The 59,285-nt window shown below is 42.1% G+C and overlaps 2 protein-coding genes and 1 pseudogene across 3 annotated transcripts in view; 1 reads left to right on the top strand and 2 right to left on the bottom strand.

Annotated features, from left to right (window-relative positions):
• Nucleotides 1-153, bottom strand: part of LOC116647083 (coiled-coil domain-containing protein 169-like) — a 775-nt gene extending 622 nt beyond the window's left edge. The window contains exon 1 of the mRNA XM_032428208.1: nt 1-153. This exon is cut by the window's left edge and continues 622 nt beyond it. Within this exon, the coding sequence (XP_032284099.1) occupies nt 1-153 (153 nt within the window).
• A 1,000-nt stretch (nt 154-1,153) lies between these two features.
• On the bottom strand, nt 1,154-1,957 carry LOC116647076 (annotated as a pseudogene).
• Nucleotides 1,958-22,795: 20,838 nt separating this feature from the next.
• Nucleotides 22,796-54,405, top strand: ZDHHC9 (zinc finger DHHC-type palmitoyltransferase 9). Of its 2 annotated transcripts, XM_032428303.1 has the most exons (11): nt 22,819-23,005; nt 23,352-23,420; nt 24,607-24,908; nt 35,277-35,437; nt 40,186-40,344; nt 45,148-45,285; nt 46,190-46,238; nt 46,984-47,086; nt 47,915-48,018; nt 48,857-48,953; nt 52,836-54,366. In XM_032428303.1, exons 3-11 carry the CDS (start codon nt 24,742-24,744, stop codon nt 52,950-52,952), a joined length of 1,095 nt encoding a protein of 364 aa, XP_032284194.1. In that variant the 5' UTR covers nt 22,819-23,005; nt 23,352-23,420; nt 24,607-24,741; the 3' UTR covers nt 52,953-54,366. The 2 variants fall into 2 exon arrangements, with proteins under 2 accessions (XP_032284195.1, XP_032284194.1); XM_032428304.1 differs by lacking the exon at nt 23,352-23,420 and having other exon boundaries at nt 22,796-23,005; nt 52,836-54,405.
• The last annotated feature ends 4,880 nt before the right edge of the window (nt 54,406-59,285 follow it).

Consider the following 59,285-nt stretch of genomic DNA (forward strand, 5'->3'; position numbering starts at 1 on the left):
AGTATTGAGTTTGGCTTCCAGTTCCGCTATCTTGTGTCTTATTTCAAGTATTGAGAGCTGTACTAAGTCTTTCATATGCATTTCTTCCAATAACTCCAGTTTAAGGCTGTCAATGCTCATACCTTCAAAGTCGTCCCCTCTACCGTCCCCCATGGTGTTAGGTCAGAGACCTCCCACGCCCTTCTCCTCAGCACAGCTTACAGCAGAAGGCCTTAAGGGACACCCAGAAGCTGGGGAGGAGAAAGTGTTGTCATGAGCTGTTGCCACAGTGACCTGACTCCTAGAATTCTTGGTTGAGTTTTCTCCCCCAGCACTTTGAATATGTCATAATACCACCTTCTTTTCTCCATTGTTTCTGATGAGAAGTCAGCTGTTAATCTCATTGTGGTTCACATGTGATTTTCCTCTTGCTATTTTCAAGTTTTCTCTTTGACTTTCAAAAGTTTGATTATGACCTCTCTAGCTATAAATATCTGTGAATTTGTTCTACTCAGAATTCATTGAACTTGGATGTAGATTGGATGGAGTTAACTTAGATGTTGTGATTAATGTTTTTTATCAAATTTGTGAAGTTTTCACTCATTATTTCTTCATATACTTATGCCCCCTTTTCCTCCTCTTCTCTTCCAGAACTGCCATTATGCATATGTGGTATGTTTGATGGTGTCTCTCAGGCCTTTGAGGTTCTTCAGTTTTCTTCATCCTTTTTACATGTTGTTCTTTAGACTGGATAGTCTCTATTGATCTACCTTTCAGTTCGCTGATTCTTTCTTCTATCAGCTCAAATCTGCTGTTGAGCCCCTTGAGTGAATTTTTCATTTCAGTTGTACCTTTTAACTCTAGAATTTTTATTCTTTTCTTTGTTATAATTCATATTTCTTTATTAATGTTCCCTATGTGATGAGCCATTGTCATCACTCATTCCTTTAATTCTTTAAACATTTTCTTTCAGTTCTTTGAACATATTTATAATAGCTTATTTGAAGTCTTTATGTACTAAATCTATCATGGAGGCCCTCCTGCAGATAATTTATATAAGCTGATTTTTCCCCTGTGTATGGGCTACATCTTGTTTCTTTGTATTTATTTATTTATTTATCTATTTATAGAGAACTTTGTAACTTTTATGTACAGAAAATTTGACAGTGTCCACTCAGCCCAGTTTGGTGGCCAGTTCTTTAGCCTTTGCCTTTTCTAACTTGGCAATAAGAGTCATCAACTTTGGACCCAAGACATTGCCTCCCCAGTGACAGTAGATCTCATCATATCTGTCATTGTAATTGGTCCTGATGGCTTCTACCAGCTTAACCAGAACTCCTTCGTCTTCCGAGTTAACCTGTGTGAAGGCAACAGTAGTGCAGGTCTTCCTGTGGACCAGACGCCCCAGCCTGGCCTTCCCCTTGATAATGCAGCAGGGAACCCCCATCTTACGACACAGGGCAGGCAAGAAGACAACCAGCTCAGTGGGATCCACATCATGTGCAGTCACTACCAGCTGAGCCTTCTTGTTTTCCAACAAGGTGGTGACATTATTAACCCCAGCTCGAAGGACAGACAGCCTCTTAGTGGGGACATCCCCTTTGCCAGCAGCTGTCTTCTCAGCGGGGGCCAACAATCTCTGCTTCTTCTGCTTTGTCTCTGGTCTGTATTTGTGGGCCAGCTTAAGCCGTTGAGTGGCTGTTTAAAGGTTCAAGGCCCGGGTGAACTGGTTACTCTCGGGAGGCACTTTCGGATGTTTATAGAGAATAGCCCTTTGCCACTGCAGCCAGTTGTAGTAGGGCCATTTGACAAAGTGGGTGAGGTCCCTTTTGGGCTGGATGTCCTGTCTGATGCTAAAATTCTTGGGCCTTTTCTCAAACAGGGGATTGACCGCCTTCTTGGCCTCCTTCTTCTTCACAACAGCAGGGGCCAGGGCCATCTTCTTCCCCTTCACCTTCTTTCCTTTCAGCATCTTGGGTGGCTGGAGGAGAGTTATTTTTATTTTTTATATTGCACTATGTTCCTTTGTTTTTGCTTAGTGATATGCTTAGACTAATTATGTAGTGTCCATCTCCCCTGTGGTGACAACTGGAATCTTTGCTCAGTTTGTTTTTTAACATTCTTGTTCTTATTTTTAAGCCTAGCCACCTAGGTTTCACCCTTGGATCATCATAGCTTAGTGATCAGCCAATTATTTGTCAAAGATTTTGCTTAAACACTTTGAGCCAGCAAGGTTTCCACCCTTTTTCTAGGGAATCTGTGCATGTGTTAGTACACTTATTCTAAGTTCAGGCAGTTTACAAGTCTTCTCTGATTTTTACCTTCTTCTTGTATAAGGCCTAAGGTCAGCCATCTCTGATCTCCCCCGAGCATATATGCAGCCCTTTGTATGCATACAGCCTTCCAGATCCTCCAGAATATAAAGTCTATTCTGTCTAATATTCATAGAGCTGTCCTGACATATTTTTAAAAGATTTTTATGTATTTATGACAGAGAGCACACACATGAGCAGGGGGAGGGGCAGAGGGAGAGGGAGAAGCAGGGTCCATGCTGAGCAGGGAGCCTGACATGGGGCTCAAACCCAGGACCCTGAGATCATGATCTGAGCTGAAGGCAGACACCTAATCGACTGAGCCACCCAGGCGCCCCAATTTTTAACCATTTTGTATGCTTACATTTAAAATGTATCTCTTGGGGCACCTGGGTGGCTCAGTTGTTAAGCATCTGCCTTCGGCTCGGGTCGTGATCCCAGGGCCCTGGGATCGAGCACCATATTGGGCTCCCTGCTCCGCGGGAAGCCTGCTTCTCCCTCCCCCACTCCCCCTGCTTGTGTTCCCTCTCTTGCTGTGTCTCTGTCAAATAAATAAATAAAATCTTAAAAAAAATAAAATGTATCTCTTGCAAGCAGCATATGGTTGATTTTTTTCATACAGTTGGACTGTGTCTTTGTTTCTTTCTTTTTTTAAGGAAGCTCTATGCCAAATGTGGGGCTTGAACTCACAACCCAGAGATCAAGAGTTGCATGCTCTACTGACTGAGCCAGCCAGGTGCCCCTGGACCATTTCTTTAATTGGAACATTAATAATATTTAACGTAGTTATTAACATATTTAGATTTATGTCTGGCATCTTTCTGTTTGTTGCCTATTTATTATACCTGTTCTTTTTTTTTTTCCTTTCTTGTCTACTTTTGGATTTATGAAGTTTGTTTTATTTTTTTTTAAAGATTTTATTTATTTATTTGACACAGAGAGAGAAAGCACAAGTAGGCAGAGAGGCAGGCAGAGAGAGAGAGAGGGAGGAGCAGGCTCTCCACTGAGCAGGGAGCTGGACGTGGGGCTCGATCCCAGGACCCAGGGATCATGACCTGAGCTGAAGGCAGCCGCTTAACCGACTGAGCCACCCAGGCGCCCCAAGTTTGTTTTAGATAAACTTTTTATTTTGGAATACTTTTAGATTTACAGAAAAGTTGCAAAGATAATACAGAAAGTTCCTGTAAACCCCTCACCCAGGTTCAATTTCCCCTAATTTCAATTTTCCCAAATGTTCTCATTTGTTGTAATTAGGAAACAAACATTTCTACATCATTATTAACTAACCTTCAGATTTTATTTGGATTTTAATAGTCCAAATACTCTGCTTCAGGATCCTATTTATAATACCACATTGCATTTAGTTGTTATGTGCCTTTAGTCTCCCCTGATTTGTGACAGTTTCTTAGTCTTTGAATTTCATGACCTTAACAGTTTTGAGCAGAATTTGTCAGGCATTTTGTAGGATGTCCTTCAATTTGGGTTTTTTTCATGATTAGATTAGGTTATTGGGTTTTGAGAGAGTGTACCACAGAGATGAAGTGCGTTTCTCATCACATCATATCAGAGGGTGCATGCTAACAACATGACTTATCACTGGTCATATTAACCATGATTAAGATGGTGTCTGCCAGGTTACTTCACTGTAAAGTTATGTTTTCCCCTTCCCATACTCCATTCTTTAGAAGTGAGCCATTAAGTATGATGTGTTTTTTATTATTCTATATTCCATCTTTTAGTTTACTAGTAATACATTCTTTTATTATTCTTTTAGTTGTTAACCTAAAAATTACAACATGTAGTTTTGACTAGAACCTACCTGCAATTACTACTTTTACCTTTGCTTAATGTAAGGACCTTTCAATTCTTTAACTCAGTTTATTTCCTTATAAATTGAGCTGTTGTTCTGTGCTGTTAATGTCATGAATTTTAATTCATCATGTTTTTTTAAACATCATGAGACATTAAAAATATTTTGAAACAATCTCAAACCTATAGAAAAGTTTTAAGTACAGTACAAAGAAATTTTTGCCTGAACCTTTTTTTTTTTAAGATTTTATTTATTTATTTATTTGTCAGAGAGAGACAGAGAGAGAACACAAGCAGGGGGAGAGGCAAGCAAAGGGGAAAGCAGGCTCCCCACTGAACAAGGAGCCCGATGCAGGACTCAGTCCCAGGACCCTGGGATCATGACCTGAGCCGAAGGCAGACGCTTAACCAACTGAGCCACCCAGGCTTCCCAATTGCCTGAACTTTTTATGAGTAAATAACTGACACGATGCTCTATCATTTCAAAATAGTTCCATGTGTATTTCCTAAAAAACAAAGGTCATTCACTTAAAAAAACTGCACCGTAACCATCAAATCAGAAAATTAACATTGATATATCACTATTATCCAATACTCAGATACCCATTCAAGCTTTGCCAACTTGCCAATAATGTCCTTTATAGCCAAAGAATCTAATTCAGAATGAAGCATTGCATTTGGTTGTCATGTCTATTTAGTCCTGCAATCTACAATAGTTACTCTGTCTTTACTTGACTTCCATTACCTTGACACTTAAAGATTACAGCCCAGTTGTTTTGTAAAATGTCCCACAACTTGTGTTCATCTGATGTTTCCTCATGATTATATTTGGTTTATAAGTTTTTGGCAGGAATACAACAGAAGTGATGCTTTACTCTTTTAATGCACTAAGTTGGTGTCTTCTAGACTTCTCCACTGTAGGGTGATTCTTTTTTCCTTTGCAAATAGTAAGTATTTTGTGTACAGGTACTTTGAAACTGTATATTTATGTATCTGTATATGTATATCTATCCCCAGTTCCTCTTCAAACTTTTCATTCATTCATTCATTCATTCGTTCATATCAGTATGGACTCATGACTTCCTATTTTTATTCAATGGGTTTTAAGCTATTACTATCATTATTTACTATGATGCTCAAATTTAGCCAATGGGAGCCCTTTTAGGTTGGCTTCTGTGTCCTTTTGATATTTCCCCCATTATTCTTTGAGCACTTCTTTACTTTTAGGGGACAAAAAGAAGGTTAAAGCTCCTCTTATACGTTCTGTCCCCCAGTCCTAGGATTAACCTTTTCTCCAAGAATCCCTGGTTCCTTTTAATGTAGAATGGTATTTAGAAACCAAGATCTGGGCCCTGGGTGTGCTCATTGTGGTTAGGGTTGTTATGGACTGAATGTTTGTATCCCCACAAAATTCATATGTTGAAGCCCTAATTGCCAATGTGATGGTATTTGGAGATGAGGCCCTTAGGAGATAATTGGGTTTAGACAAGGTAATGAGGATGGAAGATAAGCGCCCTTACAAGAAAAGGGAGAGACCAGAGCTCTCTTCAGCATTAAGAGGGTACCATGAGAAGGTGGTTATCTGCAAACCAGGAAGAGGCTTCTCACCAGAACCTGACCATGCTGGTGCTCTGATCACAGATTCCCAGCCTTCAGAACTGTGAGAGATACATTTCTGTTATTTAAGCCCCCCGGTCTATGGCATTTTTTTTTTTTAAAGATTTTATTTATTTGACAGAGAGAGACACAGCGAGAGAGGGAACACAAGTGGGGGGAGTGGGAGAGGGAGAAGCAGGCTTCCCGCAGAGCGGGGAGCCCGATGCGGGGCTCGATCCCAGGACCCTGGGATCATGACCTGAGCTGAAGGCAGACGCTTAACGACTGAGCCACCCAGGCGCCCCCGGTCTATGGCATTTTGTTATAGTAATCAGAGCTGACGAAGACAAGGGTGCTGCTGCTCCCAGGCCCTCTCAGTAGATTAAAAGGGGGGAAACCTGGCTCCCAGTTTTTCTTAATATAATTCTTCTATAGGCAATTAGTCTTCTATAGCTGTAATTCTCCATTTTGTCATTTAATTTCATGAATATATTAATTACAATTATTTTATATTCTATGACTGAGAACTCTAATATCTGGTTCTTCTGTGGCTCTGTATCAATTGTCTATTTTTCTCCTGATTTTCTTTTCTTTCTATTTTTTTTTTCAGTAGGCTCCCTGCCCAGCATGGAGCCCAATGTGGGGCTTGAACTCACGACCCTGAGATCAAGACCTGAGCTGAGATCAAGAGTCGGACACTTAACTGACTGAGACACCCAGGTGTCCTGTCCCTATTTTCTCTTGATTTTCAGTCAGAGTTTATCTTTTTGCATGCTTTATGATTATTGATTGAATGTTGGACACCATATAAAAAGTTGAAGAGATAATTTGAGGTGCTGGCTGATGCTATCTTCCTCCAGGGGGGAGTTATTTTTTACTCTGGCAAGCACTCAGGGTAGGGATAGATCACCTTAATCTGATTAGAGATTGGGACTGAGCTTCCATCTTTATGAGGGCTGATCTTTTTCCCATTCTCTCTTACTCCTGGGTTGTGGCCCTTTGGGGGGATTCAGCTGAAATTCTGTGGTATTTACCAGGGCTTCTCCTTCATGGGCACTCAACTCCATTTTCCCTTTCTCAGTTTCATTAGACTTCTGAAAGCTTTTCTCAGCTTCTCAGACTCTCAGGCACTATTTTCTGCATTGTTTTTTTCCTAAGGTTCTTAGCTTCTCATTCCACAGCTTTCAAATGGCCAAATGGCTTAAAAGCAAAAATGCAGCCAGATGTCTGGCTCACATCTCTCCTCTCTCCCTCTCCCTCTCTCCTCCAGAATCTTGGTCTGTCTCAATTTCATGCTCCCTTGATGGCCCTTCAATGTGACTAAAAATGTTTTTATGTGTTCAGCTTTTAGAGTTGCTCTCAATGGGATGGTTAGTCTGAAACAAGTTAGTCTGTCATTGACAAAAGCAGAAATTGATTTAAACAATCACTCTGGCTGTTGTGTGAAGAGTTAAGATGGGCTGAGAATGGAAATAGGGAGACCAAGTAGGAGGTTTGATAAGATGATGGCATGGATAAATGTGAAAACAGAGATGTGGAGAAACAGACATAAGTTGGGAGGTAGGGGTGAGAGGAGGGAGAGGGAAATATAGAACTCTAATGTCTTCATCTTACAAAGTGGGCAGTTAGGAGAAACTACCTATGGTTGATCAAACAGGAAATGTAAGTTTATGCATATTTTTTAAAGTGAAAAAGAGGGGTGCCTGGGTGGCTCTGTCGGTTGAGCAGCCGACTCTTGATTTCGGCTCAGGTTATGATCTCAGGGTTGTGGGATGGAGCCCTGCATCAGACTCCATGCTCAGCACAGTACGCTTAAGATTCTCCCTCCCTCTCCCTCTGCCCCTCCCGTTGCTCCCTCTCTCCCTCTCTCTCTCAAATAAATACATAAATAGGGGCGTCTGGGTGGCTCAGTCGTTAAGCGTCTGCCTTCGGTTCAGGTCATGATCCCAGGGTCCTGGGATCGAGCCCAGCATCAGGCTCCCTGCTCAGCGGGAAGCCTGCTTCTCCCTCTCCCACTCCCCCTGCTTGTGTTCCTTCTCTCGCTGTCTCTCTTTCTCTCTGTCAAATAAATAAAATCTTTAATAAAAAAATAAATACATAAAATCTTTTTAAAAAGGCAAAAAAGACAACCATTTGAGGAAATAAAAATAATGTTGAAACTATATTGGAAGGGATGGATGGGAGGTGGGAGTGGTGGGAGTGAGCTTAATCCTTATCTCTCATAGCATTATTTAGTAGATGATGTCAAGAAATATAGAGGAGGGGAGAAATTTTTTTTTTTAAAGATTTATTTATCTAAAACTAATGATGTAATGTATGGGGATTAACATAACAATAAAAAAATTTAAAAAAAAAAGATTTATTTATTTATCTGAGAGAGCGAGAATGAGAGAGAGAGAGTACATGAGAGGGGGGAGGGTTAGAGGGAGAAGCAGGCTCCCCGCTGAGCAGGGAGCCCGATGCGGGACTCGATCCAGGGACTCCAGGATCATGACCTGAGCCGAAGGCAGTCGCTTAACCAACTGAGCCACCCAGGCGCCCCGGGGAGGGGAGAAATTTGAAGAGTTTTTAGGAGGTAAAATTTGTAAGGCTTGGTGATTGATCCAATTTAATGAATAAGGGGAGGGAGGAGGGAAAGCTGATTTGCAGATTTTCTAGCTTGAGTGGTTGGGTAGATGTGGTATTACAACCGAGGTAAAGAATACGGAGGAGCATCTAGTTCAGGAGAGATGATACATTCAGTTTTAGCTGTATGCAGGACATTGTGGTCAAGATGTATAGTAGGTACCCACACATGGGCAAAAGTTCTTACCACAATAAAATTAAAAATGAGAAATTAACAAGAAAACCACGGGGGGGGGGAATATCTGGTCACTTTGAAATTTAAAATGACTAGCCTAAAAACTCTTGGGTTAAAGTGGAAATGACACAAATAAATGGTTTATGAATAAATGATAATTACAGCAAAAAGAGAAAAGAACCCATGCTGATGTTATGGATAGATGTCTTTACTTAGTAGATCTCTGCTATAGATTGAATGCTTTTGTCCCCCACAGATTCATATGTTGAAACTTAACGCCCAAGATGATGATATTAGCAGGTGGGGCCTTTGGGAGGTTCTTAGGTCATGAAGATAGAGCCCTCATGAATAAGATTAGTGCTTTTATAAAAGAGACCCCAGAGAGCTCACTTGCCCCTCCCACCATGTGAGGACACAGTGAGAAGACATTGACTGTCTAGGAAGCAGTTTCTCACCAGACATCAAATATGCTGGGGCTGTGAGTTTGAACTTGAACTGTGAAAAACAAATGTTTGTTGTTTATAAGGCTCCCCCCGTCCCCCTCCCCCTGTTATGGTATTTTGTTATAGCAGCGTGGACAGACTAAGACAATTTCATTGATAACTCCAGTCAGGATTCTGATACATAGAGTGGGCAGGTAAGATGAGCCTTACCCATTTTGTGGTGCTAAGTGGGGCTTGTGTTGTGTGGCAGTGCCATACATTTCATTTATAACTCTGAGGTAAGAACTCTCTCCCCCAATACCACAGTATAAATTGGCTTCATATTCTATTTTTTTTTTTTTTTAAAGATTTATTTATTTATTTGAGAGAGCGAGAATGAGAGAGAGAGAGAGTACATGAGAGGGGGGAGGGTTAGAGGGAGAAGCAGGCTCCTCGCCGAGCAGGGAGCCCGATGCGGGACTTGATCCAGGGACTCCAGGATCATGACCTGAGCCGAAGGCAGCTGCCCAACCAGCTGAGCCACCCAGGCGCCCTGGCTTCATATTCTAATAGAATTTGGGAATGTTGATATGCTCAAACGGTGGTATCCCAATGTTTCCATAGTAACTAATGCACACCCAGAGGAAAAGATTGAGAATAAATGAGAATAGCATTTTAACAAAATAAGTGAGGGGCGAAGAGCCTTTAGACATGTGATTACCTCTTATTTAGGAATATGAAGATATTCATCTCTTTAATAATGGGGTTATAAAAGTTGTTACAATGAAACTTGTCAGTAGCCATTTATATTCCATTTTTCTCCATAATCATCACCACCAAAAGCATTTAGATGCTTCTTTGCCCAGCAATACTGTAGAGAGTGAGTTAAAGGGACATAGTTGCCATTCTCCTGTGAGCTTGAAATCAGGATGGGACAGGTTAGGCCAATGTTCATATTCCAGCCTGCCTGGCAGAGCTTTGCCTTAGTGGATATTAGGAAGAGTGGGGATTCAAAAAATTCTGTGGAATTCGTTTGCTTTGGTGCAAGACTTTACTAAAAATTTAACACTCTCCTGGTTAGAGATTGTCCATATGGAGTTCTCCTGTTCCTCCTTTCCTATCCCACCAGCTGATTTTTTCCATTCCTTCTTAACACCCTTCTTCCTCCTCCCCCAATATCTTTGATATATATCTTATATCTTTGATAACCTGCTAATTTACTAAAATATAAAACAGTCCGTTACTGTGAATTCAGTTGTTATGGGCTGAATTCCCCCCACTCCATTCATATGTTGAAGCTTTAACCCCTAATGTGACTGTATTGGAGATAGAGCCTATAAGGAGATAATAAAGGTTAAGTGAGGTCATAAGGGTAGAAGAGAGCCCTCACCAGGAACTGAATTGGCTGGCACCTTGATCTGGGACTTCTAGCCTCCAGAACTGTGAGAAAATCAATTTCTGTGTTTAAGCTACTCAGTCTATGTATTTCGTTATGGCAGCCTTAGCAGACAAATATATCAGAGTGCATGCACAACCAATAAAGCTGTTATCAGAAACAGACTTTGTAAGGGTGAAGAGATGACTTTTTTATTTTAGAATAACAGAGATTAAATTTCCACAGATAAATATAATAACCAATGGGATGTCTATTCAACCCAGAACAGAAACACACAGAGAGGTATACCAAGAATCTCCAGGTAGGTAGATTGCCTGGTTTAGCTGATTCAGCTTCGCCTGCCCGATTCCTTCTTCATTTAGAAGAGTGGTTAAGGAGTACATTTGAAAAACATATTCATGGCACCTTTCGAAAATTAGTCTCCAGCTCACCTGCTGTGCAAATTAATTCAGAGATTAGAAGCAAAATGTGATGGGAGATGTCAGTAGGGTGAAGTTCATCAGTGGGAACTAAAGTCAATTTCCTGGAGTGGCCAGGGGAAGATATACCAGAATGATGATCCTTTACCTTGGATGGCCAGAGGTCTGGTAGACATCCTCAAATTCAGAAGGGCCTTACAGGTCAGATAAAAAAGGAGTATATCTTCATACAAGAGGCTCAGTCTGAGCAAGGGACATTTCCATGCTTTTGTTTTGTTTTAAACTTGTGATATTTGATATTACAGTCACTGGGGAAAGAGAAAAATTTGAGGAAATGGAGTTCTCAATAAAGCATTTTTTCATCCCAAGGGATTTGGTATTCATCATTATTACATCCAAACTAAAACAAGGCAGAGAGAACTATTTATTCCTGGATAAAATGGTCTTCTCTTGCCATCTAGAACAGAGTGCTTAAAGCTCCTGGTCAATCAATTATATATTATATTAAAATGTAAATAAAATTTTGTCATTGCGTTTTTTCAGCCCTCCAATTATTTTTAAAAGTGTTCCTTTAGGGAGGTATATGAACACTATAGTTAGGTCAATTTTCTTCTGCCTATTTCCACGTGATTTAAAGACAATCATGTCAATAAGGAACATATCATTGCAGACAATTTCTTTTTAGTCTTTTTCTCAGTGTGGGATTCAGAGTCTAATAGATTGCCAGGATATATATTTAATACCTCAGTTTAGAATATTAAAAAAACATGATATTTTTACATCCATTTGTAGCTGGGTAGAAGTTTGGCTTGAGATACAAATACTGTAGTTTTGTACAGTATACTGACACAAAAATTAATTAATATTCTTGTACAGCTAATGTATGCACATGGAGCAAAATTCCAAAGTTATAAAAGGGTATACGCTGAAAATTAGGTCTCTCTCCCATCTTTATCTCTAAGTTCTCCAGTTTCTACCTCTGAGGTGGAAACCACTGTTACCAGTCTCTTGTGTTTCCTTCTATAGATATTCCAAAGTGCGTTGATTCTGGAACAGGATCTTCCCCCTTCCCTAGCAGGCTTTCAGTCCCTGGCAGCATGAAAATGTTGCTCATTGAGGTCAGAACTAATGTTCTGAGCAATAGCATGGAAGAGTGACTGCCCTTGATTCTTCTCACACCCCTCCTGGGAAACCACATTCTCAAAGCCGATCACCAGACATTTGTCTATACCACCTCTAACTGGACATAATACTGGCACAGACACATTTATCATGAATACACAGCAATCAAAACACCTAACAGATCCATACATTAGATATTTACTTAGTGATGTGTGTGAAAAAGTAGGTGCTTTTGATAGGTTGTTGAGCAAGGAAGGAGTTCTGTTTTTAAGCAAGATGGAACCAGTGAGAAATTACTCCCTCTTTTCCAGGGAATGGAGATTTCATGAGAGAGGTAAAAGGAGAAAGAAATCTTGGCTGAAAGGTGTTTTAAGCAAGATGGAACCAGTGAGAAATTACTCCCTCTTTTCCAGGGAATGGAGATTTCATGAGAGAGGTAAAAGGAGAAAGAAATCTTGGCTGAAAGGTGCAGAAAAGGCATTCCAGCATGAGCTGTGGTCTGGGAGAAATCTTGGAATTGGGGTTTGGGATAAAAGAAAGAAGGGAGTATTGAGTGTTGATTTGCAGAGAGCAGAGTGGGTGAATTAGACTGGCAGGAAGAGGCAGTGAGGTGAGAGTGAGGTGATGTGGGATGAATGGCCATTTGCATTCGCGTATATTGAAGGTTTGTATAAATATCTATGGACAGGGCGCCTGGGTGGTTCAGTCGTTAAGCGTCTGCCTTCGGCTCAGGTCATGATCCCAGGGTCCTGGGATCGAGCCCCGCATTGGGCTCCCTGCTCAGTGGGAAACTCCCCCTGCTGTGTTCCCTCTTTCGCTGTGTCTCCCTCTCCCACTCCCCCTGCTGTGTTCCCTCTTTCGCTGTGTCTCTCTCTGTCAAATAAATAAATAAAATCTTTAAAAAAAATCTATGGACAGAAGTCAGTCAGTCCTTCTATATATACTGTGTCTCCCATGTTCCTAGCACTGCCGTCAGAACTATCATTCAGTCCAGAATTTTTCTCTAACAAAGGCACCAAAGAATCGGTTGTAGCATAGTATGGTAGTTTTCCTATAGTAAGTTCTTCTCGGAGGTTAATTCTATTAACTAAACAGCCATAACTTTCCTTAATAATTTGTTATGGCACTATCATCCACACAATTATGTAAAAGGATTTCTCAATCTTGCCACTACTGACATTTTGTGGGGTGCTGTACTGCACACTGTAAGATATGTAGCGGTATCCCCAGCCTTAACCACCCCCCCGATGCCTGTAGCACTCTCTCCAAATTTGAGAACGAAAAAATGTCTAGATATTTAGGGCAAAATTGCCCCGGATGGAGAACCAGTAATAAAAAGTCTCACAAACCTATATTCTTTTGTTCTGTAACACCCCTTTTTAAAAATTAACATTTGCCAAAATAATACATTTGTGTAGATAAAAATTAAATAGTGCCAAAGGACTTATAATAAAAAGCAACTGTCTCCTGCCCCACTCCTCCTCACCCATATTCCCATCCCTGAGGTCTACCACTTTTAAACTGTTTCTGGTTTGAGTTTTTCTTATGTTCCTGCCATATCCATCTACCTGTTTATCCATTCATTCAAAGCACATATTCATTGAACACCCTGTTTGCTAGGGCTGCCATAACAAAATAGCACAGCTTGGGAGGCTTAAACAGCAGAAATTTATTCTTTCACAGTTCTGGAGGCTGGAGGTCCAAGAGGAAGATTCTGGCAGGCTTGGTTTCCTCTGAGGGCCATCTGGGAAGGATCTGTTCCAGGCTTTTCTCCTTGACTTGCAGATGGCCACCCTTTTGCTGCCTCTTTATGGGATTGTCCCTCTGTGTATTCCTACCCCTGGTGTCTCTTCCTCTTATTATACCAGCCCCATCCCAATGGCCTCATTTCTGGATTAGAAATCCTGGATTAGAGCCCCATCCCAATGGCCTCATTTCAACTCAATCACCTCTTTTTTTAAAAAAAGATTTTATTTATTTATTTATTTGAGAGAGAGAGAGAGATCGAGAACACGAGAGTGGAGTGAGGGGAGAGGGAGAAGTAGACTCCCCGCTAAGCAGGGAGCCGGATATGGGACTCGATTCCAGGACTCTGGGATCATGACCCCAGCTGAAAGCAGATGCTTAACTGAGCCACCTAGGCGCCCTCAATCACCTCTTTATAGAACTTATCTCCAGGGGTGCCTGGGTGGCTCAGTGGGTTAAGCGTCTGCCTTCATCTCATTGTAGTGATCCCGGGGTCTTGGGATGGAGCCCCACATCTGGCTCTCTGCTCCGCGGGGAGCCTGCTTCTCCCTCTCCCCTGCTTGTGCGCACTCTCTCTCTAATAAATAAATAAAATCTTTTAAAAAAATAACTTATCTCCAAATACAGTTACATTCTGAGATACTGGGTATTGGGACTTCAATATATGAATTGGGGGGGGATGTAATTTAGCCCTTTTTTAAAGAAATTTTTATTTATTTATTTGCAAGAGAGAGTGTATGAGTGGGGGGAAGGGCAGAGGGAGAGGGAGAAGGAGGCTCCCCGCTGAACAAGGAACCCCGACACGGGGCTCGATCCCAGGATGCTGGGATCATGACCTGAGCTGAAGGACACGCTTAACTGACTGAGCCACCAGGTGCCCCTGCAATTTAGCCCTTAATAAGCACCTACTATGTGCCAGTCACTGTTCTCAGCACTGGGGATAAAGTGGTGAACAAAACACAAAAGTCCCTGCTCTTCTTAAGTTTACATTCTAGTGGGGGAGAGCAACAATACACTATAAATACATAGTTAAAATATATAGTATGTTAAAAGACACTAAGTGCTATGGGAGAAAAATAAAGCAGAGAAAGGAGATAGGGAGATTTGGGGGGGTGCTGCAGTTTCAAATAGTGTAGCCAGGGAAAACCTCTCTGAGAAGGGGACATTTAAGTAAGGACCTGAAGGAGGTGATAGAGCAAGACATGCAAATATCTGGGGAAAGATCATTCTAGGTGGAGAGTATAGCCAGTGCAAAAATCCTGTGTAGAACACGTCCAGTTTGTTGAAGTAACAGCAAGGAGGCCACTGGGGCTGGTGCAGAATGAACAAGGGGGAGTAGCAGGAGATGCAGGGATTGGGAGATGGTGAGGCAGATGATTGTGTAAGGTCTAGTAAGCCCATGTAATGACTTTGGCTTTTGTTCTGAGTGAGATGGTGTGTTAGAAAAGTCTCGTTCTTCCCTCCTGTGTGTCTCCTTTATTCTCACACTACTGTCACATTTCAACACTTCTGACACCAGATGTGTGAGTTTTTTTCCCCTACAACAAGGGATTCTCTGTGATAGCAGCTGGGTGTCCTATAATTTAATTCCATTCTGACACTGTTTACCTGGAGATAGTGTCAGATCCCACAGGTTTCGGGCCCAGTCCCACCAGACTGTTCCCCCCAGCCCCCTGCAGATACCATTGGCAAGTCCAGGTTGTCACCTGTGCTTCTGACTACTTATAAATCTGAGGTTCCCATGGTCCCCTCCTGGGGTTTGGTTAGTTTGCTACAGCAGCTCACAGAGCTCAGGGATACACTTACTTAAGTTTACCAGGTTATTAAAGATATGCTAAAGGATACCAATGGACAGCCAGAAGGAGATGATGTATCTACATAGGGCAAGGGCTGGGAGGGTCCCAAGAGTAGGAGCTCCTGTCCCTGGAGTTTGGGTATGTCACCCTCCCGGCATATGGATGTGTTCACCAACCAGGAAGCTCTCCTAATCCCATACTTTTGGGATTTTTATGGAGGCTTCATTGCGTAGGCAAGATCAATCATTAACTCCATTTCCAGCTCTTCTCCCTTCTCTTGATGGAGGTGGGGCTGAAAATTCCAGGCTTCTAATCATGGCTTGATCTTTCTTTCTGGTGACCAGCCCCCATCCAGGAACCATCCAAGAGCCCACCTAGAGTCACCTTATTAGAACAAAGGATGCTTCTATCACCCAGGAAATTATAAGGGTTTCAGGAGCCCTGTGTCAGGAACCAGGGTCAAAGACCAAATACTAGAACAAAAGATGCTCATAGTGCTCTTACCACTTAGGAATTTACAAGGGTTTTAGTTCTGTGCCATGAACTGGGGGGGCAGAGACCAATATATATTTTTTTTCTATTATGCAGGATCTGAGTTAACGTTTAAAAGAATCTCTCTAGGGGCGCCTGGATGGCTCAGTCAGTTAAACATCTGACTCTTGGTCACATCTGACTCTTGGTTTCCGCTCAGGTTTGATCTCAGGGTCATGGGATCCAGCCCCACATTGAGCTCCACACACAGCACAGAGTCTGCTTGAGACTCTCTCTCTCCCTCTGCCCCCGCCCCCCAATGCTCTCTCTCTAAAATAAATAAATAAATCTTAAAAAAAAACAAAAACAAAAAACAACCCACCAGAATCTCTCTAGCTGCTGTGTTAATAATAGACCAAAAGGGAGCAAGGGTGGATGTAGGGAGACCAGTAAGGGGAGTATTGCAATTATCCCTTTTCTCTAAATGATATGTATATACTGCCGGTCGTTGGTTTACCAGCTCTAAGCATCATCTAGTGACTTGCTGACTCGGTTTCCGCTCAGGTTTGCTCTAATAGGTGGGATTTAACTCACTTACACGGCAGCACCACCACTCTCTTCCTCCAAATACATCACTCTTATCACTCTCTGTAGTTCCTCTACTTAGTACACCTCTCCAGAGACAACCATTCTAATGTGATGTATCTTTTTGTTTGTATGTCTTCTTGGTTATCTTTGTGCCTTTCTATAAGACACATAAATCTCTTTTTTTTTGGTTCCATCATCTACAGATAGTATCTCTCGATTCTGCACTTTCTAAAATTGGAATGTTAGTGCCTCTACACAATTTTCCGCCTCCTCTAATTTTGTCTACTTTCTCATTTCTGTATGCTATGCTTTTACATTAAGTTTGTTAACATTTACTTTATACTTTGTAATCACAATTAAGTTTTCTGCGATTTGTCTCTAGTTTGGATTTCGAAAGTTGAAAACCAATAAGGATAGTATTTACATTATTATGACTATATAAATATATATCTGTATAAAGCCAAGGGATGGGCCTTGATTACATTTTCTTCTTTGTAGTTCCAATGTTACAACCTCCATTGGTTGCTCTATATCATTCCGTGTCCTGATTGCCTTAATTATTGGAAAATAGCATTTTTAAACAGTTTTGTATTTTCCTTGAATTTCTGATTGCCATTCATTCATTTATGTATGAGTGTGTGTATGTATGTATATATGTATTTATGCTGTGGGTAGACTAAACATACGCCTTCTTTATCATATTTCTGCTATTTTCCAGTTTCTTTTTCATTTTGTTTATTGCTCAAAATAAATTCTATTCTTCCTTAGGCTTACTTCCTATGTTAATTCAAACCATTTCTTCAAGTTTGATCCATAGATTTCTTGTATAGCTTTTGTTTTTCCTGGGATTTCTTTTTTTTTTTTTTGAAAGATTTTATTTATTTATTTCAGACAGAGAGAGAGAGAAAGAGAGAGACAGAGCATGAGCTGGGTGGGGGAGGGGCAGAGAGAGAAACAGGTTCCCAGCTGAGCAGGGAGCCGGATGTGGGGCTTGATCCCAGGACCCTGGGATCACAACCTGAACTGAAGGCAGATGCTTCACCAACTGAGCCACCCAGGCGCCCCACCCTGGGATTTCTTTATTGCACCTTTTTGGTTTATTTCTTGCATTCTGTGCCTTTACTGTATCCTTAATTTTCCTAGCTCTTTTTTTTAATTTTTATTTTTTTAAGTAATCTCTACACCCAACGTGGGGCTCGAACTCATGACCCTGAGATCAAGCATTGCACACTCTACTGACTGAGCCAGCCAGGTGCCGCAGTTTTCCTAGCTGTTAACCACATCATCTCTTTTGCTGATTTCCCTTTTTCCTGGAGTCCTCCTTTGTTCTGTATGGCATTTTTCTGGGCTGGTCGGCTCCAAAAATCGGCTTTAGTTCTGTGTATTCTGTCAACACCTGTCCCTCCATTTTTTATCTTCCAGATGACATATATTGTCTGTCATCTGATGTCCCTTTTCTTTGTTGTGGGCTTATACCTTTTAAATCCCCCTACTATAATTCTAATGGTGTCTTAGGAGGGAGAGCAAATTAATGCAGGTGGTCATTCTGCCATATTGAACAAATATAGAGCCTTACAATACTTTTCTAAATTTTAATTTTTTAAGTTCTAAAATTAATAATGTTTCTTGTAATTAATTCAGACATTAAAGAATTGTGTATAAAATAAAACTTAAAAGTTTGTTCACCACCCTCACTCCCCAGAGGTGACACTGTTTGGTAAATATCCTTCCAGACTTCTAAAATATGCATATACAAAATCATATACATATACACATACACAAAATAAGGTTTTTTGCTTGATAGATTGGATAGTTGGATTTTATAAACATTTAGATACTGGGTTTTTAAACTTAACATATTGGGCATACTTGCATATCAGCACATAGATACTTAATTTTTTTTGAGATGGGGGAGGGGCAGAGAGAGAGAGAATCTCAAGCAGACTCCACGCGCAGCATGGACTCCTACATGGGGCTTGATCCCACAACTCTGAGATCATGACCTGAGCTGAAATCAAGAGTTAGAGGCTCAACTGACTGAGCACACAGGTGCCCCAAAACTTAAATTTTAATGTAAAATTTTTACTGAAATATATACACATATAGAAAGGCAATGGTCTGCTCTTTCTGTATATATGCTATATCTCCTTATTTTTAATAGTTGCATAGTACTCCTATGCAATAAAGAATTTTTTGTTTGCTAACTTTTGCAATTATAAGCAATGCTATAGTAAACATCTTGGAACATATATCTTTGAACTTTTGTGTTACTATTTCTTGATAGAAGTAGGTCTGTTGGGTCAATGGCTATGAAATGTATAAACATTAAGAGATACTACTGAATAGTCCTGCTGAAAAAAATTTGCCAATTTACTTTCCTATTAACAGTATTTGAGAAGGTACAAACTTTTGAGGCAAACTCTCCTTAAAAGGTTGGAGACTCTGCTGTGCATAGTTGAGAACTGGACTCTGTACTGTTTTTTATTTATATTTAATGACTTTGCATGAGCTGGTCTTTTCTGTCTTTGAATATTTCAAGTTCCTTAGAGCCTGGGATCATGTCATATACTTCTTTGGTATTTCCTATGGTGCTTAGTACAGGCTGGGCAAACTGGGTGCTTAGTACATACTTAATGATTGACTGATAAACCAGTTTATATTTTGGGCTACACAATCCCTTGAGGTCAGCTCCTGGAATGAGAAGGCTGGGCAGAGTCAGAGACTAGGGCTGTGCCGGGTCAGTATCAGATGCTCTCACTTGGATATCAAGTTTAGACCATAATCTAGGAACCTCATTTACATAAAGCACCTAAATTAATCCCTGGCTCAGGAGGTTCATAATAAGTTGTCTTTATTGGTGAGAGAGTAGCCTTAGGGCTAGTGTTGAGGGTTCAAGCCCAGCACCTAAAACCATTCAGGCTGGAGTCAGAAATCCACAGTCTAGAGATGAAACAAAATTGAGAACCAGCAGGAGCAGACAGGTATCAGAGGTGGAAACAGAGGCTAGGTTTGAGTTCAGTTGCATTGTAATATCACCTTCCCTGCCACCCCAGGCATTTTTTATTGGGCTTTCTGTATGTTTATCTTTTGCACAGTGGCATCTTAAAGGTGTTTTTCAGTCTCTGACAGGAGCCAACAATCCCAGCACAGTGCTGTGAATACGGGAGGTATATAATGAAAGAGAGTCCACTGGTCTCTCTCCTGTTGAGATGGACAACGTGGCAGCAGTGTTGGGGATTCACTTGAGACGATGGTGCTAGAGAACAGCCATTTGGCTAGAGCAAGATTACTGCCCAAGCTTTTCCTCATCAGGGAGTGGGGTGCCTGGGATTGGGAAACCAAGAGGTCAGGCAGATAAGGATTAACTTCAGGGACAAATTTAGAGGCTCTGAAAACATGGGGGCACATGGATGACACAGGTTCAACAAAGTGAAGAATGGGTTTCCTTCTTACCTTTCTACCCCTAGTCAGCAGCATAGATAAAGGAGGGAGGCGGGCCAGGTTTGTTACATATAGACGTTCATCATAACATATAGCATTGATTGTGTTTCTCCTATATGCCAGACATTTCCTGCACATTATCTCTAATCTCCCTTATAACTCTATGAAGTAGGTATTAGCTCTATTTTACAGAAGTTTATATAAGCTACTGAGGGCCAGGATTTGAATCCAGGTCTATTTGGCCATAAAGCTTTTGTGCCTTCTGCTATACACACCATTCTGCCTCTTCTATGTCAGTCATAGCAGCCCCGACCTCAGCGAAGTAGTTGCTGCCTAAGAACTGGTTGGTTATGTGTGGGCAGGGTGTCCCATGGTTCTTTCCTTTGCTCATCAATTCATTATACAAGTAAGTATTTATTTATGGCCAGAGAGTTGGGAGAGGAGTGCAGGTCAGGTAGGTGGTGTGGGAAGGGACACGTGTGTGGGGGGAGGGCAAGGGGACATAGGAGGGTTGAAACTTGAGAAAAAAGAGCAAAAGAAAAGGGTCATCATGAGCTGGAATGCAGGATGGGGGCTGATTTTGGGGGTCTGTTCTTGCATGCAGTACTAAATGGGTCTTTGGGTGTTTGCGGAAGAAATACCTGGAGCAACACTAGCAGGCAGGCTGCAGCCCACTGGAAGCCCTCAGGCCCGCACTTTATACCGACACATCCACAAACACACACTCACAGGGGAGCCATAAATATGGAGACAGATATCTTTAAACAGGCACACCAAAATGTATACCGCACAATGGAAGCCGATTGCAATGGTTTTTCTAGTGCTCATCTTGTGACTGTTAACTCCCCTTCAAGGGAACCAAAGCTCATATGGATACGTAAAGTCTGGGAGGTTTGTTGAGAGGAGAAGGAAAGAGAAGAGAAAAAAGAAACAATCTCATTTTATAGTCACAATTTAGTTGTGTGTGTGCATTAAGACTTCCAGGATTATATGAAATGATGTAACTATAGAGAAGGAACTGCTATGGAATGTTTGCCCATATAAACCTTACTTATGTTTCTTTTAGTGGTAAACACTAGTAATAACAGATAGTAATAAAACAAGCCTGACCTACACAGCCACTTAATCCCAGAGGGATGTGACCCAGAGCAGGGAGGGGCAGAGCCCAGGAATGTGTTGCTGTGACACATTGATTCCAGAACTCCCTGGGCTTCACCTGCGCCTGAGATATGCACAAAGTATGTTTGGAAGCTGCAGAGATTTATTTGTGACTGCTCCACAGTCAGGGGGATGGCAGCTAGGGTAAACATGCTATTCATAAGGGCATCTAGTGTACACAGGCTTGAGAATCCAGGGGTCTGATGGGGCTGAGGGAAGTTCCTCTCCCTTCCATACCAAGTGTGCGCAATACCAGCACCCTCCAGGATTCAAAGGGGGAGAATTGGAGACAATGATACTGATCATACAGTTTATAGGGAATAAAGCAATGATTATAATCAGCATGAGTGCTAAGGAACAATAGAAGCTTTATAAAGACATACTTTACCCTACAAATTAATTATAACACATCTCTCTCATAAGAGAATTACCTAGTGATTTTTTTAATCCTTTTAAATTTTTGATTGAAGGGTGGTGCCATGAAAGTGTCAAATGTAATTATAATTAAATAGCTTTTTTTTTAATATCACGTGGGACCCAAATACTGTAAAGGAGAGATAGTTCCTGACCATGTACGTGGTCCTTCAACTAACACACACAAGAACTGCCTTGGGAAGAGCTTTGGCAGTCTCCTCTGTATTAATTGCAAATACTCTCACCCTAGAGAAACTTGATTCAAGCTCAGGAAAATAGCTAGCAACCTAGGCACTGTCCCCAACAGTGTGACGGGTAAGGAGAGGCCACCCTCAGCCCTTTCTCATATTTCCCCTTATATTTGGAAGCCAAGAGCGATACTAGTGGAAACAGACCTAATGTCTTTTAAAGTCCGCTGTATAATAGTCATGCCCTGAGTCTCAACTGTTTTTCCCACTCCAGTCTCGAACTTCTTCTAAAGGATGCGGCTCACTCTGGATCAGTAGCAGTGGCTCATTGTGGCAGTAGCTGCAGAGGGGGGAGGCAGAAGGAAAGAATCAATGTGGTTGGTGGGTGAGGATTCTGCCTTGGATCCCCGCCCCCCTCCAATTATCATAAGCTCTCCAAAGCGAACAGTAATTTACAACCTTCTTGGCAATCCTACTTCATTACCTACCTGGAAGAATTTAAGTCCTGTCAGTAGAGTTTCTCTAACTTCATACAATTACTTGTTTTCGGTACTGCAAAATGATTCTACGTTCCTGGGGACAGCTATCCCTTTCAAGTTTCTTTTTATGTTTGTTTTGTTGCAGAAGCCTTAGAGATGCAGGCCAGGGTGACTGGGACAGAGGTGAGGTCCCTAACTAATGAATGGGACTTGGGAGGCAGAGGACTTGTTTTTATGCTGAAAAAGAGTAAAATCCGGAGTCGCGGTTGATTTCATGCACGTACGGCCGAAGAGGCCCAGGGCGGACCTAGTATGGGGTGAGCACCCGGATCTGTGAGCCAGTGTTGCTTCAGCGTCTCACCCTGTGTGTGAGGGGAGGCTGGTAGCCCTCCTTGTCCCATCAGCACTACCCTTCACCTCCGTCTCTGCATAACTATATCAGTAGAAAGCGACACTTCGCACAGTGGCGCTCGGACCCCAAAGGGAGGCTGGCGGTGGCTTGGCAGGTGGGCACGAAGCCGGGAGATGGGTGGGGGAGTGGGGCGGAGGCAGCGTCGAGTGGCGTTTGGGATTGCCAATGGTAGTTCGGGGCAGGGGAGGCAGGGGCGGAGGCGCCGAGGCCGAGCAGCCAATGGCGGGCGAGCAACTACTGGAACGACCTGGTGACGTGAGGAGCGTTCCATTCGGCCAGCGGTGGGCGGTTGCCACAGCTGGTTTAGGGCCCCGACCATTGGGGCCCCTTGTCAGGAGGAGGCAGCCTCCGGGCTGGGGAGGAGAAGTCGCTGCCACCCCTGGCAGCTGACGCGGTCCCCTGGGACGGTGCACTTCCTGCCCTCAGTTCCCGGCCGAGTTCGGTCTCCCGGGTTCAGGTAACGAGGGGTGGGGGTTGGGGTCTCCTGGGCTCGGCCGCATGGTGGGCTGCCAACCCCTCCGCTGCGCCCGGCCGCGCGGACATAGGCACCTGCCCTTCTCAGCGGGGCTGCCGCCGAGCCCCTGGCCGCGGGTGACTACACGTGGCGGGGCGTGTGTGAGTGTGTACGAGCGTGTGGAGGTGGCGCGCGTCCCAACCTTCCTGGGGCGGTGGTCGGCTGCGTGGCGGAGGCAGGGCTGGCCTCCCGAGGCCGCGCCCGCCGCCCGCCCGGGACTCGGGCCTCCGGTCCCCGGCTGGTGGGCCGGTCGCTGGCTCTCGACGGATTTTGATCTTTGTTCTCCCAGGGCCCGGCTTCCCTTCCTGGTCTCTTTTCTCCCGCTGGGCCGGTTTATCTGGAGGAGATTATTTTCCAGGTTAGTTTTACACAAAGGAAGTGTTCTCTGCACCTCTGGTGCTCCCTCCCTTTGGCCAAGCCTTCTTGCTTTCTCATTTCCCTGCTCATCTCCTGGTTTCTATTTGGACCCTTGCCCTCTCCAGCCCGGAATGATTTCGGGTTGGTTGTTTCTCATCAGTCAGGCGGGCTGCAGGCTTCCATCTCATTCTTGCCAGCGTGGGGCATGTGGTGTCAGTAAACAGAGGCCACAGCACCACACCTGAGAGGAGAAGGGTGGCAGTGGTTGAGAAAGACTGGGCCTGGGGGTTCAGGATGCCAAGTAGAGATGGCAGTTATGAAACGTCCCAGAAAGCAAGCACCTTTATGACTTTTCTTAGCTGCTGCCATGTCCACCCACCCCCACCCGCAACCATTCCAGAACCTCTCCTGCTTAAGTCAGCCTTTCACCTACAGATCTGTGATGTGGTTTCATTAAGATTCCCACAAATGTTAGGCTAGACTGGCAAGATTGGTTCATTTCCCGAACTCAGGAAGTTACAGAGGGTTTGATTAGGGGAAATCTGTTTTGAGTAAATACAACCTGGGTATGTGTACAGAGTGTCCAGAACCTCCTAGCCCTGCCAGAGGGTGACTTGTTCCCGGGTGTGATTCATATTTGAGTGGCTAATTGAAGAAAGAAGGTGAAGTGGAGGAGGGGAGGGAATGGCTCCTTAAGGACAGAAACTCTACTATTGTTTTTAGAGTCCTCTTACTGATGATTATAGAACAGTGTGGTATAGTGGAAAGTGCCCTGGTCTGGAAGTCAGCAGATGTGTTTTCTTGGCTTAGCTTTGCAGCTGTGTGACCCTGGACAAGTTATTTCCTCTCTTTGGTCTTAACTTTACTCATTTCCAAAACAGAGTAATTGGGGTTATCACCCATAAAATCCCTTCTAGTTCCAAGGTTCTATGATGATCAAATGAACAGTATTATATTGGAAGCATAGGGATTTATTTAAGAAGATATGCTAGCTCCCTTCTTTTTTTTTGAGAACCTTTAACCTTTTCTCCTTTTAGGGGACAAACACAGATTGGAAATAAACTTTTCCCGCTTCCCTACCCTTACCCCTTCAGGCAGTGCTCATCTTTCCACCTCTGGGAAAGGAGGATTGAACTGCATTTTCTTGTTCCTGCCTCATTTTTTTTTCCTTTTGTGCTTTTTCTTAGGGCTAGAAATTGGACTTTTGATGATGTTTGACCCCGCGGCAGCAATAGCAGGCATCGTGATTTCAAAGCTGGGCTCAGCTTCTGTTTCTTCCCTCTTGTAATCACAAAGCTCATTTTGGACCAGGAATTCCAATCATGTCTGTGATGGTGGTGAGAAAGAAGGTGACACGGAAATGGGAGAAACTCCCAGGCAGGAACACCTTCTGCTGTGATGGGCGAGTCATGATGGCCCGGCAAAAGGGCATCTTCTATTTGACCCTCTTCCTCATCCTGGGGACATGTACACTCTTCTTCGCCTTCGAGTGAGTTTCCATTGAGTAGAGTTACCTAATTATGGTTACTTTGGGTCTAGAGGAAGAACCGTCTTTCTGGGAAGTTTGTGGATGGTCCTTGGATGGCACTATCCTCTTGAGCAATGTCCTTAGATCATGCCAACCGAATTCATTTCTTTGTACTTAGAGCAGAGTACCTGCTTCCTAAAAAGGCCAAGACCTTTGACCCCAATTTTATAGCACTGATTTGGCGTTACCCTTGGCACACTTGGGAAATAAAGGAATTTGTCTTTGTTATTCACCTCTCTTTTTCAGTGGTCTCCTTAGTTGCTTAGTGGCAGACACCCTCTTCCCTACCCCTTTTGGGCCTAGGGGCAGCCCTCATGGTCATAACTCGATACCACAAAACTCACCTAGTCTGTTATTCTGGGTCCTATTTCCTTAGGGCTCAGCTGTCTGCTAGTGATTAAATTGAAAAGCCATCAGAATTGGGGACCTGCAGATCAGTTCCAGCCTCAACTGTGCCACAAACTAGCCGCATGTGTGGTACATATGTGCTTATTAAATGTGAGTTTCACTCAGGATCACTCAACATAAACAATTCTGTATTCTGTGTGTGCCTGATACCAGCCTTGGAGTTATTTTTTTCTGCAATGTAATAGCTAGTACTAGAGCCACTGTTTGAATCCTGTATAGGTCACTGCTTTAGGGAGGTGGCCAGTTGGATTCTAGGGTACTATGGCATGACTACTGGGTGTGCTGAGAATACTGTATATTCTAGGGATGGAAGCAATGCTAATTGGTTTAGGATTATTATGAGGAGGGCTCTGAGGAGCCAAGAGGTGTGTGTGTAGACTGGGAGCCACACCTGATATGAGCCTGCTATAGTTCATATACTAGAATGACCTGGAAATGGAGCTCCCATGCTGGGGCGTGGCCATGGGAGGGAGGAGGGGGCTCCTCGGCCAGCCTCTGTGGGTAATTAAAATGAGCTCTGGTCTCTTGGAGCTCATTTTTGCCCTTCTTTTGTAAGGGCTCCAGGCTTTCCCAGTGCATCAGGAGTGATTTTTCAGGCTGCTTTGCCAGACTTTTTGATGGTTGAAGCTGGCTTGAATAACAGCAGGGGGAGGAGGGGGCAGTTTATAACAGGGCTAGGAAAGGAAGGTCAGAGAGGCTCTTTGTCAAAGGCACTTTTGCTGCTGCTGTTGCTGCTGACTTTGTGAAGTATTTGGCAAAGTCGGTTGGTGATGGCTTCTTAGCTGCTTTCCAGTCTGAGGTTTATGGTGGAGAGTGTTATGTGTGTACTTGTGTGTGGTACAAGTGAGCATGTGCGGTCAGGCAGGCGTATGTGTAACATTAAAACAAAATGTTTCCCCTCTCACCCTTCTCTCCAAGTTGTTTGTTTTTTTCTCTTTATTCCTGCCTTGCTGCTTTTTGGAAGTACAGAGCTGAACTCTGCTCTCTATCATTCTCCCTCTCTTTCCATCCTCCTGCTGCTGAATCACTAGCTCTTTCTACCACCACACCCTTCCATCTTAGAGTTAAATTTTTGTGGTTGGAGCCATTTGAAACAGAGATGAGATTTGTTTTCAGGCCCTGAGTGAGCTGGTAATTCTGGGTCCGGGAAACCTCTGGTCCAGGGGAACTTGAAATTTGGAGCTATTGGCGTTTGGCCCTTTTTGTATCTGGGAGCCAGACAGAGTCTGATTTGGATCTGTCCCACTTAGGCCCCAGAAGCCTCTGAACAAAACTGCCTGTGGGATGAAGCTTATAATTAGCCAAGTTACTGTTTGACGGAGGCAGGTTGAGTTTTCTACCAAGATGACTTTTTTCCCCAAGTTATTTCTTGTGCTTTGCCCTCAGATATGAAGGGTAAGGTTGTCTGTGAACTGCCTTGAGTTCCAGCTATCTGTGTGATAGAGTAAATATTTTTTTAAAGATTTTATTTATTTATTTATTTGAGAGAGAGAGAGAGAGAGAGAGAGAGAGAGAGAGCAAGCCAGGAGCAGAGGGAGAGGGACAAGCAGACTCTGGGCTGAGCGTGGAGCCCAATGCAGGGCTCCATCCCACAACCCTGAGATCATGACCTGAGCTGAAATCAAGAGTCCAACGTTTAACCAACTGAGCCACCCAGATAGAGTAAATATGTTTGTGGGTAGGGCTGGGGGGAGGGAAAAGGGAGAGGAGAAGGGAGAAAGAAGTTAACGTGTGAGTGAAGGAGTGGAATGGGAAAGCATAAAGCTGACCAAAGGGGAGAGGACCCTGGTGATGAATCGTTTTACTGAGAGTGGTGGAATCTGTTTGTGCACATGTGCACGTGTTTGTCTGTGTGTGTGTGTGTGTCTGTCACGTACAGACACACAGACACTCTAGGTGGTGGCTGCCTTATGCCTAGCTAATGACAGGCTGTACAAAGGACACTAGCATACCTCTGAGGCATGCAATCGCTTTCTGGTCGACCTTTTCCTTTGGAGTATATAATTCACTACCAACCACACAGTGGGGGATAGGATTTGGGGGGCAGAATATGGGCCCCTTTGTTAGCATTAGAATTTAGGGAGACCTCAGGAAATCAGCTGATCTAGTCCCCTGCCTTCAGGCAGGTGAGGGCATCTGAACCACCAGTGACAGAGGACTATTTTCATCCTCAAATTGTCGAGGAGTGTCGATTCCACATCCTCTGGCCGCCGCATTTTTGCCTTAGGGAAGTCTAGATCTTGCTGCACATCTGGACCTGCATTTTTGTAATAGGGTCTTGCCTGCAGCAGGTGCTTAGGAACAAGTGCAAGTTGATTTATAGCTGCCCATGGCACAGCCCTGGGTCAGCCAGATGGCTGGAGAAATCTGGTCAGGCATGTGGGCACCCCTTGATGAAAAACATGCAGTATTAGTAGTGTCAGTGGATATCTTTTTATTTTGGGATTTTGCCTTTACACGTTTAGACTTCTCAAAGGAGGGACCTGTAATTTTCAGTGGACAGACAGTATAGGTTGAATATATAAAATGAAAGAAGGTTGTCCATCTAGGAGCTAGTTAGCTCTGTATTGTTAGAAGTGTTTCCAGAGATACTCGGTGGCCATCTCTCAGGGCTGCTGTCACAAAGTAGATTCCTGCCTGGGATGGGAAATTGGGCTAGATTATCACTAAGCCTCCTGCAAGTCTGAGAGTCTGAAATTCTGTGTAACTGTTGTGTTTGTCTGGAAGATTAAAATATACACACTGAAAAGGAACGGTTGGATTACCAGTAGGTAGCTGTATTTAAATATATTTCATATTTAAATGTAACTGTAACTATGGTAAATGTATTGACTTTAAAAGCAGAGTGAAAATTGTGCAGTGCTTAAAAAAAGGATTTCCTAATTTATTTTTAGGGTGAGGTATTTAGGAAATGTGAGTGGATATGCCAGTTTCAGCTTTGACCACATGAACCATTCTCCTTCTTTTCTGCCTAAACCCTGTCCAGCTTGTCTGAACAAGTAGCCACCAGCTTGGCCGGTAATGTCAGGACATTATAGTGGAATGGCACTGACAACTGTGAGATGTCCAGCTACTCAAAGACTATTGTGGTGTTTAGTTAAATTCAACTTCCTGATAAAGCTTGGAGGAAGGACCAAGTGCACTGTCTTCTGGAATTGGCTTCCTAGCTGTCTCTTTTAACTTTATGACCAGATTACAGGTGGGGTCAAGGTACCCAGACTTCTCTTGTGACAAGAATGACTGTGTGACTCTTGACCTCTGAAGTAGAAGCACTTTGCTTCTACGATCAGCACTTATGCCTCATTGTGCTGTATGTAGAGGAAATTGTATCAAGGCACTATCGAACCCTGTCGGACTGACCCTTGCAGGTGCTTTTGATATGTAGAGGAGTCATTGAATTGGATGAACTGAAAAAAACTTTGTAGTGCTGCTTCATAATTGACCCACTTCTAGCCTATGCAAATTCTACCTCTCTTTCAAGTCCCTTCTTGAGTCTTCCTTCATGAAGCCTTTCCAGTAATTTCTGCATTTGTAGGACTAATTGTACATACTGCTCATTTAACACATCATCATATGACATTTCTTAGATTTCTAAATTCTATGATTATTACACTTTGAGCTCTTTCAATGTCAGGGACTATCTCCTATGTCTGTATAGCCCCCCACGGTGCCTTCCACCAGACCTTATGTAGAGTAGGTGGTCAATAAATGTGACTGAATTAATTCATTCTGGATACACTGAAAATATAACAGTCTTGACTCACAGAATCATAGAATGGTAGAACTGGAAGGGGCCTTGGAGACTATCGCTATCCTTTTGCAGGTAAGGAAATCAGGCCCACAGAAGAGAGGTCCCTTTATTGAGATCAGTCAGCCAGCCAATGCCTCTATATGACACTACCTTTCATCTCATTGTTATCTTTTGACTATGGAATCCTGAAGACATTCAGATTTACTAAAGTGTACATAGTGCCAAATGCTAGACTAGCATATTCTGGGTTCTTCCTAGCTAGTGATTGTGTTACCTAGTGGCATCTAGGTTATTTGGGCCTCCCCAGCTCATGCTCCTAGGAAATGAAGGTGTCTTTGTAGAAAACTAATAGCATTCTGGCATAGCATTCTGGTAGTCTTGCAAGAACAGAGAAGCCTATCTTTAGTGTGAACCTAGAAAGGAAGTTTTGTGGGTTAGGGGGGATCATCACCTCTGTGGCTACTCATAGTCCCTGCTGCCCGAATGAGGATGGCTTGGAGAAAAATTAAGCAATGTGTTCTCCCTACCTCATTACCATGTGGGTGATCCTGATGAGAGGGGCATCATGTCCCCGCAGAGAGATGGAAGAGAAAAAGCAATATGACAAGACAAAGTTACCAGGTTGAGGGAACACAGAGCTATGTAGACCAAAACCAAACTGACATGGCAGAATATTTGTGTCTATAATTCCAAGGTCCAGGTTCCTGAAGTTACTTACATGAGATTGGGAGGAGGAAAAAGTGGCTTTATCATGATCTCTAACCAAGAGAACATTCTCTGGAAAATTTTTCTATGGAGGTTCTGTCTTGTGCTTTACCTAGCCCAAGATTCTGTCTAAGACTTGGTCAACCAAATGGCAGTTTTAGAAAGTCATAGTTGCCTCTCTGATACCAATCTGTTAAGGTACGTAGCTAAGTTCAACTTCCTGATAAAGCACATTCCCTGGAGAAGGGTTGGGTTGTGTCTCCTGAACAGTATGCTTTCCTTTCTTTGCAGTTCCGTCATTCAGAATTTATTTGTATATTTTCAACCTCTACTACCTTTTGTGGTGATGAGTTTCATACTGTCAATCTCTACTGAATGCATCTCCCATCTTTTTTTTTTTATATTTATTTATTTGAGAGAGAGAGAGAGAGAGGGACAATGAGGAGAATGAGCGGGAGGGGCAGAGGGAGAGAGAATCTCAAGCAGACTCCATGCTGAGTGCAGAGCCGGATGTGGGGCTCCATCCCAGGACCCTGAGATCGTGACCTGAGTTGAAACCAAGAGCTGGACGCTTAACTCACTGCGCCACTAGGCGCCCCTCCCATCTTTTGAGAATGAGTCTCAATTGAGTATAGTGATCTTCTATTTTGGGAAAAGTGAGCACAAAGAACAGGGATTTCCCCCAGCATGCTGACATCAGTTGAGATGTTTATTGAGGGAAAGAAGAGACCTCCTAAATCTTCTTCCTCAGAGACACCCGAGCTGGTATTGTGTTTAAGAACAAAGGAGGTACCTTATGCCTTTTGCAATAGCAAGAAGCTAGTGAATTCAGGGTAATTAGGGGGATATTTCTGGAATGGTGCAATGAGAAGGCAAGAACCTTATGATGATGATTAGATAAAGCCAGTTAATGGAGGGCTTTGGAATACTGGCTTGTGGGGTTCGGGGATTAATATAATAAGCAGCAGGGAATTGTTCTAAGTTTTTGAGCAGGAGTATATTATATTTGAAATTTGTTATTTGTTATATTTGAAATTTGTTATTTTTGTTATAATTGAAATGTGAAATTTGCTATTATCACTGCGATTTAGCAACTACTTAGCAGGTTTGCCTGGCTAGAGATTTTGGCCCTCCTCAGTGAGAAGATGGCTCATTGCCTCAGAATTGAAGATGTCCCTGTTTGGTTAATTTTCCCCATTGCTACTGGAGCAAAACAGCCTTATGCATCTTCCTCTGACCTTCACATAGCAGTCAATCTAGAGGCTGATTTTAAATTATGTTTTTAGTGTCCAAGGAAACTTTTTCCCTATCAGCAGACTCTTGAGTGTCATCAGAAGACCCTCGAGCCAGTCTTATAGGTGATTCTACATGTTTACTATGCTTTAGAAGTAGGTAGTGTGTAAGAGAACAGACAACCGTCCATATCAGTGAGGACTTACAGCAAAGGCTTATTACTATTATGTGAGACAAGGGCCATCATGGGACTCTAACCTTGGGCCCTTTCTGCTGTTCCAAGCACAGCTTTTCCTTAAAGGCACCCTTAACAGCTGCTATGGGAGTGGTTTTAAGCAGCTACCAACTTCCCAAGAGAGCTCTTCTCTGACCACTTATAGTCCTTAGAGTCTGAATCACCATCCTAACACTTGGTTATTGGTCTTATCTTATTCTTTAGCTGTTTCATATGTTAGTTATGTTTTTCCCAACAAAATTAAATCCTATTTTCTCTTGTTCTTCATTTGTTAGACACATAAATACTTGTTGGCTGATTGATTGCACTGAGCTATTAGGGAGACTTAGAGGTAGAGTATTGTTTAGAACACCAATCCATGCTCCCAGTCTGTGAGGCAGAGCTCTGCTATGGAATCTGTCTGGTTTCTTACCAGATCCACTCATGAATCTCTTGAGTTTTTTCATGTCAATTGAAGTCTGTGTCATTATCATTGTCCCGCCAATGAACTAGCGTGCTAGGAATGGGGGATGGGACATGACACTCCAGCCCAGCCTGGCACTGCTGGTTACTGCTAGACAGTACCACCATGTGGCCCATGGGACATGTGGAAGTCCAGTCATGTAGCCCAGCTATGGAAGCCTGAGGCCAATCAAGAAGTTGGTAGAAGGTGGCTTAAAATAATATTTCTTCAGGTGGCGTAAAGGAAGATAGTGGGGACATGGTTGTGTTTATAAAATTCACAAGGGAGAAAAGTGACTTCTAAACCCTTTGGAAGGGGGAAAGCCTCTTAGTACTCTGAAGACAAAAGAGAGTTCTGTTTCAAGAAGTGTATGAATATCATTATTCCAAGAAATGGAAAATACTAGGGGATTTCAAAAACAATTAGCTTATATTCATGGATGACAGATCCAGTCCTCCAGTAAGATGAATTAGTGATTTAGGATACTCCTGACTTTTCAGATTGGTATTGGGAATTGCCACTAAATTTTCACATACCCTATTCCTGTCAGAGACAGATCTCTAGCTTGCTGCAATTATGGGATTAACTTAAGGGGGTATTTTTAAAAAAGATTTTATTAAATTATTTGAGAGAGAGAGCAGGAGCAGTGGGGAAAGGAAGAAGCAGGCTCCTCGCCGCTGAGCAGGGAGCTGGACGTGGGGCTCGATCCCAGAACCCTGGAATCATGACCTGAGCCGAAGGCAGACACTTAACCAACTGAGCCACCCAGGTGCCCCCTAAGGGGGTATTTTTGATCATAACTATTAAAGACAGACATGATAGGCTGTAGTTAACAGCAGTCTTAGCTACTGGCTCTCTGTTTCCTCTTACTTGGAGTGGAAAGGCCTGCTGGTCCCACATCTGCCTTCCCAGCCACACCCACTCGCTAGTGACAACTGGCTGCCAATAGCCTCATCTCTGGAGAACAATACAATGAGCCTATTGTGTACTTGTTGACATACAGAGTGGATTGTTTTAGCAGGTGCAGAAGATAGTCCGTGTAGAGATTACAGAGACCTTTATCCTTGATGGCATAGCATAATTCAAATCTAAGTTGTCCTTTGTCTGGTTAACAAGCAGGTGTTGGAATGAGACTTAGTTAATCTCGGGTCCTTCATGCATGGGGGCAACATTGATCTTGTGTGTGTGTGTGTGTGTGCGCGCACGCGTGTGTGTGTGTATGAGGGAGAGAGATTGTTTTATTTTCTCTATATCTTTTTCCTGTAATAAAATGATTTAAAATCCCTTCGGTGGCCAATCAGATAGCTCTGATTTTTCTATTCATTGGAGACTGTACACCCAGAGCAGTTTGAGTCCTAGAGAAATTATTTGTTTGTTTTCAAAGAGTGATCTTAGAAATGGGCAGTGACTAGAAAGATGGCTATTTTCTGTTAGTGTGGTAATTTTACTTGGCTTGCTCGTGAAACAGTCTTATGTTTCTCCTGTGTCCTTTGGGTCCCTGATTAGGCGGAGGTGACTTTTGTTTCCAAATTCACTTCTTGATTATCTGTACTACTGAAGGTGGAACATGGAAAAGAAGGTAATCCACAAGCTAGTGATATGCAAGGGCCTTAATTACCCTGTACGTAGTCAGATCCTTCAGTTCTTCAAATTATACCCCCTCCCCTTAGCTTTTAGGGGAAGGAAGTAAATCATACAAAATCAGGCTATGACCAAGGATTTTGTTAAAAACAAACAAGCAGGCAAGCAAACAAAAAGCCACAAAATCATTTTGCAAGTTCACTACATATGTTCACCTTCTGCTGACAAACTGCTCAGCCTAATATTATAGTTGGTTCGCACCCGCTGCCCCCCCCACCCGCAGTCATGTGTGTGGCAGGGAGACAGGGGGAGGATCTCATGTGGATTGTTCCAAAACTACAGTGAATGTACAACCTGGGGTTAAATGTTCACTCTGAGTGGACAGCAGCTTGCTTAATCCCCATGCCAATGAGGTAAGCCTTTTTCCTCAGCTTACTTTCTCCGCTCTCCCTCTGGTCCTTGCTCATCCACTTAGAATCTGCCTCCAAGAGAAGATCTCTGTATTGAAGGAAAAAATGTGCCTCAGGAGGAAGAGAATAAAAATAGGTCAGTGATAACTCTCACCACACATTCCTATTTATTTGGTTTGAAATTCAATTGAGTGCCACAAGTATTTGTTGATAGCTTCTTTGTTCCCATACTTGTATTAAGCTCTGGGAGATATAGAACTACGATGGTAATGTTAAGAGCTGACATTTACTTAACGTTTACTATGTGTCAGGTGCAGTTCTAAGCACTTTATTTATATTCATGCATTTGAGCCACACAATAACCCTATGTAGTACTATTAGTATCCTCATTTCACAGCTAAGGAGACTGAAGTTAATTAAGTCACCCAAGGAGGAGCTGGTAGAGCCAGAATTCAAACCCAAACATTCCCACTTCAAAAAGACAAGGTTCTTGCTCTTCTGAGGTCCAGCTGGGGGAGATGAGGTCAACATAGTGAAAACCAGCTAGGAAACAATACAAGGCTCTGGCAGTGAGGACGGCAGTGGTAGAGAAGGGAGAGATTAGTGCAGCTTAGGATAGGCCTCTCAGAAGAGGCAAGACTTCTCTAAATCCCAGAGTCTTCAGCTATCAAATGGGTATAATAGACTCTACCTTCTAGATTTAGTGTGAGACTTGAATGAGATAATGCATATAAAGGGCTTAGTGCAGTGCCTGGCATATGCTGAGTGCTCATTAAATTGTCGTGATGATGACAATGATGGCATTGATGTCTCTGGGACCTGAAAGATGAGTAGAGTTGGGATATCCAGAGAGGAAGAGGGATGGCCTTCCAGGTGAATTATGAGGAAAGAGGAGGGGCAAACATGATGTTGGGAAGAGGTGCTGAGGAGATACAATTTTCTTATTCCTTTGCCTAAGGTCACTAAGTACCTACTAGCAGAGCTAATTGAGGAGAGAAGAGGATGGATGTTGCAAAGTCAGTCAGCAGCCGTGAAGCTTTTTCATTGGCCTTGAAGCATGCCGGACGTACCCTCTGTCTGACGCTGGGACCCTGCTTCATGGATGGCCCTCATCTTTTCTTCCTCCTCCTTGAGCTCAGGCGTAATGCCAGATGAGTGGTTATGAAAAGCTCTAGACATTCCCAGAGTGAGAACAGCTTGTGGTACTTACAAGTCCAGGCTCAGTTGCTTCCCTGACCTTAGTAGGTGTGAGCCTTTCCCAAGGCACAGAGGGAATGTGGTTCTCAACAGGCTGACAGGAGGAACTGGATTTGGTGATGGGGAGGTCCCTTGAGACTGTCTTCTGTAGGTTATAGGTGGCATCAATCAGATAAGTGTTGAGCTCCTACTATGTGCAGAACCATATATTAGGAGTTATGGGTAGTTCAAGAGAAGAAAACCAACATGGTCCCTTCCCTCAAGGTACTGCTGATTTTATTGTGGAGACCGGATCCACATGCCGGTAACAGTTTGTGATCAATATCGGGTAGGTATAACTAAATGTTCAATCACCTACTTTCTTCAGATGTCGCTACCTGGCTGTCCAGCTGTCTCCTGCCATCCCTGTGTTTGCTGCCATGCTCTTCCTTTTCTCCATGGCTACTCTGTTGAGGACCAGCTTCAGTGACCCTGGAGTGATCCCTCGGGCCCTACCAGATGAAGCAGCTTTCATAGAAATGGAGATAGGTGAGTGTTCTAACCAGCTGGCAAGATGCTGTGCAGTGGGTGACTTTAATCACTAAGGGAATGGAATCCTAATAGTAGTTGGAGATTAAGAATCATTTCTAGCCTTTTCCCTCTAAGATCCTGAATCTGAGATCATGACCACCCTATGATTTTGGTAAGGCAGGTTTAGCAAGATTTGAAAGCCATATGCTTCATTCTTCCTTGCGTTGGGTTGTGTTTCAGGAGGGGTTTGTTACCAAGGTCTTGCTGCACTGTTCCCAAGAGGATGGGATTTTTTTACTTTTGAGGGGTCATGAACTCATTTGATTCTTTTTTTTTTTTTTTGGATGAAAGCTATAAGCCTTCTTTTCATAAAAATATTCTTATATGTTTGCATATATGTATAATTTCAGATGTAATTTCAGGGATTCATAGATCTTTTGAAGCACATTCATGGGCCCCACCAAGAATTCCTGCTTTAAGGCAATACATAAGGTGAGAGGAGACAGCCATGGTGCCAGGAACCATTGAGAATTCTAGGAAGGTAAAGGAGGGTAAAGGAAGCAGTTACAGGCTCATTACAGTGCAGTTTTCAGCTCAGGGTAGGTCTCTTTGGGACAGAGATAAAGTGGTACACTAGCCAGGAGCCAGGGTGGCTCCACAAATTGAAGCAGAAAATCCCAGGGCTAGAGGAGGGAATATCCTAGGAGCTCACACTGGGAAAGAAGGCCATGATACCAGTGCTAGCGGGGACTGGGAGCCCCTCAGACCCCATAGCAGTGCCTGCCGAAATTGTTTGCAAGTCCAGTACCCAAGTAGCTTGAGTCAGCATCCAAGCCAGATAGATTAGAAGAAAGGGGTCCAGAACTTGTAAGACTAAAAGCTATGCCCATGGACCACCAATCTATAGTTAGCCTTTAAACTGTTACGGTGTTTGTTTGTTTGTTTATTTTAATATTATTTAATTAAAAACACACAAACATATTAAAGTTATAATAGGTAGTATATTACATTTATATTTTTTGAGAGAATTTACATTTGTATAATATTATCTGCCTATCCAAGAAAATACTGTCTTTATTTTCAGATTGAATTTTATGCCCTTGAATAAAATTTTTATAGTTTTAGAATCTAGTTTCTCTGTTTCTCATATTGAGTTTATTCCTAATGTTTATATGCATGCTATCATCAATGAAATATTTTCTCCCATTTCCATTTGATGTTTTTTCCTCCAGTTTTATCAAGATATAATTGACACAACATTGTGTAAGTTTAAAGTATACAATGTGTTGATTTGATACTCCTTTAGAGTGGTTTGAAAGCTTCCAAGCTTTTGTATTTCTTTTGTTTATTTTAGTTGCATTTCCCTCTAGCTTCTCAGGGAATTTCTTTTTGAAGAGTTCCAGTCTGTTTTAGTTGTGCTAGGGGGACATAGGTTTGTGCACGTCTGAGCTTGAACTACTTAGGGATGGGGTGAGAGTGGGAATAGTGGGGAGAAAGCAGAGGCTGGGTGTACTGGTGCAGCTGGAGTTCAGGGGAGACCTGGTAAAGCTGAGATAGGAGCAAGATAGGAGGGAGAGTTGTGTGTGCCATCTTTTCTCCATCTCGATTATTCTTTTATCATCCTCTTTCCATTCACATATGGAGAAACTGAAGGTCAAGGCAGTGCCTTGACTTGTCTCTTGCATCTAGCAGCAGGTGTTAGCAAGGTTAGTTCTGTTTTGTCAGATCACTGGGCCTGGAGCCCAGGCTTGAGCTGTCACATTGAGACCTCTCCTTTCAGCATGTTTCTCTCCTTAGAAGAATGCATTCTTGTGTTCATTCGTATGTTTATGTTAGCAAGTTTTTGTTAACTTACATTCATCCCTGTGCTGGGTATGCTGTGTGCATGGGGGCTGGGGGACGGGCAGAAGACGACACTGTGATTCCCTTGCATCATAGTGCCTCATGGGGAGGATGAACCATGAACTCTATCTCACAGGTGCCCTCATGTAAAGCCCATGCAAAGGAATATTAAGGTGGCATGCTGGTACTTATATCATTCTCTAATGAATAGCTCTCCCCATCCTTTTAAGACTTGTGGCACACTGTTATTGTTTGATTTCACAGCATCCACCCCACTCTGCAAAAAAAGGAAAAAAGTTCCATATGGCAGATATTTTTAAAATCAAAGTGAATTGAAAAATTATTCTGTTTTTAGAATTATCCTGCACATCTAGGGTGCAACGAGACAGGCATTCTCATATGCTGCAGATGGATGGGCGTGCAAATTGATACAATCTGTCTGGGAAGCATTTTGACAATAAGCAATATGGGCTTTAAGGATTCATACCCTTTGACCCAGTAATTCCACTTTGCTTAGAGTTTATTTAAAGGAAATAATCAGAGTTATACAAATTACTGTAGAAGGATTTTCAGCACGTCATTTTTTTCTTTTTCCTTTTTTTCTTTTTAATATGGGCCTAGCTATTTTAATGCCAGCAACTTCATATATTACTGCTCAGACTTCAACATGCTTTTCTTTTTTTCTTTCTGTTTGAGAAATTAATTTTAATGCATGTATATATTCTTTTTTTAAAAAGATTTTATTTATTTGAGAGAGAGAGCAAGAGAATGGGGGGAGGGGCTGAGGGAGAGGGAGAGAATCTCAAGCAGACTCTAGGTGAGCCTGGAGCCCAACTCTTGGGGTTCATTCTCACTACCCTGAGATCATGACCTGAGTTGACACCAAGAGTAGGACACTCAACCGACTGAGCCACCCAGGTGCCCCAACAAATGTATTTATTCTTTTTTTTTTTTTTTTAAAGATTTTATTTATTTATTTGACAGAGAGAGAGATAGCGAGAGCAGGAACACAAGCAGGGGGAATGGGAGAGGGAGAAGCAGGCTTCCTGCTGAGCAGGGAGGCCGATGCGGGACTTGATCCCAGGACCCTGGGATCATGACCTGAGCCAAAGGCAGACGCTTAACGACTGAGCCACCCAGGCGCCCTAAATGTATTTATTCTTGAGGAGGGGAGGTGGAAATTGGGATTGGGGTGGTGATCAGAGGGGATTTAAGCTTTATCTGTAATATTTTAAGTTTTTTCATGCAACACCATTTAAATAGTAAAAACCCAGAGGCCACTTAAATGCCCTACAGTATGGAATGGTTAAATAAATTATGGTATGTGCATATGATAGAATATTATATTGCCAATATTAATATTTTTGGAAGAGAAATTAACAACCATGGAAAAATGTTCACCATATAGTGTTAAGTGAAAAATACAGGGTACAAAATTATATTTATAATATGATCTCAAATTTTTAAAAATCACGAATGTTTATTTACCTGTTAAGGAAATACACCAAAATGCATGGATATTCCTGAATTGAGAGACTGTCGGTGATTTTTATTTTTTCTTATATATATCTTCCGTTTTTTCCAAACTTTTTACAATAAGCATGCATTACTCTTATTTTTAAATGATTATTATTTTTTTAAAAGATTTTATTTATTCATTTGAGACACAGATACAGAGAGAGAGACAGAGCATGAGCAGTGGGAGAGGCAGAGGGAGAGGGAGAAGCAGACTCCCCACTGAGCCAGGAGCCCGATGTGGGGCTCGATCCCAGGACACTGGGATCATGACCTGAGCCGAAGGCAGACACTTAACCATCTGAGCCACCCAGGTGCCCCGAAATGATTATTTTTCTGATTCTAAGTATTACCAGTCTTTTTTTCATGCATATATTTTATTTTTGCAAGATAGAATGTACACTAGTTGCTTTCTAGTGTACACTTTCATTGTGCAATATGTTGTGACTGTTGTCCTGAGTCTTCATTCACTTGTCTATATCATTTTATTTATTTATTTTTTTTTATTTTTTATTTTTTTAAAGATTTATTTATTTATCTGAGAGAGCGAGAATGAGAGAGAGAGAGTACATGAGAGGGGGGAGGGTTAGAGGGAGAAGCAGGCTCCCCGCTGAGCAGGGAGCCCGATGCGGGACTCGATCCAGGGACTCCAGGATCATGACCTGAGCCGAAGGCAGTCGCTTAACCAACTGAGCCACCCAGGCGCCCCTTGTCTATATCATTTTAAATGGTTGCATAATATTCCATCCTATGCATGTATCATAATTTACTTAACCACCCCCCTATTGTGACACTGAGGTTATTTTCAGGTTTTCACTATTAAAAGGGACTCTGTGACAAATATCCTTGTGTTAACATCTTTTGTGTATCTCTTTGTAATTTTGTTAAATTCTTAGAAATAGAATTGCAGGGTCAAAAAATATATGCCTTTAAAGTTTTGGGAGCCACTGCTTTATTGCTTACTGATAATGTATAAAAATACCTTCTTCCCGTCCTTGCCAACACTGGGTATTTTTATTCTTTTTAGTATTTGTTAATATAGTAGGAGGTAACAGTATCTTTGTGTTGATTTTTATGTCTTTGATTCTTAGTGAATTTGAATGTTTTCATTTCATATATTTATATATTTTTTAGCCATTTTTATTTCTTTTATGAATGTTTTTCTTTGTAATCTGCCAAAAAACGTGAAGAAACCTTTTTTCACATTTGCAGAAAAGAATTGCATGGCATTCAGCAGAATTTGACACGACACTCTGTGATGTTGAGAGTGCCCTCAGGCAATGCTAGTCTGGAGAAAACAGTGGGCCTAGGGAACTGGTGATTGCTCCCACTGCTTTTGGAGAAGTGGTGAGACTTTGGGGCTCAAATAATGGCTGGCAGTGATATTAACTGTCTTTACTGATCTACAGAAGCTACCAATGGTGCAGTGCCCCAGGGCCAGCGACCGCCTCCTCGTATCAAGAATTTCCAGATCAACAACCAGATTGTGAAGCTGAAATACTGTTATACCTGCAAGATCTTTCGGCCTCCCCGGGCCTCCCATTGCAGCATCTGTGACAACTGTGTGGGTGAGTAAAACCAAAGGGGCTCTGTCTGGGGGGAAAGGCTGAGCTGAAGGAGAGGGTCAGGGTTATTTTTCTAGGGAAAAATCAGTAGGGGTGGGAAGATAGGTTTCTATAGGAAATAAGCTAGATTTAGTTAGGAAACTTTAGATAGGAAACATGCTTCTGAACAACTGTAAATCAACTGTACTTCTGTAGTAGATCAAATCATAATTTAAATATCCTCTAGTCTAAAATTTATTTAAAAAAACCTTTTTGGTAGATGGGGAAGTAAACTTTACCTGTTTTTCAAATCTGGATTTGTTTCAAGTGGAGCCCACCTTACGTAGGGGGAGGAGAACTCTAGTCCACTGGAGGGCAGCATCGGGGAAGGAAGGGATATGTAAGAAGTAGTGTTACCAAAGAAGAAAGTTGCTAGCATTTATTGAGTTCCTACTATATCCCAGGCACTGTGCTAAGTGCTTTCCCTTTCTCTCATTTAAGACTCGTAAGAACCCCATGCGATAGGTATTATCCCCTTTTTACAGATGAGGAAATAGGTGAAGCACCTTTATGCAGGTTCATGTAATTAATGTGAGATGAAACTGGAGCAGGTCTGATTCCAAACCTGTCATTTCATCTTTCTCTGCTGATGCTGCAAGGGTGGCAGGTGTGCATAATACATGGGTCTGTGCTTCTATCTGGGTATATGTGGCTTAATTGTAATCACTGCCTAGTGTGTGCTGAACCCTGGGAAAGATCAGAAACAGGCAGTAAATATGTCTGTTGATAGGCATATATGTGCAACTCCTTACTTTACCAATAAGCATACTTCTTTTTTTAAAGATTTAATTTTTTTATTTGAGAGAGAGAGCTCGAGTGCACATGCGTGCAGGGTAGGGGGATGGGGGGGAGGAGCAGAGTTGGTGGGGGAGAGGAATAAACAGACTCTGCACTGAGCACAGAGCCCAGCACAGGGTTCGGGACTCGATCCCAGGACCCTGAGATCATGACCTGCGCCAAAACCAAGAGTCAGACGCTTAACTGACTGAGCCACCCAGGCTCCCCAAGCATACTTCTAGCACTCTTTGTATATGCCGTGGAACATGCCTGACTGAGTACATTGCTTTCTTCTTATTAGCCAATTCTTTAGGCAAATGTTGGGAAGATAAAGCTTACTTTATATGGTAAAAATCTGTATGTAGATAGGACTTTTATAAATTAAAACTCATTTTATTTTTTTATTTTTTAAAAGATTTTATTTATTTATTTGACAGAGAGAGACACAGCAAGACAGGGAACACAAGCAGGGGGAGTGGGAGAGGGAGAAACAGGCTTCCCGCTGAGCAGGGAGCCTGATGTGGGCCTCAATCCCAGGATCCCAGGATCATGACCTGGGCCAAAGGCAGACGCTTAACGACTGAGCCACCCAGGCACCCCTGATTTTTAAAAAGAAGCATTAACATTCCAGTAGAAATATGGACAGTTCATAAAACAGGAAATGTAATTAACTAGTTAACATGAAAAAGGGTCATCCCTACTAAACATCAAAGAAATAAAAATTAAAACAGGATCTTTTTAAATTTAGAACATTAGCAAATAAAACCTGATAATGCTTAGTCCTACCGTGACAGGAGTGTAAATTGGAACAAACTTTTTGGAAGACAACCTGGTGAGATTCATAAAAGCTTTATAATATGTATACCCTTTGATGCCAGTGATTCCCTTTCTAGGAATCTATCCTAAGAAAATAATCAGGGATGTGGTAAAAGAGTTAGGTATGGAAATACTTACCTCAGGATTATTATAATGATGAAAAATTGGATAAACCTAACTGTCCACCTGTAGATAAGTGGTCAAATAAATTGTGGGACATTCATGCAATAGACTTATGGGAAAAGCTCAAATCAGAAAGCTAAATGAAATACAATAGGAGATAGGCTATATTTATAGTGTGATCTTAGTTACACATTTGAAAAAATACATGTAAAGATATATGCAAGGTAACACACCAAGATGCTTATGCTTGTAGTTTATTATCTATAGGTTGTGGGATTATGAGTGATTTTGTTTCCTTCATTTTTCTTCTTTCTTTTTTTCAAGTTTTCTACGATGAGCATGTATTAATTATATTATCAGAAAAAGTGTGATTTAAAATACAGTAGGGGTGCCTGTGGCTCAGTCAGTTAAGCATCCAACTCTTGATTTTGGCTCAGGTCATGATCTCAGGATCGTGAGGTCAAGCTCTGTGTAGGGCTCTGTGCTCAGCATGGAGTCTGCTTGAGATTCTCTGTCTTCCTCTCCCTCGGACCTTCCCCCCCCACTCTCTTTCTCTTTAAAATAAATAAATAAAATCTTAAAAAAATAAAAATAAAATACAGTAAAAATATATCTGTGTAAATCTACAGTTTCCAATGTTTTTATGTGGCAGGTTTGCTTAAAGAGTAACTCTCCATTTTCCTGGTGTCTCATCATCATCTTCTTCCTATAAGGATACCATCTGACAGGATTAGGGCCCTACCCTTATGACCTCATTTAACCTTAGTTACCTCCTTAGAAACCCTGTCTCCAAATATAGTCACATTGGGGGTTAGAGCTTCAACATATAAATTTGGGGGGGGGACAAAATTCTGTCCATAACAATACCAAAAAGAATTGAAAATAGATAGTCAAACATTTTTGTATGTCAGTGTGCATGGCAGTATTGTTCACAGTAGCCAAAAGATGGAAACAACCCAAGTATCCATCAACAGATGAATGGATAAACAAAATGTGGTATATCTGTACAATGGAATATTATTCAGCCATAAGGAGGAATGAAGTGCTGATATATGCTACAATGTGGGTGAATCTTGGAAACATTATGCTAAATGAAAGAAGCCAGACAGAAGAAGTCAAATATTGTATGATTCCACTTACATGGAATATCTAGAATAGGCATAGAGACAGAAAGATTAGAGGTTACCAGGGTCTGGGGGAAGGGGAAAGTGGAGAGTTACTCTTTAATGGGTACAGAGCTTCTCTTTGGAGGTGGTGAAAATTTTGGAAATAGGTAGTGGTGATGGTTGCACAACATTGTGAATGTAATTAATGCCACTAAATTTTACACTTAAAATGAATATTCAAATTGCATGTTATATATTTTACCACAATAAAAACTCTAATAAAAAATTACTGAATTTAGGGGCACCTGGGTGGCTCAGTCGTTAAGCGTCTGCCTTCGGCTCAGGTCATGATCCCAGGGTCCTGGGATCGAGCCCCGCATCAGGCTCCCTGCTCAGCGGGAAGCCTGCTTCTCCCTCTCCCACTCCTCCTGCTTGTGTTCCCTCTCTCACTGTGTCTCTCTCTGTCAAATAAATAAATAAAATCTTTAAAAAAATTTACTGAACTTAAATTTCTGTGCACATCTCTATTTCCTTATGAGAAATTACTGAAAATGGATTTATTTTGCCAAAGGGGTGTGAGCCTTATTATGGCTGTTGATACACACCGCCAAACTGCTTTTCAGAAAGGCTCTCTCAATTTATACTCCCACAAAGAGTATATTAGTGTCCATTTTAAGCTATTCTCACCAGCACTGGATATTGTTTTTTTATATTCTTATTTTGATGAGCAAAAATTGTACTAGTATTGCACTGAATTATTAATGAATCTGAAAACATTTAAATATATGTTTATGTGGTATTTGTTAACTGTTTTGCCCTTTGACTATTTTCTTGAAGGAGTATTTGTAATTTGTTATTGATTTATAAGGATTTCTCATATACTAAGGTATAAAATTTACATATATTTCTGTTGGTTTTTTCCTGTTTAATATTCTTTTATAGCATTTTTAACATATTTAAGCTATTTTTTAAGGTTTATGGAGTCAAATATATTTTTCTTTAACATCTGTGTTTTCTTTCATTACTTTTATGGTTACTTAGAAAATACTTGTCTATACAGTGGATAAATGTTCATCTATTCTTTTTTTTTAAAGACTTATTTATTTACTTTAGAGAGAGCGAGCAGGAGCAGGAGGGGCAGAGGGAGAGAATCTCAAGCAGACTCCGCACTGAGTGCGGAACCTGACTCGAGGCTTGATCTCACCACCCTGAGATCACGACCTGAGCCAAAACCAAGAGTTGGCCCTCAACTGGCTGTGCCACCCAGGCACCCCTCATCTATTCTTTATAATTATTTTATGGTTATATTTTGTTTTTACATTGATTTTTTAATTTTTTTAGAGAGGTAGAGAGAAGGGGGGGAGGAGGGGCAGAGGGAGAGAGAGAATCTTAAGCAGGCTCCATGCCCAGCTCAGAGCCCAATGTAGGACTGGATCTCACAACCCTGAGATCATGACCTGAGTGGAAATCAAGAGTCAGACACTTAACCGACTGAGCCACCCAGGTGCCCCTGTAGTTTTATCATTTTTTTAAAAAAACTAGAGGCTAAGAAAAACCATACTACTCATTTTTTAAAATTTCCTTGGCTATTTTTCACCTACTTATTCTTCCTGAACTTAGTAAGTCCACCTAAGATTTTTCTTTGGAAAAGCAAAGTCTCTGTTGTCAGCTGACAGTGAGGCAGCTCACTTGACCCCTCAGTGCCTTAGTTTCTTCAACTGCAATGTGAGGACAAGAATATCTTCTTTTGCTTGACTTCCAGGGTGATTGTGGGGATCAAATGAGATGACTGAAAACATTGTGAAAAAGTGAAAAATAGAAACCAGTGTTTTTTTTATAATTGAAATCGGCAGTGATCCTGGGGGTCTTTAAATTAGGTACTATGTGGATGGCATGTTGTGCTTTGTTTTGGAGGCTTTGGCACTGGACTCTCTTTCTCCCACAGAGCGCTTCGACCATCACTGCCCCTGGGTGGGGAATTGTGTTGGAAAGAGGAACTACCGTTACTTCTACCTCTTTATCCTCTCTCTCTCCCTCCTCACGATCTATGTCTTCGCCTTCAACATCGTCTATGTGGCTCTCAGTGAGTATGCAGGGCAGTATCTGTTGGTGAAAGGTGGGAGAAGACTTAAGGAGAGCTGAGGGGAGTGGCTGGGTTTCTTGGTGGGACTTTACCATTGCAGAGGCACCCTAGGACCAATTAGAAATGAATACTACTCTGCTCTCGAGCAGAGCTCCAAACCTCAGCTCACATCAATCCGTATTCCTGAGCGTGTTGGCGTTCTCATTGGCCTTCTGCTAAAGACTGAGGCTCTGATTACTGGTCTGTACCCAGAGTAGTGGGCGTTTCTGAGGTGATCCCAAAGACTGCATACTTTCTTCTTCTGCCTTATAAGACCTGCTCTGTGCCAGGTGGTAGAAGGGGGTTATACTAGAGAAATGCCTTTCAGTAGCTCATGGTCTACTTTGGGAGACAGAAAATACACACCCACATGTGTGCATATGCATGCGTGCACGTGCATGCGTGCACACACACCAAATCACCCTAAAGACAGATGGGATGTGGAGTTAAAAGAGGCTTCTTGATCAAGAGATGAGTTCTCAGCTGGATTTTGAACGAAGGAGGTACACGGATTGGTGAGGAGAAAGGATTTTTCTTAGATATTTCTGATTTCTTTCATCTATGAATGAATATTCCCCATCCATGGCCATAGTTGGGGGCTTGGGGAAAGGGAGAGGAGCAGGAAGCTTGGCTTCTGCCAGACTCTGTAGTCCAGTGCCAGGTCGTCCCGTAGTGAAAATGTAAACTCTTCAGTGAGGACACTGCCAGCTTGTAGGTGAGAGTCCCTTGTCTGAGTGAGGGCTAATCTCTTGCTAGCTTGTAACAAGGGATAGGGAGGGAAGGAAATGAGTGGGTACTAGGATAAGTGTGCATTTTTTACTAAAGTCATTGATTTTTCTTTCTACTTGTCCTCCCAATTTAACAGAATCCTTGAAAATTGGCTTCCTGGAGACGTTGAAAGAAACTCCTGGAACATATCCTCCCCTGGCAGTATGTCCCTGTGACTCCCTCTTAAACTACTTTCGAGTAGGCGTTCTCTCTGCATTTCTCCCACCGTCTCGTTTTTTAGATGTTAGAGAGTGCCAAGATCTGAAATTAAAAAAAATATATAGTCTTAATGGTAGCAACCGGAATGGAAGATGGCCAGGGCTTAAATGGAGGTCTTTCCCTCAGCCCTTTCTCCACTGCCTCCCTCACAAGTCCTTCTGATCCCGGGCTCAGCCTGTGTTTGTTTCAGTACACCCCTTATGTTGCTTGACCAAAGTCCTCCCTTTCTGTTACAGCTCAGGCTTATTTTGTACAACAGTTGCATTTCTGAAAAGGAGATTCAGATGGGATTTCTGTAAGTCACGTTCTGTTTTTCCCACCAAATTTTCATTTATAAGGTTTATTTTTTGATGAATTTTCCACTGGCAGTGATGGCCAACATTATTTAGCTTTGGCCCTCTTCTAAACGTTCTCTTCAAAGAACTAATGATGAATAAACAAACACTTAAAAACGCCAGAAATGTTAGAGAGCTACTCGTAGTGAATAAAGAGGAGTCCTTTACCTTTCATATATGCAGCGAGTTTAGAATTCATCTGTTGTTATATATGGATACTTGGCCATTTGTGGTATATGTTCTGAGAGGTAAAGATGGTGTGATTGGCGCCATGAGTATGGGCTGAGGCCTTGAGTCCCTGGTGTAGCTTCTTCAACATTCCTTAGCATCACCTCACTGTTCTAGAAGTGCTCATTTGCTTCTTCACACTCTGGTCCGTCGTGGGACTGACTGGATTTCACACTTTCCTCGTGGCTCTCAACCAGACAACCAATGAAGACGTGAGTCAACTTTCCCTTTTCCTCATCACATATTCTTTCTCTCCCCAAAACCTATTCTCTCATTACCCGCTTGAGAACTGAGTCTCCAGGGCTTGGGAGGTCGAGGCAGACAGAAACCTGGCTTGGGAGATTGTTAAATCCAATGCGTGGAAGAGAAAGCACACTGCTTTGGAGCTGAGTGCCTATTGAGAATTGGAAAGAAGGGGTTCAGTGGTTGAGTGGGTACAAGGTCTTCAGCTGTTCATAGGTCCTTAAAGGCTAGTTAGTGCCTCTGGATTTGGAATGGAGAGGGGCAGTTGCACTGAATAAATCCCTGCTTTTTAAAACTTACCAATTAATCCATGCTCATTGTAGAAAATCAGAAAATACAGATGAGTAAAACATAGCAAATAAGTCCCTGTAACTTTACCTCCTGGATGTCACCATGGTTTTTTTTTTTTTTTTTTTTAAGTTTTTATCTAAATTCACCATTGTTAATGGTATGATTTGTAGTCTTCCAGACTTGTTCCCATGTTTGTTTAGATGAATATATATTTCGTATTTTTAATTGAAAATAATACATACTGTTCAGCCTCTAATTTTTCACTCGATTGTGAACATTTTTCCATGGCTATGCAGGTATTTCTTTTTTTTCTGTTGTGGTAAAATATACATAATATAAAATGTACCATCTTAGCTATGTTTAAATGTAGAATTCAGTGGCAGGAAGTACATTCATGTTGTTGTGCTACCATCACCACTATCCATCTCCAGAGCTTTTCATCTTTCCATGCTGCAGGTATTTCTGCAACATAATTTTTACTATAAGCCTTGGCTTTTATCTTGCAGATCAAAGGCTCATGGACAGGGAAGAATCGTGTCCAGAATCCCTATAGCCATGGCAACATTGTGAAGAACTGCTGTGAAGTGCTGTGTGGCCCCTTGCCCCCCAGGTACTCAGAGGACTAGAAGATACTGGGATTCTTGGGACAAGCAATTCAACCTGATCCTATTACCTGGCCTGATGCATTCTTTTTTTTTTTTTTTTAATTGGAGAGAGAAAGCAAGAGCGGGGTAGGAGAGGGGTAGAGGGAGAGGTAGAGAGAGAGAATCCTGAAGCAGATTCCCCACTGAGCGGGGAGCCTGACATGGGGGCTCGATCCCAGGACCCTGAGATCATGACCTGAGCTGAAATCAAGAGTTGGATGCTCAACTGCCTGAGCCCCCCAGGCGCCCTTGATGCATTATTCTGAATGTGGCCTTTTGGGGTCAAATGGGTCTTCCTGGGGATTATCCCTTGGTGCCATATCTACACAGACCACAGACCACAGGCTAGTTGTTTTGAAGGGATGACCTTTCATTCTTATTTCATTTGTTTGTTCCCTGCTTAATGTGGTGTTCCCTGGTCTGTGGAAGAAAAAACTGAATGGAAGACAGGAGACATGTGTTAGGAAACACTAGGCTGCTAAAGGTCAGGTTTATGTTTTCTAGTACACACAATGAGGTTCTGGGGGTGGGTGGGTGGAGGGGTGAATACAAAATGCTTTATTTATTTATTTTTTTTAAAGATTTTATTTATTTATTTGACAGAGAGAGACACAGCGAAAGAGGGAACACAAGCAGAGGGAGTGGGAGAGGGAGAAGCAGGCTTCCCGCAGAGCAGGGAGCCCGATGTGGGGCTCGATCCCAGGACCCTGGGATCATGACCTGAGCCGAAGGCAGATGCTTAACGACTGAGCCACTCAGGCGCCCCAATACAAAATGCTTTATTAACAGTCCTCTCTCTTTCAGTGTGCTGGACCGAAGGGGTATTTTGCCACTGGAGGAAAGTGGAAGTCGACCTCCCAGTACTCAAGAGACCAGTAGCAGCCTTTTGCCACAGAGCCCAGTAAGTATTCCTGATGTAACGGCTGAGTCAGTGATAGAAGGTGTAGGCTAAATTTACACCTTTGAGATATAATTAGGCAATTTCATGTCCAGTCGTTCCAGCTTCTCTGTCTCTGCTTCTGCCCTGACATTGTCTTCAGATCTTTGTGCCCTTGAGGTAGATTAAGCACAGTCACTGTGCTAGGTGCTAGGGATATGCCGGTGAACAAGACAAACAATGTCCCTGCTCTCAAGGAGCTCGTTGTCTAGTGGGGATGAGAGACAAGAAAACAGGCCATTGCTCAATGTTATGAAAAGTGCCTTGAGGAGGGAAGCATAAAATGCTATCAGAGCAAAGATAGGGGTCAGGACAGTGGGTTAGAATTAATGGAGGGGTTACCTTGGTGGAAGGGGGCTTCCTCCCTAGCATATGCAGATGTTGTGGAAAATCTCCCAGCTGTCTTGCTCAGGATATACTTTACAAAGCATGTTCCTAAAAAGTTACTATTTGACATTTTTTAAAGATTTTATTCATTTATTTATTTGAGAGAGAGAGCACGAACAAGGAGAGGAGCAGAGGGAGAAGGAGGCTTCCCGCTGAGCAGGGAGCCCGACGCGGGGCTCGATCCCAGGACCCTGAGATCATGACCTGAGCCGAAGGCAGACGCTTAAGCAACTGAGCCACCCAGGCGCCCCTTGACATTTCTTTTTTTTTTTAATAATAGCTTTATTGAGCTATAATTCACACATTATAAAATCCCTATTTAAAATGTACAGCTCACTGGTTTGTAGTATATTCACAGATTTGTGCAATCATCACAACAATCAATTTTAAAAACATTTTCATGATCCCTCGCCAAACCCCTGTGCCCGTCAGCAGTAACTCTCTCTTTCTTCCTAGTTCCCCCAACCCCATCCTTAGGCAACTATTAATCTACTTTCTTTTGCTATAGATTTTCCTCTTCTGTACATTCCTTATAAATGGAATCATATCATGTGTGGTCATTTATGACTGGCTTCTGTTATTTGACATAATATTTTCAAGGTTCATCCATTGTCTCATGTAGCAGTACTTCATTCCTTTATATGGCCGAATAATATTCCCTTATATGGATAGTACCACATTTTATGTATATATTCCTCCACTGATAGCCATTTGGGTTCTTTGCACTTTTTGATTATTATGAATAATGCAGCAATGAACTTTCCTATGCAAGTTTTTGCGTAGACACATATGCATTCATTTGTCTTGGCTGTATACCCAGGAGTGAAATCACTAGGTCATATAATAACTCTGTGTTTAACCTTTTGAGTACCTGGTGGACTGTTTTCCAAAGTACCTGCAACCCTTCTACATCCCCCACCAGGAGTGTATGAGGGTGTTAGTTTCTCCACATTCTTGGCAACACTTGTCATTATTATTTGACATTTTGGTTCTAGCCATCCTAGTGGGTAATGTAGTGGTATCTCATTATGGTTACAATTTGCATTTCCCTAATGATGTTGAGCATTTTGTCATGAGCTTATTGGCCATTTGTATATCTTCTTTGGAGAAGTGTCTATTCAGAGCCTTTATCTATTTTTAAATTGGGCAATTTGGTTTTTTTTTTTATTGTTGAGTACCAAGAATTCTTTATATATTCTCTGTGTTAGTCCCTTATCAGATATATGATTTGTAAATATTTTCTCCCATTCTGTGGGTTGTCTTTTCACTTTCTTGATGGTGTCTTTTAAAGCACAAAAGTTTAAATTTTGATGTAGTCCAATGTATCTATTTTTTTCTTTTGTTTCTTGGGCTTTTGTTGTCAGATCTAATAAACCATTGTCTAATCCAAGGTCACGAAGACTTATGCCTCTGTTTTTTCTAAGAATTTTATAGTTTTAGCTCTTATGTTTAGATCTTTGATCCATTTTGAACTAATTTGTATATATGGTGTGAGGTAGGGGGTTCACATTCTTTCTTTTGCATGTGGATATCCAGTTGTCTCAGTACCCTTTGTTGAAAAGACTATTTTTTCCCCATTGAATTGTCTTGGCACCCTTGTCAAGAATCAGTTGACTGTAGGGCACCTAGGTGGCTCAGTCATTAAGTGTCTGCCTTAAGCTCAGGTCATGATCCCAGGGTCCTGGGATCAAGCCCCACATCGGGCTCCCTGCTCGGCAGGAAGCCTGCTTCTCTCTCTCTCTCACTCCCCCTGCTTGTGTTCCTGCTCTCGCTATCTCTCTCTGTTAATGAATAAATAAATAAATAAAAAATCAATTGACTGTAAATGCAAGAGTTTGTTTCTGGACCTTCAATCTTATTTCATTGATCAGTATCTCTATTCTTGTGCCAGTATCATACTGTCTTGGTTATTGTAGTGTTGTAGTAAGTTTTGAAATTAGGAAGTGTGAGTAGTACAAATTTATTCTTTTTTTTTTTTTTAGTACAAATTTATTCTTTATTTATTCAATTGTTTTGGCTGTTCTGGGTCCCTTGAATGTCCCTATGCATCTTGGGATCAGCTTGTCTGTTTGCAAAGAAGCCAACTGGAATTTTGATGGGGATTGCATTGAATCTATAGATCAATTTTTGGAGTATTGTCTTTCTAACAAGATTAAATCTTCTGAACCATTAACATGGGCTGTCTTCATTTGTTTAGGTCTTCTTTAATGTATTTTTCAGAGTGTAAGTTTTTTTAAATTTTATTTATTTAGAGGGTGCACACGCGAGCAGGGGGAGGGGCAGAGGAAGAGGGAGAGAGAATCTCAAGCAGACTCTATGCTGAGCACAGAACCAATGCAGGGCTTCATCTTTTGACCCTGAGATCATGACCTGAGCTGAAATTAAGAGTCAGACGCTTAACCAACTGAACAACCCAGGCGCCCCTAGTATAAGTTTTTGTTTTTTTTTTTTAAGTTTTATTTATTTAAGTAATCTCTACACCCATCGTGGGGCTCAGACTCATGACTCAAGATCAAGAGTCACATGCTTCTCCAACTGAGCCAACCAGGTGCCCCCGGAGTATAAGTTTTTTACTTCTTTTGTTACATTTATTCATAAGTATTTTATTCTTTTTGATATTATTGCAAATGAAATTATTTTCCTAATTACATTTTTGGATTGTACATTGGGAGTATATAGAAATTCAGTTGATTTTTGTATATTGATCTTGTATCTTGAAACCTTGCTGAACTTGTTTATTCTAATAGATTTTTAGTAGATTTGAACTTTCTTTTCAAAGAGAATCCTACTTTTAAAAAAGTGAATGATTTCTGTAAAGTAGATAATTGTTCTCTACTTTGCCTTTCCTAAATTTTGAATTTTCTTTTTTTGAAGTAAAGCAAACTCTTGTTTATATATTATTATCATCATTTTAATATCATTTTTCTGATGAATCTGATCTTAAATCATAACAATCTAGGTTAGTGATGCTAAGTTGAATGTAGGGAAGGATAGTATTTTAGAATCACTCGGGGCATTTTCCAACCACATATACCATCTGAAGATTTTGCCACCCCACCCTGTTTGGTTTAGAATCACTGTTCTAGTAAGCTGTGTGTTAAGAGAAAAAAAAAAAAAGATTGAGAACCACTGGGTCAGGCCTTGTTAGACAAGTATGTTATAGCATTCTGTTGTGAAGGTGGGGGTTCTGTGTAATTATTTATGGTCCATTTTATTTTTATCGTGAATAATAAGGGAAACATCTGTCCACAACAGTGAAGAATAGAACTCACACTTCAGTTGCATTCTGTTGAGAAGACTGTAGTTCAGTCTTGGTTCTGAGTGTGGTGGCAGTGGCTGCATATCTGTGGCATCAGTGTGGTTGATGGGTTCAGAAGAAGAGTTCAGTGTCTATGTATTATCTCCATTTGGATTTTAAGGGAGAGCTTTGCATTGAATTTGATATGTTTTCCTTCTCAGGCCCCAACAGAACATCTGAGCCCAAACGAGATGCCGGAGGACACCAGCACTCCTGAAGAGATGCCACCCCCAGAGCCCCCAGAGCCACCACAGGAGGTGACTGAAGCTGAGAAGTAGCCTATCTATGGAAGAGACTTTTGTTTGTGTTTAATTAGGGCTGTGAGAGATTTAAGGGGAGAAGATAAACCTGAGACAGAGAGCAAGTGAGCTGTCCCTTTTACTGTTTTCCTTTGTCTTTATTCACCCAACTGCACACTGGCATTTTCTTGCTGCAAGCTTTTTTTAATTTCTGGACTCAAGGCAGTCTCAGAAGATGTCAGTCACCTCTGGTAACTGGACAAATGGGTCTCTTGGGCCCTGGCACTGGCTATCCATGGCCTCAGACACGGAGTCTCCTTGGACTCCCTTCTCTTTCCTCCAGATCCCAGCTCTCCTGCTTGGGGTCATTATTCCAATTCTGGGGTTAACGGTTCTTGAGACTGGCTCAGATCCTCTCAAGCTGCTGCATGTCCTGAGTCCAGAGGCAGTCACAGAGAACCCTGGCCGGGGAATCCTAACTGGATTCTTGGGGCCTTCAGAATTGAAGAGTGGGCTTGGAGGATTCTCCTGGCTACAAAGTGCCAACATTGCCAGCAAATCCTTTCAGGAACGGGGCAGGTAACTTCCACTTGTATTTATTCATGTAGCTTCTCCTTTGTCCCCTGCCCACTCTTAACACCCAAGCCCCACTCTTTTCCAGTTAGATATATGTAAGTAGTTACCCTAGAGATAACAATTCACATTTCTTGTAGACTGTCCAGAAACTTTTTAATACCTGTGCCATTCTTAGTAAGAATTTATGAGATGCCAACGGCATGGCCCCTCGCACTCTTTGTCTCATCTCTCCTTTCTCATTAGCCCCTTTTGTTTTCCTTTTGACTCCTGCTCCCACTAGGAGCAGGAATGGCAGTAATAAAAGTCTGCACTTTGGTGGTTCCTTTTCCTCAGAGGAAGCCTGAGTGCTCACTTAAACACTACCCCCTCAGACTCCCTGTGTGAGGCCTGTAGAGGCTCTGAATGCACAAGTGGGGAAACCAAGGCACAGAGAGGCTCTCCTCTCCTCTCCTCTCCCCCTATGTCCCCTCAAAAAAGAAAAAAAAAAGAATAACCAGTACTTCCATTAGGCCTCGGCTGAGTGAGGAGGGAAAGCCCAGCACTGCTGCCCTCCCGGGTAAACCCACTCCAAGGCCTTGGCCCACCTCGGGCTTGGTAACCACACAGGGGCTTTGTCCAAGCCCCGCTCTTCCAGCACTTCCACCGGCAGAGTCCCAGAGCCACTTCACCCTGGGGGTGGGCCGTGGCCCCCAGTCAGCTCTGCTCAGGACCTGCTCTATTTCAGGGAAGAAGATTTATGTATTATATGTGGCTATATTTCCTAAAGCACCTGTGTTTTTCTCTTTCTAAGCCAGGGTCCTGTCTGGATGACTTACGGGGAGGGGGGGAAGTGTAAACCAGAACTTTTAATCTATTTGAAGGTGATTAAACTGTGTCTAATGCAAACTGCCTGCCTCCTCCTTCCCCCTTCCATTTCAAGAACCACCATGAGGTTGTGAATGTCTTTGTGTGGGGGGGTGGGGGTGGGGGTTGAAGGGGTTGCTTGTTACTACCCATACTTCCATTTCCTAGGGGGCCCTTGAGTTGGAGAGATAGCTCCCAAACTCTCCACTGATCTATACCACATTCTGGGCTGACGTTTACCTTATTCTGGGCTATGAAAAAAGGACTTTCAAGGCAATATACAGTGTTAGCAAGATTGGGAGGGTCGGAGGGGGTTATATTTACTTAAGAGAAAATGTTCTTTATTAGGATATTGTTTTTATGCAGAGGGATGCTGTTAATTGCAAATGAGTCTTAGTTATTAAAGCAGGCTCATCAGGGCCTCCTCTTGGAAATATTTTGTTAGTGATCTTTTACAAGCAATGGTGTATATTTCTTTTTAAATGGTCTAAAGTCAAGACTCCTTACCAATGCCTATCTCACCCTTCCCAGTTAATTAAAATTAATGAAATTTAGCTGCTTCCAGATTTTTCCATATGTCTTCCTATTTTCCTTGTAGCAGGATTTGAGTGTAGCAATCCTTAAGGGGAGTGGGGAGACTGGCTCTGACTGACTCAGATTCCTCTCCTATCTGCTTCTACTTTCCCATTCTTTTTCTGGATCTCTCAGGTTTATCCTTGTAGTTAGATTTTAGTTAGTTCAAAATGAGGCCAAGCCTCGAGAGTTTGGAAGTTACTAGGTTTTTCCAGTTAACCTGACACTCAGATGAACCCCTTTTTAGTCAGTTCTCAGCCTACCCTGTCTCAGCCCATCTTTTCTCTTGGGTTATGACAGATTTCTCTCCTCACTCAACTTAACCTCAACGACTCTTCTGCTGACCCTGAGGTCTGTCAGAGAAGCTTTCTCTTTCTGAGATGAAGGGTAAACCTGGAAATCCCTTATCTCTAGTGTGAAATCAGTTTTTTAAAAGTTTCTGCTTTTTTCATATACTCCCTGTCCTCTTTCTTTTCCTTTATAAATCGTCTGTATTTAAGGCCTTGGCCTGAAGATCTGTCCCATTCATACTGTGCACCAGCTGGGACTGTCCCTAGTCTGAGTTACAGATCAGAGAGGAGACTGAAGAATTGGTCCTTCCCAGGGGAATAGGCCTTAAATTGTTCACTCTTTTCAATGGCTAACATTCTTTCCACCTCTCCCCTTCCTCTCCAACCCTTAAGTTTCCTATGCACCCCACTTCCCCAGGCCAGGGTGGCTGGCATGGATCCAAAACCCCTGTGGGGTGGTGGGATTTGGCTATTTGGGACCACTTCTTCATGTCCGTTTGGCTCCGGGGCCCTCTTTGCCCTAGTGGAGAGCATCATCTCCCCCTTTGCATTTTTTTTCCCAGTGGTAGATGCAGGTTCTAATTCTATAGCAGCTAAATTCCATTCTTCCTGCCCTGTCCTTCCTGCCTTTACTCTTAAGGTCCCTTTTCCTACTGACCAAATCTCTTTACCTTTTTGGGGAAAAAAGTATTTTGTTTTTAAATCTATTTTCTAACTTAAATGCAGTTTAATATGTAAATCTCTGCACTTTTGTGTGAACCTACAAATGTGTATGTGTGATAGGTTTTTCACTCTGGTATTTCTTAATAAAGAAATCTTTCTTTTTGGGGTGAAGCCAATTAATGAAGGAGACTTGAATGGTTTTAGAAATACAGGGATGTCTGTTTCTTTGTGCTTCTGCCTCACTTCTTTACTTGTGCCTAGTGTGAGTGACCAGCCCCTCCCCCACCTTTTGACCCCCTTCCTTTGAGAGAGCCCTCAGCCTAGTGGAGCAGGGAGAGGGACCTGTCCTGTATCTGGTACTCCTCTGGGACTGCTTAGATTGGCTCAAGTGGTAACCTAGCAACCTAGCACCCCCTCTCTCCCCATGGTCTAGCCCTGTTAGTCCTTTTCTTCCAGCTCTGTTCATTTTACTTCTGAGGATGGGGCCAGGCTAGGGAAAATCACCAAGGGATCACAGTAAATGGTTTCAAAAAACTGACAATTTGTCCTTGTGCTTGGTGCTACTAAAGAAGAGCAATGCTTTCAATAATTCCAAAAGAATACATTCTAGGGGTGCCTGGGTGGCTCAGTTGGTTGAGCATCTGACTCTTGGTTTTGGCTCAGGTCATGATCTCAGGGTTGTGGGATCGAGCCCCGGGTTGGGCTGTGCCCTCAGCAAGGGGTCTGCTTGAGATTCTCTTTCTCCCTCTGTCCGCCCCCTACATGCGTGCTCTCTTTCAAATAGATAAATAAATCTTTTTTAAAAAAGAATACATTCTAGGAATCACTTGCTATTCTTAGGCAATAGGTTTTAGAAATAGTATCAAAGGCTAAAACTGTGAATGTCATTAGTTTTAAAGGATGCAAGCCCAACTCACAAAAGAGGGAGTCATTATGAATTTCATGTTTTGGATAAATATGAAGTGGGAATGGGAACTAGAAATCTGTATCTGTAAATTTTCAAATATCCTATAGGACATCAATGTAAGTGGGAAAACCTAGTGTAAGTAGCTTGGCCTAATTATTTTACAAATCAACACAAAATATGTTTTTACAATTTTATTTTTTTTTAAGATTTATTTATTTGAGAGAGAGAGAGAGCGAGCAGGGGGAGGGGCAGAGGGAGAGGGAGAGAATCTCAAGCAGACTCCCCGCTGAGTGGGGGACTGGATCTCACTATCCTAAGATCATGACCTGAGCTGAAATCAAGAGTTGGACGCTTAACTGACTGAGCCACCCAGGTGCCCCTGTTTGTACAATTTCAATATATACACTGAATTTCCAGGACTGCAACAACTGTGTAAATTGAGGGAAGATGGTATTTTATTTGGTTCAGAACTTTACCAGGAGTTGTGACTTTCGAAAATCAAGTCACCAACGCAGTGTTGTTCATGGATTTTTAAGTTGCCAGTGCAATGTACCTGTATTTGTCTTTCTTTGTAGCAATTGCATTCACAGTGGATCTACATATGTAAGTGGAAGCCTCTGAGTGCTTTATTATATCTTTTAGTGTAGTCTTGCCCAGGCATTTGCATATTGAAATATATATTCTCTCATAAACAAACTTCCTTTTTTTCTCCTTTATAATTAGTATATTACATTACTATTCTGGAAATTATGTATATAAATAGCAGGTTATCTTACCTATGAAAGTCGTTTCAGGATGGCAAAGGGTGCATCACAAAATATTGTAGCTACCAAGGGAGGATTGGGGCTGATAGGGTTGAGAACCACTATATTATATCAGAGGTCCCTTTCTGCCTCTAAATATTCGGAAAACTCAGAAAATAAACAAACATCCCCCTCCCCTCATACCCTTAATGTGCTTTTTAATTTTAAAAGCAACACATGCTCATTGTTGAAAATTGGGAAAGTAAGATAATTTTAAAAATTACCCATAAACTCATCACCAAGATATAATAACTGTTAATGTTTTGGTGTATTTCCTTCTAGTCTTCTACCCCCAACATGGGGCTCGAACTTACAACCATGAGATCGAGTCACATGCTCTATTGACTGAGCCAGCCAGGTGCCCCCGTGTGCATGCATATTTTTAAACGTCACTGGAATTCAACTATAGAGTTTGTAATCCTGCTTTTTTTTTTTTACTTAGCATTTTCCATATCATTAGAAATCATTTGAAAGTACTTAATGATTCCATAACATATACATAACCCCCTATTGTCAGCCATGTAGGAGTTTCATTTTTCATTATTATAAATCATGTTGTGATGAACTTCTTTATATATAGGTATATCTTTATATATAGGTATATCTGTGATTATTTCCTTAGGATAGATTCTTAGAAGTGGAATCACAAGAGTCAAATGGAGTACTCTTTTAAAGGCTTTTGATAAATATGGCTTTACAAAAAGCCTATCACTGTTAGTCCTGCCAGCAGTGTATCGGAGAGCCTCCTTCAACACATCTCATTTAAGCATTTGGTAATTTGATAGTTGTAAACTGGTATCTTGTTGTCGCTTCATTTCTATTTCTTTTGTTAATAATGAGGTCAAACATTTTTTGTGCCTCCCGTCTGCCTTATGTTTCTTGCCATTTGTATTCTGTGAATTGGCTGGCCAAGCCCTTTCTTTTTCTTCTGGTGCTGGGGGGTTTTCTACTCGATTAGTAAATGAGAGCTTGGAGCTCACACTCTACCACAGGGCAGGAAATGAGGGGGCCTTGATTTAGAAGTGGTTTTACAATGTTGGGAACATGGTGTAGAATTACCTCCCTGACATTCCATGGCCGTTCACTTTCTTCAGGACCCCCTCTCATTGCCTTTTCTGTCAGCCACTGCCCATCTTCAGCTATCTGGTTGTTCCAGTGTGGCTAAAGGGTTGTAGTTTTGTGCCAAATTAGAGACAGGGTGATTCTCATACAACCGGGGCTCTGTTAAATGATGTTGCTGAAAGGAACATGCTTGCATTTGCTCTTGCTCTCTCACCAAATTAAATACTGTGACTTAACCTGAGGTCACATAGACAATTACTGGTAGAGCCGAGACCAGAACCCAGATGTCCTGACTCCCAGTCCAGACAGCTTTCTGGCATAACCCAGGTGCAGACAGATAAAGAGGTTTGAATAACTCCAAGTGTCTACTTGAGAGCCTATTCATTTATTTGACATTCAGTAAGTACTTATTGAAAACTGACTGTGTGCTAGGGTTAACTTTAGGAGAAATTGCATTGCTGATCCCATTCTCTTGTGAGTTAAGAACCAGCAATGATTTTAGGATTTTTTTTTTTTACCATTTTGGATTAATCTTGCCAATGATCTTTCCATTTTAGGCATATAGAGAGCTAACTATATGTAGTCAGTCTGATATGGGGGTGGTTGTTGGGTTTTTGTTTTAAACTTAAATCTCTTAAATATTTCTCCAGATCCC

The sequence above is a fragment of the Phoca vitulina genome, unplaced genomic scaffold (assembly GCF_004348235.1).
Source record: "Phoca vitulina isolate PV1807 unplaced genomic scaffold, GSC_HSeal_1.0 scaffold39, whole genome shotgun sequence".
Classification (NCBI taxonomy): Eukaryota; Metazoa; Chordata; class Mammalia; order Carnivora; family Phocidae; genus Phoca; species Phoca vitulina.

Coding starts and splice junctions, on each gene's coding strand:
- ZDHHC9 (XM_032428304.1), top strand. CDS start 24,742: ATGTCTGTGATGGTGGTGAGAAAGAAGGTGACACGGAAATGGGAGAAA. Junction 24,909..35,276: donor ACACTCTTCTTCGCCTTCGA/GTGAGTTTCCAT, acceptor TACTTTCTTCAG/ATGTCGCTACCTGGCTGTCC. Junction 48,954..52,835: donor GCCTTTTGCCACAGAGCCCA/GTAAGTATTCCT, acceptor TTTCCTTCTCAG/GCCCCAACAGAACATCTGAG.